General features: G+C 37.3%; 1 long non-coding RNA gene across 1 annotated transcript; it reads left to right on the forward strand.

Moving 5' to 3' along the window:
• The first annotated feature begins 23,996 nt into the window (after positions 1–23,996).
• On the forward strand, positions 23,997–27,170 carry LOC140178969 (uncharacterized). The gene is made up of 2 exons (XR_011872223.1): positions 23,997–24,190; positions 26,793–27,170. It is a non-coding gene; the product is annotated as an uncharacterized lncRNA (long non-coding RNA).
• Positions 27,171–72,089: the final 44,919 nt, after the last annotated feature.

Consider the following 72,089-nt stretch of genomic DNA (forward strand, 5'->3'; position numbering starts at 1 on the left):
ATCCAACTATGAAAGAGGTGGTCCAAAAAGAGGTAATGAAATTATGGGAAGCAGATATTATTTACCCTATTTTTGACAGTTCTTGGGTAAGTCCTGTGCAGGTAGTTCCCAAGAAAGGAGGGATGATAGTGATCAAGAATGAAAAGAATGAGCTTATTCCTACAAGAACAGTCACAGGATGGAGAATGTACATAGATTACAGGAGGCTCAACACTGCCACAAGGAAGGATCATTTCCCTCTCCCTTTCATTGATCAGATGCTTGAGAGGTTAGCTGGTCATGCTTTTTATTGTTTTCTAGATGGATATTCTGGATATAATCAAATTGCAGTGGACCCTCAAGATCAAGAGAAGACAGCATTCACATGCCCCTTTGGAGTATTTGCCTACAGGAGAATGCCATTTGGACTTTGCAATGCTCCAGCAACTTTTCAAAGGTGTATGCTTTCAATTTTTTCTGATATGGTTGAAAAGTTTATTGAGATATTTATGGATGACTTTTCTATTTTTGGTAAAGCACTGTGACAGATGTGAAAAAGCCACAAATCTCCCTGCCAACCATAAAATGCCACAACAGGGGATTCTTTAGGTTGAGTTGTTTGATGTATGGGGTATTGATTTCATGGGACCTTTCCCACCCTCACATTCAAACAACTATATTCTAGTGGCAGTCGACTATGTGTCTAAGTGGGTGGAAGCTGTGGCTTTGCCCACCAATGATGCCAAGGTGGTAATGAGCTTTCTTCAAAGATATATCTTCAGCCGGTTTGGTGTCCCAAGGACACTCATTAGTGATGGAGGAAGTCACTTCTGTAACAGACAGCTGGACTCTTTTCTGCATAGATATGGAGTCCGTCATAAAGTGACAATCCCCTATCACCCTCAGACAAGTGGACAGGTTGAAGTTTCCAACAGGGAACTTAAGAGAATTTTAGAGAAGACTGTCAGTATTTCAAGAAAGGACTGGTCTAGGAAGCTTGATGATGCTCTCTGGGCATACCGGACAGCATATAAGACTCCTATTAGCATGTCCCCTTATCAGTTGGTCTATGGCAAAGCCTGTCACTTGCCAGTCGAACTGGAGCATAAAGCTTTCTGAGCAATCAGGTACCTGAACCTTAATTCAAAAGCTGCAGGAATTAAGCGAATGCTTTAGTTGAATGAGCTTGATGAATTCAGATACTCAGTCTATGAGAATGCCAAGCTCTATAAGGAGAAAACTAAGCTATTGCATGACAAGAAGATAGCCATCAGAGTCTTTGAGCCAGGACAGAGAGTGTTTCTATACAATTCAAGGCTAAAATTCTTTCCCGGGAAGCTGAAATCCCGGTGGTCAGGACCATTTGTGGTTACCAGAGCTTCACCGTACGGTCATGTGGAAATACAGGAAGAGAATTCTGACAGAAAATTTACAGTGAATGGCCAGAGGTTGAAGCACTATTTTGGAGGTGAGATTGATCGCCAGAGGTCTACTCATTTGCTGAACTAGCAGAGCTGACCGTCAAGCTAGTGACGTTAAAGAAGCGCTTGTCGGGAGGCAACCCGATAATTTCGTATCCTTCGTTATTTTTCATAGTAGTAGTTTTCTTAGTTATTTTATTTTATTTTTATTGAGTTCTTACTAATTTTCTGATCATGCAGCTATGTTCTTCCAGGAACCGAACACCTCAAGCTATATTTCAAAAAAAAGGGGGAGGGGAGGGCACACGACGCGCAAGCGTCATTGACGCGAATGCGTCAATCATGTGTGCGAAAAAATAAAAATTGACAGAGAGTTGCGCGGGAGTGGCGCTGGACTCATGCCTTTTGCACAAACGATCCCACGCGAACGCGTACCCCACGTGTTCACGTCGTTTGTGATTTTCGCCATTCACGCGGGTGCGTCACCGACGCGAATGCGTGACCTGCAAATTCGACGTAAAAGAGCGTTTGGGCAGAGAGTTGTGCTGGCTTGGAGCAAGAAGTGTACTAAAAGCACAAATTTGGTCACGCGGACGCGTGACTGACGCATTCGCGTCAGTTGCACATATGGTCATCCATGCGTGCGCATGCATGACGCGAACGCGTCGTATGAAAATTTGGCTCCCAAGCCATGCGAACAGAAAGTCACGCGGGCGCGTGGCTGGCTTCGCGCGAATCGCACAAAATCTAGGGCACGCGGACGCGTGCCTGACGCTAACGCGTCATTATGAAGAATGCGCGACGTACGCGATCACGTGCCATACGCGAATGCGTCGTTTGCGCCGCCCAGTTTTCTTTCTCTCTCTCTCCCAATCCCTATTCTCGCTTATTCTTTTATCCTCTTATTTTTTTCTTTCATAATAATATTTGTTTCTTTCTATTTTCAGTTCTTCTTTGCTTGAGGACAAGCAAACCTTTAAGTTTGGTGTTGACGTTTCGCTTAAGGGTTTTCTGTTTATTCCTATGGCACCAAAAGGGAGGCGAATCATCTTCACAAAGGAGTACAACCTGAAGAATAAAATGACCGCTAAGATAAACCAGGTGGTTGAGTTCCTTTCATTTTTTATTCCCTCCCGCTTTTATTATGTATGTTCCGATTTCCTGCTACTTTGTTTTGTTTATTGCATGATCCTTTATTAGTAGATTCATAGGTTCTAGTTTAATTTTTCTGTTAAATGCTTTAATTCTGAAAGATGTCTCATGTATTGCCCACTAAACTTGAAATAAAAAAGAAAGAAGAACAGATGTAGTGCATGAGAATTTGAGTTTAATTTTTTTAGAATAGTCTCATTTACTTAGATGTGGTGATATTTTTTGTGATTCTGAATGCATGCTTGAACAGTGCATATTTTTGATAGTGAGGTTTATGAATGTTAAAATTGTTGGCTCTTGAAAGAATGATGAAAAGAGAAATGTTATTGATAATCTAAAAAATCATAAAATTTATTCTTGAAGCAAGAAAAAGCAGTGAAAAAATAAAGCTTGCGAAAAAAATATATATAAAAATAATATATAAAAAAAAGCAAGCAGAAAAATCCAATAACCCTTTAAACTAAAAGGCAAAGGGTAAAAAGGATCCAAGGCTTTTGAGCATTAATGGAGAGGAGGGCCCAAAGGAATAAAATCCTGGTCTAAGCGGCTAAATCAAGCTGTCCCTAACCATGTGCTTGTGGCGTGAAGGTATAAAGTGAAAAACTTGAGACTGAGCGGTTAAAGTCGTGATCCAAAGCAAAAAGAGTGTGCTTAAGAACTCTGGGCACCTCTAACTGGGGACTCCAGCAAAGCTGAGTCACAATCTGAAAATGTTCACCCAGTTATGTGTCTGTGGCATTTATGTATCCGGTGGTAATACTGGAAAACAAAATACTTAGGGTCATGGCCAAGACTCATAAAGTATCTGTGTTCAAGAATCAACATACTGAACTAGGAGAATCAATAACACTATCTGGATTCTGAGTTCCTATGGATGCCAATCATTCTGAACTTCAAAGGATAAAGTGAGATACCAAAACTATTCAGGATTGCAGTTGTAAACCCCACTATAAGAAGAAACATGAGCTTAATCGAACTCTCATTCTCATGCAAATTCACATCCTACGCTTATATTAGTTTTTGGTTGCTTGAAGACAAGCAACAGTTTAAGTTTGGTGTTGTGATGCGTGAGCATCTTTCCTATCTTTTCCTAGTGAATTTGCATCTAACTTGTTGAGTTTAATTAAGAATTAATTATATTTTACCCACTATGGATGCTATTTTGAGTTTTGTGCAATTTTATTCATTTTAGGTAGCATTCGGATGGATTTGATGAAGTTTCTGCAGAGAAAGAGAAGAAACCAAGGAGATGACCAGCAAATACCGACACGGACGCATGGCTCACGTGACCGCGCGGAATGGAGGAAATCGCAATGACGCGATCGCGTGCCTGACGCGAACGCGTGGACTGGAATCTGCACAAATGACGTGAACGCGTGACCGACGCATACGCGTGACATGCACCACGTGCAGAAAATGTAGAAAAACGTTGGGGGCGATTTCTGGGCTGTTTTGACCCAGTTCTTAGCCCAGAAATCACAGATTAGAAGCTGCAGAATGGACAAATCAAGTTGTCCCCACTCATCAGCTGAAGACTTGTTAATTAATTCGAATTTAAATTCAAATTTTATTTTAGGAAAAGATATTATTTTAATTTTAATTTTAGAAATTTGATTTTTAAATTATTAGGATTAGTTATAAAAGGGATCCTAACAGGGTGGTTCCAGAACGACATTCCACAACATTATTCCATACAAATTTATATTCCATATTCTATGAGCAACTAATCCTCCATTGTTAAGGTTAGGAGCTCTGTCTATTGTATGGATTGATAATATTATTTTTCTATTTTAATTCATGTTTTGATTTATATTTCAATAATTATTTTCGTTTTTTATTTTATGAATTTGGGTAGAACGGAAGTATGACCCATGTTCTATTTGAGTTCTTGTATAACTTGAAAAAGCTCTTTACTTGAACAATAGCTTGAAAACATATTATCCTGAATTTCTAATTGTTTGTATTTAACGGGATACGTGACATATAATCCCTTTATTTTTGGATAATTAGGATTCTTGTGGCATATAAACTAGAATTTGATCATCACCCTCTAATTGGAATTAATTGTCCAAGGAATTGGCAGTTGATGAATTTTAGAGAAGACTAAGAAGGTTTAAGGAATTAGGGTCTTGTCACAAATAGTTTGCCATGAATTAAATCTTACATGATTAAAATTAGTTAATAAGAAAAGTCAATCCAGAAAATAGATAACTCTGAAGCCTTAACTGCTTTCTCAATATTTTATTCCTCACATATTCACCTGCCTGTCTTCAAACTCTTCTTTATTGTTTAATGCTTTTGAACTCTCAATTACTCTTTTCTGTTTGTCTAGCTAAGCCTATCAAATACTATTGTTGCTTAATCCATCAATCCTCGTGGGATCGACCCTTACTCACATAAGGTATTACTTGGTACGACCCGGTGCACTTGCCGGTAAGTTAGTGGGTTACAAATACCGCACCAATCGGCCTTGTTAAAACCTGTCCGAGTAAAACCCTCCTTAGGGATAAAACCTCGTGATAAAAAAAAAAGAGTACCTGGCCCTTCTTGTTTACAATAGAGATTCAACTACAATAGATCTTTAAAGATGAAATGTTCCAAGTGTTGGGGAGAGTTGTTCTTTCTAGCGTTTCAAGAGAGTATGCCCCTTTTCCAATGACTAGATAAAATATCAGCCCTATAGTTTTGTTCCCTAGGTATATGTGATATTTCAAAATTTTAAAAAAGTTGTAGCATATTTTTGACCTAATTTAAATATTTTTCTGAGAGTGGATCTCGTACCTAAAAGTGCCCGTTTACCTGTTATACCACTAGGAGTGAATCGTAGTACACCTTTAAACTTGTGACTTCTACTTCCCTGGCTAGCCTTAGGCCAGCTAATAGAGCTTCATATTCGGCTTGGTTATTCGTTTTTTCAAAAAAGGAATTTGATTGATTGTTCAGCTTGGACACCAGTACTGTCTTTCAGAAGGATGCCTGCTCCGCATCCGCTTTCGTTCGATGCTCCATCTACGTATAGTTCCCATATCTTGGGTGTTTCTTCTTTGTTTGTGAACTCTGAGATGAAATCAGTCAATGCTTGGGCTTTAGGTGATCCTCTTGTTTGGTATGAGATGTCGAGAGCTCTATCACCCATTTTTTGAGTCGGCCTGCTAAGTCTGGCCGTGATAATATTTTTCGCAAGGGATGACCAGTCCGAACTATTATTGGATGTGTTTGAAAGTAATGTCGTAATCGCCGAGCAGTAATGACCAGTCCGAATGCTAATTTTTATATCATCGGGTATCTAGTCTCGGCATCTTGTAAGAATTTACTCACGAAGTACACTGGATGTTGTTCTTTCTCTGTTTCTATTACAAGCACAGAGCTAACCGTGTTAGTGGAAATTGAAAGGAACACGAAAAGGGGTTTACCTTGTTCTGGCTTTTTGAGTACAGGTGGCGAACCTAAGATTTGTTTGAGCTCGGCGAATGCCTTTTCACTTTCTTCCAACCACATGAACTTGTTAGCCTTCTTCATTGTATTGAAGAAGTGGTATGATCTGGCGGCTGCCGTTGGTAGAAATCGAAACAGGCCATCCAGACGACCGGTGAGGCATTGCACTTCTTTGATAGTTCGAGGTGACTGCATGTTTACGACGGCTTGGCACTTGTCGGGGTTGGCTTCTATTCCCATGTTTATAAGTAGGAATCCAAGGAATTTACCTTTTTGTACTCCGAATGCACATTTTTCCGGATTTAGCCTCATGTTGTATTTTCTGAGCTGTTGAAAAACCTCCTGAAGATCAGCTTCATGTTGTTTCTCCGAGCTTGACTTGACGACCATATCGTCGACATAAATCTCGATGTTTTGTTCGACTTGGTCTTTGAAGACTTTGTCCATCAGTCTCTGATAGGTTGCCCCTGCATTCTTTAGTCCAAAAGGTGATGAGCGGATAATTTATACGCTTTTTGGCATTGTTTTTAGTATGTTTTTAGTAGGATCTAGTTACTTTTAGGGATATTTTCCTTAGTTTTTATGTTAAATTCACATTTCTGGACTTTACTATGAGTTTGTGTGTTTTTCTGTGATTTCAGGTATTTTCTGGCTGAAATTGAGGGACTTGAGCAGAAATCAGATTCAGAGGTTGAAAAAGGACTGCTGATGCTGTTGGATTCTGACCTCCCTGCACTCAAAGTGGATTTTCTGGAGCTACAGAACTCGAAATGGCGCGCTTCCAATTGCGTTGGAAAGTAGACATCCAGGGCTTTCCAGAAATATATAATAGTCCATACTTTGGCCAAGAATTGACGACGTAAACTGGCATTCAACGCCAGCTTTCTACCCAAATCTGGCGTCCAGCGCCAGAAAAGGATCCAAAACCAGAGTTGAACGCCCAAACTGGCACAGAAACTGGCGTTCAACTCCACAAATGGCCTCTGCACGTGCTACACTTAAGCTCAGCCCAAACACACACCAAGTGGGCCCCGGAAGTGGATTTATGCATCAATTACTTACTCATGTAAACCCTAGTGACTAGTTTATTATAAATAGGACCTCTTACTATTGTATTTGACATCCTGGATTGTATTTTGATCCTGTGATCACGTTTTGGGGGCTGGCCATCTCGGCCATGCCTGGACCTTCACTTATGTATTTTCAACGGTAGAGTTTCTACACTCCATAGATTAAGGTGTGGAGCTCTGCTGTTCTTCAAAGATTAATGCAAAGTACTACTGTTTTCTATTAAATTCTTCTTATTTCTCTTCTAAGATATCCATTCGCACCCAAGAATACGATGAAGGTGATGATTATGTGTGACGTTCATCATCCTTCTCCCTTATGAACGCGTGCCTGACAAACACTTCCGTTCTATATGAAATAAGCTAGAATGAATATCTCTTAGATCTCCTAACCAGAATCTTCGTGGTGTAAGCTAGAATGATGGCGGCATTCAAGAGAATCCGGAAGGTCTAAACCTTGTCTGTGGTATTCCAAGTAGGATTCAATGATTGAATGACTATGACGAGCTCCGAACTCGCGATTGCAGGGCGTTAGTGACAGACGCAAAAGGATAGTAAATCCTATTCCAGCATGATCGAGAACCGACAGATGAATAGCCGTGCCGTGACAGGGTGCGTGTGCATATTATTCACTGAGAGGATAAGATGAAGCCATTGACAAGGGTGATGCCTCCAGACGATTAGCCGTGCCGTGACAGGGCATTGGATCATTTTCCCGTGAGATGACCGAAAGTAGCCATTGACAGTGGTGATGTATCACATAAAGCCAGCCATGGAAAGGAGTAAGACTGATTGGATGAAGATAGCAGGAAAGCAGAGGTTCAGAGGAACGAAAAGCATCTCCATTCGCTTATCTGAAATTCCTGCCAATGATCTACATAAGTACCTCTATCCCTATTCTATTATATAATATTCGAAAACACCATTATCACTTTATATCTGCCTGACTGAGATTTACAAGGTGACCATAGCTTGCTTCATACCAACAATCTCCGTGGGATTCGACCCTTACTCACGTAAGGTATTACTTGGACGACCCAGTGCACTTGCTGGTTAGTTGTATCGAAGTTGTGACAATTATGAATTAAGATCAAAGCATCAAGCTTTGGAGCCATTACCAGGGATTGTTCGAGCCTGGACATCACAATTTCGAGCACCAAGTTTTTGGCGCCGTTGCCGGGGATTGTTTGAGTTTTCGGCAAGCTTTTGGTCCGGTAACATCAGTGCCAGATTCCCTTTTGATCCGGCAACAGCACCAAGTTTTTGGTGCCGTTGCCGGGGATTGTTCGTGTTTGGACAACTGACGGTTCGTCTTGTTGCTCAGATTAGGTAATTTTCTTTTTATTTTATTTTCAATAATTTTTTCAAAAATATTTTCAAAAAAAATTTTCTCTTTTGTTTTCGAAAAAAAATAAAAATGTTTTCAAAATTTTATTCAAAATTTTTAAGAATGAATTCTAGTGTTTCATGATGATTTGTTGAAGCCTGGTTGGCTGTAAGCCATGTCTAATTTTTGGACTGGGGTTTCAACTTACCATCACAAAAGAAGAGATTCTCACATACTTAGTTGTTCTATACTTGAAAAGTATCCATATCTGGCTGTAAAGCCATACCCAAACTACTTTGGGATTGGTATTCAACTAATCACTCCAGCCCATGTAATTATATGTTGAAGCTTGGCTGGCCATTGGCCATGTCTAGTGTTTTGGACCGGAGCTTTCTTTGAAAGCTTGGCTGGCTAGTGAGCCATGTCTAATTCCTGGACTGAAGCTTTAGACTAACATGGCAAGATTCCTGGAATTCATATTAAAAATTTTGGAATCCTTATTTTTTCTTTTTCAATAAATTTTTGAAAAAAAAAATCCAAAAAAAATTTAGAAAATCATAAAAATCAAAAATATTTTTGTGTTTCTTGTTTGAGTCTTGAGTCATATCATAAGTTTGGTGTCAATTGCATATGCATCTTGCATTTTTCGAAAATTTCATGCATTCATAGTGTTCTTCATGATCTTCAAGTTGTTCTTGGTAAGTCTTCTTGTTTGATCTTGATGATTTTTTGTTATGTGTCTTTTCATGTTTATCATATGCATTCTTGAATTCTTAGTGCGTAAGCATTAAAGAATTCTAAGTTTGGTGTCTTGCATGTTTTCTTTGCATTAAAAGTTTTTCAAAAATATGTTCTTGATGTTCATCATGATCTTCAAAGTGTTCTTGGTGTTCATCTTGACATTCATAGCATTCTTGCATGCATTCATTGTTTTGATCTAAAAATTTCATGCATTGCATAATTTTCATGTTTTTCATAAAAATTCAAAAATCAAAAAAATATCTTTCCCTTTTTCTCTCCTCAAATTCGAAAATTTGGATTGACTTTTTCAAAAATTTTTAAAATCAAGTTGTTTCTTATGAGTCAAATCAAATTTTCAATTTGAAAATCTTATCTTTTTCAAAATCTTTTTCAAAAATCAAATCATTTTCAAAATTCTTAGTTATTTTCAAAAATTCCAAAAATGTTTTTCAAAAATCTTTTTCTTATTTTTATACCAAATTTTCGAAAATAACATAATCAATTAATGTTTTGATTCAAAAATTTGAAGTTTGTTACTTGATTGTTAAGAAAGATTCAAACTTTAAATTCTAGAATCATATCTTGTGATTTCTTATGAATCAAGTCATTAATTGTGATTTTAAAAATCAAATCTTTTTCAAAACTAATTTTATCATACCTTTTCAAAAATATCTTCTTATCTTATCTTTTTCAAAAATATCTTTTCAAATATCTTTCCTAACCTCCTAACTTCTTATCTTTTCAAAATTTGTTTCAACTAACTAACTAACTTTTTGTTTGTTTCTTAACTTTTTCAAAACTACTTTCAAAAATATCTTCTTATCTTATCTTTTTCAAAAATATCTTTTCAAATATCTTTCCTAACCTCCTAACTTCTTATCTTTTCAAAATTTGTTTCAACTAACTAACTAACTTTTTGTTTGTTTCTTAACTTTTTCAAAACCACCTAACTAACTCTCTCTCTCTCTCTCTAATTTTCGAAAATATCTTCTCTCTTTTTCAAAAACTTTTTTTCAATTAACTAATTATTTTTAATTTTTATTTTTGATTTCAATAATTTTCGAAAATTACTAACAATTTTTCAAAAACCATTTTCAAAAATCACTAACTCTTTTTCAAAATAATTTTCAAAAATTATCCCTCCCCCATCTCATTCTATTTATTCATTCATATCCTAACATCTCATTTCACCTCCTTCCATCCTCACAGTTGTGTTTCTTCCATTATATTACATTCTTTGTCTCCCCCTCTTCTTCCACTCACACAGGGATCCCTATACTGTGGTATAAAGGATCTCTATTATTATTATTATTTTTCTGTGTCTTCTTCTTTGTCATATGAGCAGGAGCGAGGATAAGGACATTCTTGTGGAAGCAGATCCAGAACCTGAAAGGACTCTGAAGAGAAAATTAAGAGAAGCTAAAATACAACAATCCAGAGATAACCTTTCAGAAATTTTCGAACAGGCAGAAGAGATGGCAGCCGAAAATAATAATAATGTAAGGAAGATGCTTGGTGACTTTACTGCACCTAATTCCAATTTACATGGAAGAAGCATCTCCATTCCTGCCATTGGAGCAAACAACTTTGAGCTGAAACCTCAATTAGTTTCTCTGATGCAGCAGAACTGCAAGTTTCATGGACTTCCATCTGAAGATCCTTTTCAGTTCTTAACTGAATTCTTGCAGATATGTGATACTGTTAAGACTAATGGAGTAGATCCTGAAGTCTACAGGCTCATGCTTTTTCCTTTTGCTGTAAGAGACAGAGCTAGATTATGGTTGGATTCTCAACCTAAAGACAGCCTGAACTCTTGGGATAAGCTGGTCACGGCTTTCTTAGCCAAGTACTTTCCTCCTCAAAAGCTGAGTAAGCTTAGAGCTGATGTTCAAACCTTCAGACAAAAAGAAGGTGAATCTCTCTATGAAGCTTGGGAAAGATACAAACAGTTGACCAAAAAGTGTCCTTCTGACATGCTTTCAGAATGGACCATCCTGGATATATTCTATGATGGTTTATCTGAGCTATCAAAGATGTCACTGGACACTTCTGCAGGTGGATCCATTCACCTAAAGAAAACGCCTGCAGAAGCTCAAGAACTCATTGACATGGTTGCTAATAACCAGTTCATGTACACTTCTGAAAGGAATCCTGTGAATAATGGGACGCCTATGAAGAAGGGAGTTCTTGAGGTTGATACTCTGAATGCCATATTGGCTCAGAATAAAATATTGACTCAGCAAGTCAATATGATCTCTCAGAGTCTGCATGGAATGCAAGCTGCATCCAACAGTACTCAAGAGGCATCTTCTGAAGAAGAAGCCTATGATCCTGAGAACCCTGCAATAGCAGAGGTAAATTACTTAGGTGAACCTTATGGAAACACCTATAACTCAACATGGAGAAATCATCCAAATTTCTCATGGAAGGATCAAAAGCCCCAACAAGGCTTTAATAATGGTGGAAGAAACAGGTTTAGCAATAGCAAGACTTTTCCATCATCAACTCAGCAACAGACAGAGAACTCTGAACAAAATGCTTCTAATTTAGCAAATCTAGTCTCTGATCTATCTAAGGCCACTGTTAGTTTCATGAATGAAACAAGGTCTTCCATTAGAAATTTGGAAGCACAAGTGGGCCAGCTGAGTAAAAGGATCACTGAAATCCCTCCTAGTACTCTCCCAAGCAATACAGAAGAGAATCCAAAAGGAGAGTGCAAGGCCATTGACATAAGCGCCATGGCCGAACCTGAGAGGAGAGGAGAGGACGTGAATCCCAAGGAGGAAGACCTCCAGGGACGTCCAGTGATCAATAAGGAGCTTCCCTCTGAGGAACCAAAGGACTCTGAGGCTCATCTAGAGACCATAGAGATTCCATTGAACCTCCTTATGCCCTTCATGAGCTCTGATGAGTATTCCTCTTCAGAAGAGAATGAGGATGTTACTGAAGAGCAAACTGCCAAGTTTCTTGGTGCAATCATGAAGCTGAATGCCAAATTGTTTGGCATTGATGCTTGGGAAGTTGAACCTCCCTTGTTCATCAATGAACTAAGTGATCTGGATCAACTGACATTGCCTCAGAAGAGACAGGATCCTGGAAAGTTCATAATACCTTGTACCATCGGCACCATGATCTTTAAAGCTCTGTGTGACCTTGGTTCAGGGATAAACATCATGCCCCTCTCTGTAATAGAGAAACTGGGAATCTATGGGGTGCAAGCTGCTAAAATCTCATTAGAGATGGTAGACAGCTCAAGAAGACAGGCTTATGGACAAGTAGAAGATGTATTAGTAAAGGTTGAGGGCCTTTACATACCTACTGATTTCATAGTCCTGGATACTGGAAAGGAAGAGGATGAATCCATCATCCTAGGAAGACCTTTCCTGGCCACAGCAAGAGCTGTGATTGATGTTGACAGAGGTGAAATAGTCCTTCAATGGAATGAGAACTCCCTTGTATTCAAAACTCAAGGATCTCCCTCTGCAACCATGGAGAGGAAGCTTGAAAAGCTTCTCTCCCAGCAGAGTCAACCAAAGCCCCCACAGTCAAACTCTAAGTTTGGTGTTGGGAGGCCACAACCAAACTCTAAGTTTGGTGTTGAACTCCCATATCCAAACTCTAAGTTTGGTATTGGAGAGTCTCAACAAAGCTCTGCACATCTGTGAGGCTCCATGAGAGCCCACTGTCAAGCTATTGACATTAAAGAAGCGCTTGTTGGGAGGCAACCCAATGTTTATCTAATTCTTATTTTTATTGTTTTTCATGTTTTCTTAGGTTCATGATCATGTGGAGTCACAAAATAAATATAAAAATTGAAAACGGAATAAAAAACAGCAGAAGAAAAATCACACCCTGGAGGAGCATCTGTCTGGCGTTCAAACGCCAGAACAGAGCATAGTTCTGGCGCTGAACGCCCAGAATGGGAGCATCCTGGCGCTGAACGCCCAGAACAAGCATGGTTCTGGCGTTCAACGCCAGAAATGGCAGCAAAGGGGCGTTGAACGCCCAAAATGGGCACCAACCTGGCGCTGAACGCCCAGAGTTGTGTGCAAGGGCATTTTGCATGCCTAAATTGGTGCAGGGATGTAAATGCCTTGACACCTCAAGATCTGTGGACCTCACAGGATCACCTCAGGATCTGTGGACCCCACAGGATCCCCACCTACCTCATCATCTCTCTTTCCATTCATGATCATCCCTTCTACTTTCCATTTACCACTCACATCCATACACCCACTACCTTCAAAATTCAACATCTCTCTCCCACCCAATCCCACCCATATGGCCGAATACAAACTCCCATCCATCTCCTCTATATCTTCTTCTTATTCTTCTATTCTTTCTTCTTTTGCTCGAGGGCGAGCAACATTCTATGTTTGGTGTGGTAAAAGCATAGCTTTTTTGTTTTTTCCATAACCATTGATGGCACCTAAGGCCAGAGAAACCTCTAGAAAGAGGAAAGGGAAGACAAAAGCTTCCATCAAGGGTCTATAGCTCAGTGGTAGAACATTTGACTGCAAATCAAGAGATCCCTGAGATACCTCAGGGGATACATTTTCTTCCACACAATTATTGGAAGCAACTAAGGGTGGAACATCAAGAGCACTCCATCATCCTTCATGAAATCAGAGAAGATCTAAAAGCAATGAAGGAGGAGCAACAAAGGCAAGGAAGAGACATAGAAGAGCTCAAGGACATCCCTAAGGTGGACTCATTCCTTGTTCTTACTTTCTCTGTTTTTCGTTTTCTATGTTATGTGCTTATCTATGTTTGTGCCTTCATTACATGATCATTAGTAGTTAGCAACTTTGTCTTAAAGTTATGAATGTCCTATGAATCCATCACCTCTCTTAAATAAAAACTGTTTTAATTCAAAAGAACAAGAAGTACATGAGTTTCGAATTTATCCTTGAACTTAGTTTAATTATATTGATGTGGTGACAATGCTTCTTGTTTTCTGAATGTATGATTGAACAGTGCATATGTCTTTTGAAGTTGTTGTTTAAGAATGTTAAATATGTTGGCTCTTGAAAGAATGATGACTAGGAAACATGTTATTTGATAATCTGAAAAATCATAAAAAATGATTCTTGAAGCAAGAAAAAGCAGCAAAGAACAAAGCTTGCAGAAAAAAAAAGAGAGAAAAAAATAGGCGAAAAAAAAATATTTAGAAAAAATAGAAAGAAAAAGAAAAAGCAAGCAGAAAAAGCCAATAACCCTTAAAACCAAAAGGCAAGGGCAAATAAAAAGGATCCCAAGGCTTTGAGCATCAGTGGATAGGAGGGCCTAAAGGAATAAAATCCTGGTCTAAGCGGCTAAACCAAGCTGTCCCTAACCATGTGCTTGTGGCGTGTAGGTGTCAAGTGAAAACTTGAGACTGAGCGGTTAAAGTCAAGGTCCAAAGCAAAAACAAAGAGTGTGCTTAAGAACCCTGGACACCTCTAATTGGGGACTTTAGCAAAGCTGAGTCACAATCTGAAAAGGTTCACCCAATTATGTGTCTGTGGCATTTATGTATCCGGTGGTAATACTGGAAAACGAAGTGCTTAGGGCCACGGCCAAGACTCATAAAATAGCTGTGTTCAAGAATCATCATACTGAACTAGGAGAGTCAATAACACTATTCGAAATCTGAAGTTCCTATAGATGCCAATCATTCTGAACCTCAATGGATAAAGTGAGATGCCAAAACTATTCAAGAGGCAAAAAGCTATAAGTCCCGCTCATATGATTGAAGCTATGTTTCATTGATAGTTTGGAATTTATAGTATATTCTCTTCTTTTTATCCTATTTGATTTTTAGTTGCTTGGGGACAAGCAACAATTTAAGTTTGGTGTTGTGATGAGCGGATAATTTATACGCTTTTTGGCATTGTTTTTAGTATGTTTTTAGTAGGATCTAGTTACTTTTAGGGATATTTTCCTTAGTTTTTATGTTAAATTCACATTTCTGGACTTTACTATGAGTTTGTGTGTTTTTCTGTGATTTCAGGTATTTTCTGGCTGAAATTGAGGGACTTGAGCAGAAATCAGATTCAGAGGTTGAAAAAGGACTGCTGATGCTGTTGGATTCTGACCTCCCTGCACTCAAAGTAGATTTTCTGGAGCTACAGAACTCGAAATGGCGCGCTTCCAATTGCGTTGGAAAGTAGACATCCAGGGCTTTCCAGAAATATATAATAGTTCATACTTTGGCCAAGAATTGACGACGTAAACTGGCGTTCAACGCCAGCTTTCTACCCAAATCTGGCGTCCAGCGCCAGAAAAGGATCCAAAACCAGAGTTGAACGCCCAAACTGGCACAGAAACTGGCGTTCAACTCCACAAATGGCCTTTGCACGTGCTACACTTAAGCTCAGCCCAAACACACACCAAGTGGGCCCTGGAAGTGGATTTATGCATCAATTACTTACTCATGTAAACCCTAGTGACTAGTTTATTATAAATAGGACCTCTTACTATTGTATTTGACATCCTGGATTGTATTTTGATCCTGTGATCATGTTTTGGGGGCTGGCCATCTCGGCCATGCCTGGACCTTCACTTATGTATTTTCAACGGTAGAGTTTCTACACTCCATAGATTAAGGTGTGGAGCTCTGCTGTTCTTCAAAGATTAATGCAAAGTACTACTATTTTCTATTCAATTCTTCTTATTTCTCTTCTAAGATATCCATTCGCACCCAAGAATACGATGAAGGTGATGATTATGTGTGACGTTCATCATCCTTCTCCCTTATGAACGCGTGCCTGACAAACACTTCCGTTCTATATGAAATAAGCTAGAATGAATATCTCTTAGATCTCCTAACCAGAATCTTCGTGGCGTAAGCTAGAATGATGGCGGCATTCAAGAGAATCCGGAAGGTCTAAACCTTGTCTGTGGTATTCCAAGTAGGATTCAATGATTGAATGACTGTGACGAGCTCCGAACTCGCGATTGCAGGGCGTTAGTGACAGACGCAAAAGGATAGTAAATCCTATTCCAGCATGATCGAGAACCGACAGATGAATAGCCATGCCGTGACAGGGTGCGTGAGCATATTATTCACTGAGAGGATAAGATGAAGCCATTGACAAGGGTGATGCCTCCAGACGATTAGCCGTGCCGTGACAGGGCATTGGATCATTTTCCCGTGAGATGACCGAAAGTAGCCATTGACAGTGGTGATGTATCACATAAAGCCAGCCATGGAAAGGAGTAAGACTGATTGGATGAAGATAGCAGGAAAGCAGAGGTTCAGAGGAACGAAAAGCATCTCCATTCGCTTATCTGAAATTCCTGCCAATGATCTACATAAGTACCTCTATCCCTATTCTATTATATAATATTCGAAAACACCATTATCACTTTATATCTGCCTGACTGAGATTTACAAGGTGACCATAGCTTGCTTCATACCAACAATCTCCGTGGGATTCGACCCTTACTCACGTAAGGTATTACTTGGACGACCCAGTGCACTTGCTGGTTAGTTGTATCGAAGTTGTGACAATTATGAATTAAGATCAAAGCATCAAGCTTTGGAGCCATTACCAGGGATTGTTCGAGCCTGGACATCACAATTTCGTGCACCAAAAGGCATTACTTTATAGCAAAAGTTACCATGGTCAGTTATAAATGCCGTCTTGTCTTCGTCATCTAGGTGCATTTTTATTTGGTTATAACCGGAATATGCATCCATGAAACTGAGCACTTGATATCCTGAGGTGTCGTCTACCAGTCTGTCAATGTTCGGTAGTGGATAAGAATCCTTTGGGCAAGCTTTATTCAAATATGTAAAATCTACACACATTCGCCATTTTCCTGAGGTTTTCTTGACCATCACCACGTTTGCTAGCCACGAGGAAAAGCGAATTTCTCGGATGAAGCCTGCGTCAAGTAATTTTTGTGTTTCTGCTACTGCTGCATTTCTTCTTTTCGTGCCAAGATTTCTCTTCTTTTGTCTTATTAGCCGGTTGTTAGGGTTAACTGCTAACTTGTGACATATAAAATTCGGGTCATTCCTGGCATGTCAGCAGGGGTCCATGCAAATAGATCGGCATTAGCCCTTAGTGTGTGTACCAGATTTTGTTTTGTTCCTATAGAAAAAGCGAAACCCACGTTAGTGAATTGATTCATTTGACCGAGATGTACCTTTTCTAGCTCATCCGTTGGGGTGGGGCGACTATTGTCGTCTCTTGGGTCCATCTCGCCCAGGGTGGGGATGTTTTCCAAGTTGTATACTGAATGGATCCTCGGGATGGTTTCCTTCGAGATGGTCTTTAAACCTGTATTGTAACACTGTCTGGCTTCCTTATGGTTAGCGTGTACTGTTGCCACTATGTTATCCTGCACAGGGAACTTGACACACATATGAATTGTGAAGACAATAACTCTGAAAGAATTAAGGGACCGGCGCACCAAAATAATATGATAAGGGTTAATACAGTCGACTACTCAAAATTGAGTATCTAATGTTTTTGAGTTCGGGAGTTCTCCTAGTGTTGTCCTTAACCATACATAACCTCATACAGGGACTCTTTCGCCGGAGAATCCTACTAGTTCTCCGCCCGATGGTTGTAATGGTTTGTCACTTAATTGTATTTTTTTGAATGTGGAGTAAAATAAGACATCAGCACTGCTTCCTGGGTCGAGCAGGACCTTTTTATTGTTAGTTGTCCTACTCGTACTGAGATCACCACTGGGTCATCTAAGTTCGAGGACTGCGACTTAAAGTCGTCGGCACCAAAACTGATGTGGGTGGCTGAGGTTGGAGTTGGCGGGCATTGATGAGATCCTTCCATTGTCATCATAGATTGGTAGCTTCTCTTTCTAGCTGTGTTGGTGGCTCCGCCTCCAGCAAAACCACCTGAAATGTAATTTATAATTCCCTTAGAGGTAGGAGTTTCGACTGGACCGTGCCATGTCCCTTTTTCTTTGCGATCTGAACTATAGCTTGGCCTGTCTGTGTCTCTGGTTAGTTCTTTCTGGCTTCTGGAAGTGATATATTTGTCCAATAAGCCTTGTCTCGCTAGTCTTTCCAGCAAGTCTCTAGCTACCACACATTCATCAGTAGTGTGGCCGAACTTTTGGTGAAAGGCATAGTCTTTGTTTTTGTTTACGTACTTCTGATCTTGGTATGTTCCTGCTTTGCTCGGTGGCTTTATTAACTTGCTATGTAGTATCTCCTTAATGATGTCCTCCCTTTTGGTGTTGAACCTGGTATACGAATCAAATTTCGGAATTAGTTTAAAAGGTTTTTTAGAGTCCTTATTTTGGGACCTGTAAGACTTGTCTTCTTCCTTCCGAGATGGTGGTTTCTCTGTCCTCCGAGCTTCTTATAACTCCTTTATTTCAATTTGTCCATTTGCTTTGTCCCAGAATTCCTCCAATGTCTTTGGTTTCGCTATAGCTATGGCTTCCTGGAACTTTCCAGGTCAAAGGCCACTCTTGATGGCGTGCAACTACACTTCTAGATTGAGGTCAGAGATCTCCATGGCTGCTGCTGTGAAACGCGTCATATAATCCTTCAGGTTCTCATGCTGTCTTTGCTTTATCGTGCTGAGGTAGTCTGAATCTCGCACGTAGATTTTGGATGCTGCAAAGTGATTTATGAACATCTTGGCAAATTCGTCGAAGCTGGATATAGAACCTACAGGTAAGTTAGAAAACCATAATAAAGCAACTCCATCTAAAAAGGTTGGAAAAGATCGGCATAAGATGGGATCGGAGTCACTGTTAAAAAGCATCATGGATTCGAATTTTGTAACGTGAACTTTAGGATCTCTGATCCCCTTGTACGGTGTTAGGGTCATTGGGAGTGTAAAATTTTTAGGCATTTTAAAATTCATTATTTCTTTAGAAAAGGGGCCATTTCGCCGTCTTTCAGTATTGAGAGGTATATCTCCTGTCTTCGCATTTGACTCGACTGTTGTTCTTCGTGGGAATCGGTGTTGAGTTTCTTATGGTCATTCTTCCCCTCATCTTTGTTCTGAATAGCTACTAACATGTCGTCCATTTGTTGATTGTCCACTAGTAAAGCAGCGTTAGTGGCCAAGAGCTCGGCGTTTGTTGGGTTTGCCTGAGGAGTGACAGAGTGGTCCGTCATGTCTTGATTTTTGCAAGGAAAAAGAAAAAAAAAACAGCCGAAAATAATGGCGTTAGGTTTGAAAAGACTATGGAAAAGGCGCGGCCTCACGGTGGACGCCAAATGTTCTTGCAAGGATACTCCTTTCGAGCTATATGTCGGCTTCGTATTAATCTTGGTGCGTTCGGCAGCTCGAACTGAACCGGGAATACCCTTGTGAACTCGGACCCGAGCGTGGTACCTGCAAAAGAGACTCCGACTCTCAAGTTAGTAAAAAGTCACTTGATAAAATGAGTATATAATCTGTGAGTTGCTTGATTGATGATGCTTTTTGCTCTGGTCCTATGCTTGGTTTTATAGCCTAGTTGATATTGAATGGGTCATCGGCTTTAGCTGAGATCTTTGTGACCGATCTCGTGGCGAGATCATGGGTGGTATTCCGTTAGGATTGAGTTCGTTTTGTTATTTAGGAAATGAGTCGTGCTGAGGTATAAGTCAGTTTTTCCGAGATTCTAAGAGTACAATACACATAATATACGAGAATTACAATTATAAAAGAGAGTACTAAAAATAATAAAAATTAAATATTTACCTTGGTAGTGATGGAAATAAATCTAAAATTTTTGATGATGTTTTTAATTTTTTATAGAGATATTTTTAGTATTCTTAATACTCTTTTTTAGTACGCTATAATTTTATTATTATTATTTCATAAAAAAAATAACAATTAAAAACTTATATAAACAAAAAAATAATAAGAATTCAATAAAGAATAATAATATGTATGAGAGAGTATTAGAAAAAAATATTATAAAAAAAAGCAACAAAATTAATCATATCAATAATGAAGAACAAAATTGATAGATAGAAAATAAATTTTAATCTAATGTAAAAAATTGAACGCAAAAACTAGAATTTATAGTTTTGGGTAAACTTGAATTGGAGTGTAGAATCACATTTGTGAAAAAGTAAAGTTTTGAAGAAAACTAAAAGTAAGTTTGATATTCCAAATGTTAAGCCAAACACATCCTATTTATGGTTGTGTAAACATAACTTTAGTTGGGAGGAGCATGATAATTTGCTATGACTTTGGTGTAGACAAGTTCCTAAAAAATACAAGATAGTTGTATGGCTTATTGGCTTGGTTTGCATGGTGCTATTCCTTTGTCTGTCTACCTTTCTTAAAGAGGTCTTGCTAATTCTTATCTTTGCTCTCATTGCCATCTTGCTCCTGAAATTGTCCTATACAGATTGTGCCACTGCAGCAGAGCTTTAATTTTGACATGAACGGTCCAAGTCTGCTACATTGGATCCTCATGGGTAAAGACTCTAATGGATTTTTGTTTTTGGCTTGTCTGTAGTAGATACAGAGAGATCGTAACAATAATGTGTTTAATTGCTCTTATTCTTGCTTTGGAAAATGAGCTCTATAAAATTCTCTCCTTTCAAGAAGTTTCTACTTCTTCTTCTTTGGTGCTTTCTTCGGTTCCTCCTACACAAAATTTGGTCAAAATAAATTATGATGCTAGTAATTTTGGAAATGCTGCTTGTTTTAGGTGTGTTTTGAGAAATTGCAAGGGCCTTTGGTTGCATCGTTGTGCTAGGGTGCTGCCCCCTGTTCTAATTCTTTACAATGAGCTCTCTGCCATTTAGACAGGGTTTTATTTTGATTAGGAGGATGATTTCAAATAGGTAATTTGCGAGACGGATTACTTGAAAGTTCATATTCTTATTCATGATATGAATTCAAGAGGTTCTAACTTGGAAATGGAATGCTAATCAAGTTGCAGATGTGCTTGGCTAAATTTGCTTCTGTGAATGGTATTCAACAAGTTGAATGGAGTGAGCCTTGGGAGAAGATTATAGAGATTATGTATAGGGACCTTATCCCTGTTGTTTATGCGTTATTTTTACCTGTGTTTTCCTTGTACTTTTTGTTTTCTTTGATCTTTGTCACCATAAAATTAATCACCCGTGAAATCTCAAATAGTTTCCAATCAATTGTTGAATTCGAATTCTTTCGAGTTAAATCTCAATTTGACCCCTAAAATTTAATCTGATACTTAGAATGACCTTCACAATTTCGTTGGTTCTAATTAGAACTCTTAAATTTATAATCGCGGCTCCGCCTTGCTTCTGCGATCATTTTCGTCACCGGAATGTTGATCAGACGCAATTGCATGACACGGTGGACACTACTTAAACGACGACGCATTGGTTTCACGTCCAAACCCTTTGAAAACCACGTCGTTTCAGTTTTTTGTGGGGTAAAACCCTTTTTTTTTTCACTACGACGATCATAAGTTGTAAAACATAAAAAAAACTCTTACACTACGTGATTTTCAAAGAATTTGGACGCGAAACCAATGCGCTGTTGTTTAAGTAGTGTTTACCATATCATGTAATTACGCCAGATGAACATTTCGGTGACAGATTATCGTAGAGACATGCCAGAGCTACAATTACAAATTTAAAAATTCTAATTGAGGCCAACAAAATTATGAAAGTCATTTTGAATATTGGACTAAATTTCATAGGGCCAAATTAAGATTTTAACTTGATCTTTTCCGAGCACAGCTAATGATAATTTCGCAATTACCACTGCCGACGTAACGTTTAGCTTAGTACCGCAAATTGAGTATAATATAACGCTGTGATAGCACAAAGATGCTGTACTACATTTCTATATTTCTATTAATTTTTTTGGAACTACCAAAGTAATCCTGTGTAAGTGAATAGTTTTAATCTTTTCATTATTATTACTTTTTGAACAAAATATAGAAATAAAGTTTTAGTTAGTCAATATTAATTATTTTTTTTATTCTAAAATTTTTTATTTTTTAGAGAATTTAAAGTTTAAGATTTATGATTTAAAGTTTAGAATTAAAGATTTATGATTTATGATTTAAAATTTAACATAAAAAATAATTTTAAAAGCATTAAGGACGCTGACTGAAAAAAATTGATTCCTTAACATTATTCTTAACTCTTGTTTTTTTAAGCAATTGAGTTCACAATTCTGTCGTTGAGTTTAATACATATCTCTTTTAAATATGTAGTTTAATTTGGAATTTCGTGTTCGATTATGATCCTCTCCGGCCTTTATTGCATTCGAAAAAGAAAAAATGAACAATTTCTGTAAGTTACGAAAATAAAGTATCTTGTGTTTATTAAAATATACTAGAATATTTAGAAAGAAAAAGGGATGAGTTGAATTCATATGTAATTTACACCGTAAAGAAAATAGTACTTCTAAAATTAAGTATCTTTGGCTTTTATATTGGCATGAAAAATTGAAAATGGTGGGAAATATATACTAACCTTCCAGGTTGGTTATGTTGTTAACTTTTATTATAAAACAAACTTTATGAAATTTATTAGACGTAATTTACTCTTCATTTTAATTAAGTAGTTAGTAAAAGTCACTATTGGGGGACTCAAGTGCCTCCTCATCAACAAGATCTGATAAAATATGTTGTACTATTTTGTCGTTCCTTTCAATTTTCTAAAAAAAAAAAAAAACAGAAATTGTTTAAAACAATGAAATGAAAAAGAAAAGAAAAAGGAAAAACTATATAGTTGGTGAAATTGCATTGTTATTGTTCAAATGATGTAGACGTACATAAGGGGACTCTTTGCCAAACTAAGTTGTCTTATAATTAAAAGATGGCAACTGCCATATATGATAAATAAATTTTGAAGACGGAATAATGAAGAAGCAGCAAAATGTCACCAATATCATTAAGATGTCACACCATCGGATTTTTATTATTATTTTAAATATAGAATCATCTACAAATTATTGATATTATCTATGAACTGGATTTCTTGGTCTTTTATATATTATTGATCAGTGCGTGGCTTATGCGCACCAACTTGATTCTTTAAGGAAGTCAAAGACATGGTAAATTCTGATGATTACTGCGTTGAAATTTCTAGTCGTAAACACATACACCAGTAACTTTCTCAAAATAATAAGAGGGAATCTCTCTCTAAAATCTAAATGTCACATTGTTGGATTAACGTCTTATACATAGCAAATCGTGTTTAAAAAAATTCACTTCAATCAAAAACTATGACTTACTGTTGATGCTAATATAAAAAATTTTAAATAAATATACATGAATATGAAATGTTACATTATAATTTTATTGACGATGTTAAACTTTTTGGAAAATTTAGCACATAATTTATGTTCTTGTTTAAATAATTATAAGTTGTTCGAAGTATAGCTTGTCCTAAGTGATTTTGGGATGATTTCTTTTTAATTCGATAATATATAACTTGAATAATAAAAAATACAAAGTACCTATAAAAGAACAGTCAAGTCAATATGGGCGAAATTCTTTATTCTTTTTTTTACATATTCAAAAACAAATACCTCCTCTAGTTCCTAGAATCCTTTCTTATAACTAGGTAGAGAATGAATTCGGTGATATTTTATTTGATAAGTTATTAATGAGAATTAAACTATAATAATATAATTGAACATTCAATTCTTAACCAACTTATAACATTTCATAGAGCCATTTGTAATTTGAATTTATCATTGGTTACACAGTTTTTAGTTGTGGTAAATCGGATGGATCACAACCTCTAAATTTGACTTGACGAAATTTTCTCAAAAGTATTATCTTTGAGCTTTTACTATTTTGAATTATAACTTAAATTGTTTTTGTTTTAAAGGAGTAAGCCCCCTTGGCCCTTGGTCAACCAATTTTGTTGTTAACTATAGAGTCACAGCCACAACTGTCGGTTATAAAAAAAAAAAAAAAATCAAAATTAGTCTTAATGCTCATTCGATGAAACGTAGAGTTTAACCACATCGATAAGATTTGAGGTGAAAATTAAGACGTTAGCGCCCTCCTCTCCCTCCTTTGTTTCAGCAACTCTCACTCTTTCTAACCCTCTCACTCTCTCACTCGATCGCGCCTTTTCTTTGCATTTTCTCCTTTGTCAGCACATCGATCAAAATTTTTGCACAGCTATTGTGTTTGTGGTGAGTTTTTCTGTAATTTTATCAGTTTATAATTTTCAATTAGTTAAGTTTTCTATAGTTTTGAACACTTTGAGTTTGGTTCTAAGTCATTTCTAATCTGTTGTAGATTTCTATGTCATTTGGAGGAGTTAACTTACCTATAAATTGCTATTTATTTTAATTAATTGTCTTTTTATTATTATTATTATTATTAAACCATAATTGAAATTGAAGATAATAAATTAAGTAAAGTAGAAATAATTCATAAATTGAAAAAATTTTAATTTGCAAGATTGTATATTTAGAATAGAGACTTGAACCCTAAAATATAGTTGTAAGATAGGAGAGGCAGAATAATTCTATATGTGGAGTCATAGAAATAATTTCTGTTTGTTTTCCATAGAATTTGTTTTTGTTTGCTTCGTATTTGATGTGAGGGATAAAATGTATCTCTACCACCACTACTTTGCTTTTCTCTAATGGTGATGACTTATCCACTGCCAATAGATTAGTAGACCTTAAAGAGCAAATTACCCTTATTAATATGGAGTTGACAAAACTAGGTTAGTATTTCCTCAAATTATATAAAATCCTACAATAATTTGGTTTTTCTCAAATTTGGTGTGCTACAACTAGGTTCACATATATTTAAATTCCACTTGGTTCGATGTGATTAGTATTCTTAGAAAAAAAAACTAGATATCTAAAACTTTAAAAAAATTAGTTCCACTTGAAAATGATCATTGAGGACTGAGAACTAGGGCTGCACATGGATCGGATAATATCCGCATATCTACGGTAATTATCCGCATCCGATCCGAATTTTGCGGATATTATCCGATCCGCAGAGCCATCGGATCGGATCGGATTGCGGATTTGGTAGTGATATCCGCGGATCCGATCCGCATATCCGCACATCACATATAAATAGCATAGTTAAGAAAATAAACCCTAATGTGATATGAATTTTAGTGTGTTATTTATGAATTTTATAATATTTTGTTTTTAATTTTTTATGTTGTACTTCAACTTAGAATAATTAAACTTAAATCTTGTGTTATTATTTTGTTTTTGTTATTCAAAAAAACTATTATTGATAATATTTTAGGAGTAAATAGGCTTAAACAGATAAAAAATGAATTTTTTAGATTTTTTTTTTATAAAAACAGTCAAATAGAATCTTAAAATAAATTTTTTTTAATTATGCGGATATACCCGATATCCGATCCGATGAGTGCAATGCGGATCGGATAGAATTTTAGGCTATATCCGATCCGATCCGATCCGATCCGTGTGCAGCCCTACTGAGAACAACTTGAAACAAGCTGTTGGATTATGTAAAATTTTTTACATGATTTTTGTTCTTCAAAAATCAATAACTTACACCCCCAATTTTAGTGTTTTAACCCTTTTAAAATCCCAATTCACACTTATTTTACCAAATGAAATTCCTCTCAAGGGTTAGTTTGAGGTAATTACTCAAAATCTCCAATTTTTTTATTCATTAGCTCTTTAACCGCGAATAGTAACTTGTGTCATAAGTTACTTAGCTAACACTTCATAATTTCTAACTTTGCACCTCAAACACATTATAACCCATCCCAATAAGTTCATGAATAGTTATTCAAGCCTAAATTAAGATTCCAATTCAAATTTGGTTCTAAGTTTAGCACTAACTACCCAAAATATTAAGCAAAACTAACATCATCAATCATACAACAACAACACAAATCAACCAATTCAGCCATGATCGTCCACATGCAATCAAAATTATTGTTCAAACTCAACATGCAATTTCTTATCACAACACTACAAGCATCCCTAGGCACATGCATCCTTTTTGAATCATACAAAATAAGTTTTCCTACCTTGATTGAAGATTTAACCGAGTTAATTAAGCCTCCCGCTAAAGATGGTACTTATCGAGATAAAAAATACATTGATATGACCAAGTATACTATGCTTTTTATTAGGGGTATGTGTAAACTCTGGGTAATTAATAGTTAACTAACAAAGTAATTTTTATTTAAAGAAATTAAGAAATTAAATTTGATAAGTTAGAAGGATAGAAATAATTAAAATATGAATTTTGACACTAATTTAAAAATTTTTGGCCCAAAATTAGGTCAATGAATTAAACCAGTTGAACCAAACTCAAACCGAACCCAATACCCAACATATATATGCATTAACCTTGAGCTTTTCTTCTCATTTTCACAAAAAGAGTGAGGGTTCCACGGTGAGAGAGGAAAGGGAGGAATGAAAACCTAAGCTAACTTCCAATCTAATCTTCAACCCTCCGTAACTTTCAATTCGGAGCTCTAATTAATGAGCCGTTAGTGACCATGCATTCGTCTCGAAATTCTCTACAAAACCCATCAAACAATTTGGTAAGAAAATCTCAATTTCACACCCAGTTCTTCCTTTACCAATTTTAAAAACTTTAAGTAAATATGTTGAAATTTTGTTAAATTTTAATTTGGTGTTTAGGATCAAATTAGCTTTATGAATTTGCTGGGTTTTGTCCCAAACATCCATTAGTAAGGTGAGGATCCTCTAATCCTTATAAAATTATTGGCATAGCAAATCTTATGTTGATTTAATAATATTTGTATGGTATTAGATTAAATTATGTGTTGTGGAGGAAAATCGATGGAATTGGAGGCTTGGGAGTGAACATTGGAAGCTTGAGTTTGATTCTTTGTGGCTGAATTTTCTATTTGGTGTACATTTAAAGCTTTGGACATTTGTGGAACAATGTATTTTGTAGCGTTCCGATATTAGAGAGGAATCGACCAAGGTATGGTTTTGGTTTCTCGTAGATAATGTGTAATGTAACGTGAAAATGTAGGCTCGTTGACTGTAGAATAAGTTGGATTACGTGAACTTGTTAAAGTTTAGTGAGTCTTAGTGTAAATGTTGAGCTTGTTATGAGAATATGATGAATTATTGATGTTGATCTAGATTGATGATGAGGTTTGATAACGATTATGAGTTATGATAATGATATATTGATGAATTATGAATAATGTTGTTTTGATTATGAATTGTTTGGACTGGAATTGATGAAATTGAATATTGAGTTATTGTGGAAGGAATGAAATGGTTATGAAGTTGCTTGAGTGTATGTAATGTTGTTTTGAGGTGTGAAACTTTCGTTTGCAATTGAGAGTTTGGAAAATAGAGATTTTGAACTCTTTGGTAAAAAATAGATTTTTAATAAACTTTGGTGGACCATAAATTGAGACTTGGATTTTGGATTTGAATGAAATTTATTTCAAATCAAAAATAATTTTAAGAGCTTCAAAATAGTTTAACGTTTGTGAAATTCGGAGTTTTGTAGAGGAAGTTATGAGCATCGGAAGTTAGGTGTGTAAAACTGATTTTTAATGACTTAACAGCTTTTAAAGAAAAGGGAGGAGCATCGCGTACGCGACCTGCACGCGCAACATGAGCTATGCTCACTGTTTTGTAATCTCACGTATGCGGGGCAAGACCTGCATATGCGGAACCCAATTTTTTGAAAGCTCACGTATGCGAGAGTACGCACGCGACGAGAGCACACTTCCCTGTTTTGCAATCTCGCGTACGCGAGCCCCCTATTTTAGCCAAAAATGAGTTTTTGAATGTTTAACCAATCCTCTAACTTTTCAAACTTCTTTTATACTTGTTTAAAGTCCGATAGCTAGGTTTTAAGCTACGGAATAGGGGAAATGGTGTAAATAAAGTTAGATATGGTGGGAAGGATACTTAAATTGATGTTGGTTGGTTGAGAAGTGAATGACTAATTCGATGAGATGTTGAAGGTAATAAATGAGATGATGATGATGGATTATGATTGAGATACCAAATAAGATGCAGTGGTGTTATCCACTTGCTCTGGGTAAGAGATGAGGAAGAAGAATGATGAGGTTGCCTATGAGGAAGAGGAAGGTTAAGGAGTGAGTTTAATTATGAGTTTTGATTGAATGTGACTGAATAATAATGAATTTGAGAATGAATGAGACATAATTAATGGCAATGATGATATTGATGATTTGGATGTGGGAAAGGCAGTAGGGCACTAATCCCTCGATCTTTTTCCCCCGCATTCTCTGTGATTTTGTTGTGTTGGATGTGGGAAGACGGTAGGGCGCTAATCCCTCGATTCATTCCCCCACATTCCTGGTGTTTGTAGTTTATGGGATGTGAGGAAGGTGGTAGGGCACTAATTCCCCGATATTTTTCCTCACATTCTATCTCTCTCTGTCTACAAGGTGGTAGGACACTAATCTCTCGACCGGTATGGCACGGCCTCACTAAGAGAAGGTGGTAGGGTACTAATTCCCCGATTTATTCCCTCGGGTATATGCCTCCAGGAGAAGGTGGTAGAGCACTAATCCCCCGATTTTATGCCTCATGGAGATGTGCAGTTGAGAGGCGGTATCTGGGTTGGCTACCAGATTTGTTGGGTTCTAGCAGTATAACCAATGCGTGAGCTCACGGCCAGTAGGACAGGCATGCATCATATGCATTTGTGTGATTTGCTTGAGTATGCTTTGTTTTTGCTTGCCTAAATGCTTATACATGCTTAACTGCTATTCTATAACTGCCATATCTGTACCTCTATTTGTATTTTCTTTGTCTGAATTGTATGTCCGTGCAATTGAGAGACCCTCGTATGGCGGAAGAGTGACGAGGAAAGATCCATCAGAGTTTGGAAGGTTGTAGGAGAGTGAGATTGGTCGGAGGAGAGTGAGATTGAGGTGTTAAGTCATATTTGGATTAGAACCTAAGTATCTTAGATAGTTTACCCTTTCTCTGATTTAAATTATAACTCAAAAGTTTTAAATATGAGCGTCGAAGTTCTAAGATTGCCTCTGACTTTTATTTATGTGGGCACCATTACCATGCTAAGAACCCTCGGTTCTCACCCCATACGTATATTGTTGTTTTCAGATGCAGGAGACGAGGCACTGCACTAAGCATGCTGGAGACTCTTTGGAAGTGAAGAATTCTTTGGACTTAGTATTGTATTTTGTTTATGTTTATAAATGTGTATAGAATCTCCACCGTGTATATATATTATTTTGTCCCTTCTAGAGGTTGACTTTAGAGAATTAGGATTTGTATTTTGTCTGTTGGATTACTATTGGGCTGTATATGTATATAATCTAGCCAGCCTTTGCTTCGCAGGTCAAGTCTAGATCTTGATTATATAACCATCTTTTGGAACTTTACTTTTATATATATATATATCTTGGTTTTCTATATAAGGTTTCTGTCTTTCCGTTTCTCGTGAGCGTTGTATCTTCGGTTTGGTTTTGATTGTACCCTTTTCTTTTCAAGACTCCTAGTTAAACTTCTTTTCATATATATATATATATATATATATATATATATATATATATATATATATATATATATATATATATATATATATATATATATACATATACGTACATATTTTACTTTTAGAGGTCGTTGCGCCCTGCCACCTTTGATTTACGTCCTAGGCGTAAAGCTCTGTATAGTAGGGTGTTACATTATGGTCACACGATTGATGAACACATGTTTGCAAAAGACCTTTTCCAATGATTTTCTCAATAGGGCCTTCTAGATAAATACATTGGCAAATTTTCATAGTTCAACCGTTCTCCTATCAAGATCATTAGTGATGACAGAAAGAACTAGTGCAATCAGAGTCTAATAGATAAAGGGTAGAGGCATTACAAGAAAAACAATGAGTACCATCGAATTTACTGTCGTATTCATCAAATAAATCCGCCGAAAATAAAGTTACTGTTGGATCTACTGACGTCCTTGAGTTGACGGCATAAATGTCACTGAAAACTGCTTACCAGCCAATTTTTTCGTCCAACGCTAATTACTGGCAGATTTTCTGCCGGTATTTTTAACGGATTTGTCGAGACTGAGTTGATAATTACTATCGGATTAATAATCCGACGGTAACTTTGACATCATTTCACGTGTTTAGGCACCAAGTTTGTAACACCCTAACTTTTAGTACCTCATGATCGTACTAAAAGCCCAGGCATTACTTACCTCTAAATCTTTTTTTTATACTATATTTATTTAATATCGAGCCTTCGCGAATACAAACCGAAACTTTAATTAAGAAAGCAAAATAGTTTTTACTTTTAATTACTTAATCACAAATATATATATATATATATATATATATATATATATATATATATATATATATATATATATCCACATAGCATTATATACATAGACTTAATCAAAGATCCTCAACTACAAGTCCTACCCCTCTAAAATCCAAAACAATAAACGACGAGGGAAAAATAAAATCTAACAACTTAACTCGTAAACATAATTTTCTATGCTCCTGTAGCTCCGCACTAAACCTTCGCACCTGTAGCTGAAAGGGGTGGAAATAGGGGGTAAGAACTAGGGAGTTCTTAGTAGGGTCGGGGTTAGAAGTTAAGTTCATTTTGCTATTATTAGCCAACCGCAACTAACAGCAGACCACATACAAGCATAAATAATAAAAGAACACAGAAGTCAATCAGTCATGCAGCACACACGCAATCACAGAATTACATAGCACAGAGACATGCACAAACAAGCATGATGCATGTCTATCCCTAGTGCAGGTAATGAGCTCATTTGTCAGTTTCGATCTGCACCCGACGCAATCCAACTTGCAAGTCGGATAAGGCATTCCAGCAAAATAGCTTCTGCAAGTTTCTACTTCTTGCAAGCGCTAATTCTCCAGCTGAATATGTCGAACATGACCTCTACAAGTACTTGCAGGCGCTAATTCTCCAGCTGAAGCATGTGACCCCTTCTCCTGGAAGCCATTCCATATTTGCGGGCGTCCCCACACAATCATTCACATACAAAACCCACGGGTTATTAACATTTATCCTTCGGCACCATAACCATACTATCGTCACCCTCTCATGACCTTCTCATAATCACACGTGTCGATTTATCTTTTCTTTAGTTTTTTTATTATCAACATAAATAAATTAAATTATCTTTATACTATTCTCTCAACCTTCACTAAATATCTTATGGAAAAGAATCATAAGGTTCTTTAATTAGGTTGGTGTTCTCTAAAACTTTTAAGATTACTCTATTATTTATTGAATTATATTCTGACTTAACTCAGCAACCTTTGTCTGAGTTTGACTTCCAGTGCCATAATCTCTGTAAGCAACCTCTGTCTTACAGGTGTGACTCTCTTGAACTGATGTATACAAACATAACTTCTGTAAGCAACCTTGGTCTTACAGGTGAGGCTTTCTCTAGCCAATATATGTATTGATAACCTTTGTAAGCAACCTCAGTCTTACAGGTGCGACCATCCCCTGGATTAGCCGATGTATCTCTGGAAAGCGAATCTCGGTGGAGTCAACACCATATCTATACTTATCTCATTTTATTTTCGTTCTTTGTTTCTTCTCTTTCTTATCATTCCACAATATAAATTATTTTTGCATTATTCCCTCGCCTTTCCCTAAATATCTTATGGAAAGAGAATCAAAGATTCTTAATTTAAATTTGTGTTTCTAAAACTTTTAGGACAGTTCTCGGCTTACCCTTTTAGTTTATCATAAATAAAATAATATCTTTTAAATAAAATATTAATATATAATATATTTCAAAAATATATTGATAATAATCTTAATAAAATAATAGAAATAATAATGATTTTTTTTGTTATCCAAAACTTATTAACTTGAACTTTATTATTAATCTTTTATTAATTATTTTGTATCTTTGAACTTTTTAAAATATTTATATTTTTACCCCAACATATTTTATAATTTATTAAAATATTCTTATATATAATATAATTATTAAAATAATCTTGCATTTTTTATAAAATACCTATTTTACTCCTGAATTTTTTAATTATTACCTAAAATACTCCAAAACGTCTATAATTATAAAACTAACTTTAAGTTGTTATTAAATTACTATTTCAATTTCGAATATAAATTTTGTTTCCATGATTATAGTTTTAGGAAAGGACCGAATCTTATTCCTAAAATTTTTCAAGTTTTCTGTTTGATTTTTAAGTCCGTTTTTAGTTTTACAGTTACCGATTTTTCATAATTTTTTATTCAATATTCCAAAAATGAAGTATGCAAGGCTGATTAGGTACTAATGATCATGCTTTATGAAAAAGGTTATACATGGGGAGTTAGGTGTCATTGGTTATTAAATAAAATGAAACATGTGTCCTGCTTTTATATATATATATATATGGGGGCACAATTTGCATTTCTTTCTTTTATTCCCTTAATAGCTCGTTGATGATGATGATTAATATAATGGAAATGATTAGGTGTCACGCTTAGGTTATATATATGTACACATGTATACGTATAAGCCATCTTATTTGTTTTCTTTGGCTTCGGTTCTTTCTTTCTCTTAAGGCTTTCGGCCACTTCTTTCTTCTTTTTTTTTTCTTTTTTTTTTTGAACTTTAATAATAATAATAATAATAATAATAATAATAATAATAATAATAATAATAATAATTCTTTTATCTTTTTCAAAATATCTTATTATTTAATTTTCAAAAACTCAGAGAATTATAAAGTTATCCAACGATAAATTCTACGATAATATTTTTTTAACACAATTAAACGACAATTAGTAGTCAAATTAAAATTCTTGTTAACAAAATTCTTAACAAAAATCTAAAATTAGCAGAAATTAACAAATTATTTTATTAAAAATAAATAGTCTAAATATAATAAAATGTCACAGAAATAGAATACAATGAAGTAGACAAAGAAAAAAATGAAATCCTTATAGGTCCCGATAATCGTTGTCGTCGTCTTCGTCGTGGTGGTCCCCTGCTGAGGTGGCAGAGTAGGTGCTGACGTCGATGCCCCACCAGCAGCGTTGTCCTTAGAACCAGTAGTGTCGCTGCCTCCAGCACCGCTGGCTCCAGCGCGAATCTGCTGGTTGTACTCCTCCATCTGCTCTCATAACCGATCGAGCTGCTCCAGCTTCTCTGTCATGTCTGAGCTGATGGCAACGGCTCCTCCCACGCTTGCAAGAAGGTCGTTGTACCTCTGCTCAGATTGCTCCGCTTGCTAGTGAAGCTCTTGTGTTATCTTCTGCACCTCCTCCTTTAAGCCGACAACTTCTTGAGGATCGACAGGGATGGTAGCAAAGGTAGAGGCAGAGGCAGAGGCAGAGGAAGCCACCAAAGCGGAAGAGCGGAAACCAGTGGCGAAGAACAACCCCAACCCGAAGTGGTGATTCTTGTGGGTCTCAGAGGCGGTCTCGCACCAAATCCTTTCAAGATCTACCACTAGGGTCTCGAAGCCCGCTCCGTCATTCCCATTAGGCGGCTGAGATTGTTGGTGGGTTGTGACCTCCAACCTCTGCGTGTAATCCTTCTGTGTCACACACGTCGTGATTAGGATAACAGTTAAATAATTGCCTTTAAACCAAATAAATTTGAAACTTAGGATTAATTTAAACTCACATAATTGGCTGCCTTCTATCACGACCACGTGACCCACTCGATCTACCTCTATTACCTATTGTCATGTCTACACAACGAATATATTACTAACATTAATCAAAATACAATTAAATTCACAAACTCTAAACATATTGATACACTCAATACAGTAAACATATTAATAACATAACAAATACTAATAAATAATAACTTAAATTACACTATTGGTCCCTATACTTTTGGTGAAATTACAAATTGATCCCTACACTTTAAAAGTTTATAATTTGGTCCCTAAAAAGAATTAAAATTTGCAATTTAGTCCCGTCGTTCAAAAGTATTTGATTTAATATAATACTCTCAGCATATTCTCTATTTTAACAGAATATTCTCAGCATATGCTGAGAATATTCTGTTAAATTAAACACTTTTGAACAGCAGAGACTAAATTATAAATTTTAATTTTCTTTAGGGACCCAATTACAAACTATTAATGTGTAAGGACCAATTTGTAACTTCACTAAAAGTATAGGAATCAACTGTGTAATTTAACCTAAATAATAAAATAAGAAGAAACTTAAGAAATAACAAATAATTATAACAAATATGAGAAAAGGTATGAATAATAACCCAAAATACTTAAAATAAGAATTTTAAGGAGGAACCAATTCATGTCACAATTAACACAAATATCTATCAACTTAAACATAATTCTAAGACTTTCGAAAACATAATTTTAATTTTTCAATTTCACTCAAAATCTTACAAAAATTTCAACAGAGTCTCCCCTAAAATTCGGATTTTTCCACCTTCAAGGGTTCCATCCAAAGCAAATATCCATCCAAACCAACATATAAGGGTTGAAATCCTAATCCACCCACCAAGAGGCTTCAATCATTTTTACTAATAAACTCAAATGCACATTACATTTAATAGATATTCAAAACAATCTAACTTTGTAAAATAAACAAACACTAAATCCTATAATTTATTTTAATTTCTTCATCATCAAACTAATTTTAATAACCAGAATAATCAACACAAATCTAACATAATCAACACAAATCCCATTTTATAATAACTAACAACAAGTACGAATAAATCCTAAATTACCATATGATAACTAAAACGCAAATCCTACATTAAGTTAGCCTTAAACCCTATATTAGCATATAATAATCAAATTCTAAATTTCTAAATTAACATATAACTAATTCCTAAATTAACTTGTAAATAAATTTTAAATTATAATTTATATATAAGAGAGAGATACATGGAACTTGACGGCGACGGAGGGAGATGCAGTGGCGGCAGTGCTTGACGGTGACAGGGAACTGGCTGGTTTCCGTGATAGAGAGAGGCGGCGGTGAGAGACCGGGGCTGGAGCGGCGGCTGCAGGCTGGAACAGCAGCGGCAAGAATGGGTAGAGAGAGAAATGGAAAAGAGGGGTTTAGAGAGAGAGGCTTTTCGAAATGAAGGGGGAGAGAATTCGCAATCTTAATTTTGGAGCTGATTATCGTCGGAAAAATCATATGGTAACTCCTTGCATGTCATTAAACGCAACGTTTAACTGAAATGACTTATCGACGGTAAATCCAACGCTAAAATTGATGCCTTTTTCCTCCCATTTTTTGCCAAGTATTACCCATAAATTTACCTTCGGAAAAGTTAATCTGCCGGTAACTATTTGACGTAGTGAATTCTATCACAAAACCCTCCACAAATCCGTCAATAAAGCCGACGATAACTCAAGATGCTAAATCTGACGGTACTCGGCATATTTCTTGCAGTGAGGGTTTCTGTTAACACACTTATAACCTCTTGGGATGTTATTAATTGTATTTTTAGAGGTTGTGTTAGTCAAAGACTCACTTGTTATGCATGTAAGCGAAATCTCCAAGCTATATTATTCATGGAAGGTGTTTCTCTTATAGCTACACATGTCCATGTGATCCCTGACATTATTTTTCAACCTTCTAACTGTTAGGGTATAAGTTGAAATTTGGATGACCCAATCATGATTTTCCTCATTGTCTGGGACTTATTGGTATGAATGGCTTTGTTAGATCCTGGGAGTAGTTTTAATATTATTCAACTTTCAAGAGAATGCAACTTACTGACAAGGCATTACATTTTTCCACTAGTGACCTTGTCGACTCTTTTGGAGAATGAGATAATGTTTTGGATATACTTGATTGTGTACTACTCTTAGGGGCTTCCCCGGCCTCTAAGACCATTAACACACTGTATCTCATGGTTGATTATTTGACTCCTTAAAAGAGTCATTCTTAGCTGACCTTCTTTGAATTCCTTTCATGCTATTATTTTCATTATCCTCTTTTGTGTTAAGTTTATTATAAGTGAAAGTATCATCACCACTGTTTATGTTGATAATAAAGAAGCTTGTCATAGTTACAATTTAAGTCTCTGGTTATCAGCCCTAGAGGGATCACTCTACATTCCCTAAGCTTGCTCATGTTATTGTTCTATATGGCTTAGATTGTAACCCATGTCTTTTGGAATTGGACCTCCATTCCAATCTTCAACCTCATCCTTCAACCATAGATACATTATAAATGGTAACTTTGATTGATAAGAACCACTAAAACACTTATATTGGCAATACTTTGTCTGTAGGTGTGTAGATGGTGCACGAATTGTGAATCACACTTTTCACAACTCGTACCACTAACCAGCAAGTGCACTGGATCGTCCAAGTAATACCTTACGTGAGTAAGGGTCAAATCCCACGGAGATTGTTGGTTTGAAGCAATCTATGGTTATCTTGTAAATCTTAGTCAGGAGGTCAATTATAATTATCAGTTTGAATTGCGAAAAATAAAAGAGCATGAATTAAATACTTGTTCTGCAGTAATGGAGAATATGTTGGAGTTTTGGAGATGCTTTGTCTTCTGAATCTCTGCTTTCTCCCTGCCTTCTTCTTCACGCACGCAAGGTTCCTCCTATGGCAAGCTGTGTGTTGGTAGATCACCGTTGTCAATGGCTACCATCCGTCCTCTCAGTGAAAAGGGTCCAGGTGCCCTGTCACCACATGGCTAATCATCTGTCGGTTCTCACTCATGCTGGAATAGGATCCATTGATCCTTTTGCGTCTGTCACTACGCCCAACCCTTGTGAGTTTGAAGCTTGTCACAGTCATTCAATCCCTAAATCCTACTCGGAATACCACAGACAAGGTTTAGACTTTTCGGATTCTCAAGAATGCTGCCAATGGATTCTAGCTTATACCGCGAAGATTCTGATTAAGGAATCCAAGAGATGTTCATTCAATCGAAGGTAGAATAGAGGTGGTTGTCAGGCACGCATTCATATGTTGAGAATGGTGATGAGTGTCACGGATCATCACATTCATCATATTGAAGTGCGAATGTTCGTCTTAGATAGAAACAAGCATGTTTGAATGGAAAACAGAAGTAATTGCATTAATTCATCGAGACACAGCAGAGCTCCTCACCCCCAACAATGGAGTTTAGAGACTCATGCCGTCAAAGAGAACAAAGTTTAGATCTAAAATGTCATGAGGTGCAAAATAGACCTCTAAAAGTTGTTTAAATACTAAACTAGTAACCTAGGTTTACAGAAAATGAATAAACTATGATAGATGGTGCAGAAATCCACTTCTGGGGCCCACTTGGTATGTGCTGGGGCTGAGACTTAAGCTTCTCATGTGCCTAGGCTGTTTCTGGAGTTAAACGCCAGGTTGTAACCTATTTCTGGCATTCAACTCCCATTTGTAACCTGTTTCTGGCGTTTGACGCCAGACTGCAACATGGAACTGGCGTTGAACGCCAGTTTACGTCATCTATCCTTGAGCAAAGTATGGACTATTATATATTTCTGGAAAGCCCTGGATGTCTACTTTCCAACGCAATTTAGAGCGCGCCAATTGGACTTTTGTAGCTCCAGAAAATTCATTCCGAGTGCAGGGAGGTCAGAATCCAACAGCATCAGCAGTCCTTTTTCAGCCTGAATCAGATTTTTGCTCAGCTCCCTCAATTTCAGCCAGAAAATACCTGAAATTATAGAAAAAAACACAAACTCATAGTAAAGTACAGAAATGTGATTTTTAATTAAAAACTAATAAAAATATAATGAAAATAAATTAAATCATACTAAAAACATACTAAAAATAATGCCAAAAAGCGTATAAATTATCCGCTCATCACAACACCAAACTTAAATTGTTGCTTGTCCCCAAGCAACTGAAAATCAAATAGGATAAAAAGAAGAGAATATACTATAAATTCCAAAATATCAATGAAACTTAGCTCCAATCAGATGAGCGGGACTTGTAGCTTTTTGCCTCTTGAATAGTTTTGGCATCTCACTTTATCCATTGAAGTTCAGAATGATTGGCATCTATAGGAACTCATAATTCAGATAGTGTTATTGATTCTCCTAGTTCAGTATATTGATTCTTGAACACAGTTACTTTATGAGTCTTGGCCGTGGCCCTAAGCACTTTGTTTTCCAGTATTACCATCAGATACATAAATGTCACAGACACATAACTGGGTGAACCTTTTCAGATTGTGACTCAGCTTTACTAAAGTCCCCAATTAGAGGTGTCCAGAGTTCTTAAGCACACTCTGTTTTTGCTTTAGACCTTGACTTTAACCGCTCAGTCTCAAGTTTTCACTTGACACCTTCACGCCACAAGCACATGGTTAGGGACAGCTTGGTTTAGCCGCTTAGGCCAGGATTTTATTCCTTTAGGCCCTCCTATCCACTGATGCTCAAAGCCTTGGATCCTTTTTATTACCCTTGCCTTTTGGTTTTAAGGGCTATTGGCTTTTTGCTCTTGCCTTTTGGTTTAAAGAGCTTTTGGCTTTTTCTGCTTGCTTTTTTTTTTCTTTCTATTTTTTGCCATTTTTTTCGCAAGCTTTCTGTATTCACTGCTTTTTCTTACTTCAAGAATCAAGTTTATGATTTTTCAGATTATCAAATAACATATCTCCTTTTCATCATTCTTTCAAGAGCCAACATATTTAACATTCTTAAACAATCAAATTCAAAAGACATATGCACTGTTCAAGCATTCATTCAGAAAACAAAAAGTATTGTCACCACATCAAAATAATTAAACTAGTTTCAAGGATGAATTTGAAACCATGTACTTCTTGTTCTTTTGTAATTAAAATATTTTTTTTTAAGAAAGGTGATGGATTCATAGGATATTCATAACTTTAAGGCATAGACTCTAATCTTTATTTATTATTTAATAATATAAATTAGGCGTAAAAGCAGACACTTAATAATAAAAGACAGGAAATTAAAGACATAAAAATAAATGACTCTAACTCTAATACTCATATAGATAAAAGGTTATCTCAGAGTTAGGACTCAACAACCTTTATTTTGGGAGGTAGATGCTTCTTTGGTCTGTAGGGTGCTTGGCCCTTCAAGAGACAGCTTCTGGCGCTTCAGTTCCTTTATGTCACGCCCCTGCTCTTCTTGTTCTTTAAGCAGTTTGCACAGCATGCTGTTCTTTCTTCAGTTGATCCACAGCTTCTTGCAACTTGGTGACAGATGCTTCTAGGCGCTCCCAGTATTCAATTTGAGGGATTTCCGGGAGGAGCTCCTCTGCTTTTCTCTTGATGGGGTCGTCCTGCACTTGTAGTCCTTCCATAGACTTTTTGGTGATTGGTTGCTCAACTGAGATATACTTATCTACTCCCATTTTTATTCAGCATCTTTACATAGCAGAGAGACCAAGCTTGGATAAGCCAATTTAGCATCTTTGGAGTTTTTGTTTGCAATTTTGTAAAGCTCACAAGCAATCAGCTGATGAACTTCCACTTCTTTTTCTAGCATAATGCAATGAATCATCACTGCTCTTCTGATGGTGACCTCAGAGCAGTTGCTAGTGGGCAGTATAGAGCGTCCAATGAAATCCAGCCAGCCTCTGGCAACTGGTTTGAGATCTCCTCTCTTGAGTTGGTTCGGGGTACCCTTTGTGTTGGTTGTCCACTTGGCTCCAGGGAGGCATATGTCCTCTAGGATTTTGTCCAATCCTAGGTTTGATCTCATCATTCTCCTATTAAAGGAGTCTGGGTCATCTTGCAGTTGAGGCAGCTTGAATATCTCCCTTATTTTGTCAGGGTGGGTGTGAACAATCTTCCCTCTGACTAGACTTCTATAGTCATAGAATGCGGTTCCAGCTATTCTCTGCCTGTCCGTCTGCCATAGATTAGCATAGAATTCCTGAACCATGTTTCTTCCCACCTTTGTTTCAGGATTAGCTAGGACTTCCCAGCTCCTGTTTCGGATTTGCTCTTGGATCTCCGGATATTCATCTTCTTTCAAATCGAATTTAACTTCCAGGATCACTGACCTTAGACTCATTATTTTGTAAAAATGGTCTGAATGTTCTTTGGTTATGATCTTTCTTTGATTCTAAAGTGGTTTTGGAATATTCTCCTTCTTGCCTCTTGAGTCAGTTTGTTTTCCCTTGGGAGCCATGATCTTAGTGAGTATTGGCTTAGTGATCACGGATAAACACATTAAACTTAGAGGTTTGCTTGTCCTCGAGCAAAAGAAAAGAAAGGAGAGGGAAATAGGGAGAGCCAAGCGCAACTTATGGAGGAGAGGGGGAGGCCGAATTAGGATTTAAAGGGAAAAGGGAGGGTGGGTTCGAAAATTTTGAAGGAGATATGATAAAAGATATGATTTGTAACAGATAAGTATGATAGAAAAAAGATATGATTTAAAATTGAAAAGATATGAAAGATATTTGAAAAAGATAAATCTGAATTTTGAAGAAAAATGATGTGAAGATTTGAAAAAGATATTGATGATTTGAAAAGATTTTAGAGTGAAAAGAGATGGATTTGTTTTGAAAAAGGATTTGAAAATAATTTGAAAAGGATTGAGAAAAAGGGCTTATGAATTAAGATACATTTGATATCCCTTTTTTTTTTAAATTAGGGTTTTTAGAAATTAGGGTTTGTGACATGTCTGTGTAAGAAATCATGAATTGAAACATAAAAAATGGAAAAAATTTGAATTGAAAACGAAATTGCCTACTCCCCACATTCCTGGCGTTAAACACCCAACTACTGTATGTTTTGGGCGTTTAACGCCCAATTGGTGCTTGGTCTGGGCGTTTAACGCCCAGCTGTTGCTTCTAGCTGGCGTTAAACGCCAGAAACCCCTTTGCTACTGGGCGTTTTTCTGAACGTCCAGGATGCTGTCAATCTGGCGTTAAACGCCCAGAAGCTGCTTCTTTCTGGCGTTTAACGCCCAGATGGCTATCATTACTGGCGTTAAACGCCCAGCAGATGCTCCTTTTGGGCGTTTAACGCCCAGTTGTGCCTCTTACTGGCGTTTTCTTGCCAGTGAGCTCTTTTTCTCTGTTTTGTGTGCTGAATCCTTCTGTAACCCTGTGAACCTATGCAATTGACTCTTTACCTTATTAACAGTGAACTTTATATAAATAAATAAAATCAAGAATAGGGCAAAATAACAGAAAAAGTTTTCCCAATGGCTGGGTTGCCTCCCAGCAAGCGCTTCTTTATTGTCTTTAGCTGGACCTTGCTGAGCTTTTAATCTAGCCTCAGCCTTGAGCACTCTTGGTCAACATTGCCTTCAAGATAGTGTTTGATTCTCTGTCCATTAACAATGAACTTCTTGTCAGAATCAATGTCTTGAAGCTCCACATAACCATATGGTGATACACTTGTAATCACATATGGTCTCCTCCACCGGGATTTCAGTTTCCCAGGGAATAGCCTGAGCCTAGAGTTAAACAACAGAACCTTTTGTCCTGGTTCAAAGACTCTTGATGACAGCTTTCTGTCATGCCATCTTTTTTATTTCTCCTTATAAAGCTTGGCATTTTCGAAAGAAGTGAGTCTAAATTCCTCTAGCTCATTTAGCTGGAGTAATCTTTTTTCTCCGGCTAATTTGGCATCAAAGTTCAGGAATCTGGTTGCCCAGTAGGCCTTATGTTCCAGTTCCACGGGCAGATGATAGGCCTTACCATACACAAGCTGGTATGGAGAGGTCCCTATAGGAGTCTTGAATGCTGTTCTGTAAGCCCACAGAGCATCATCCAAGCTTCTTGTCCAATCCTTTCTACAAGTACTTACAGTCCGTTCTAGGATTCTTTTTAGTTCTCTGTTAGAGACTTCAGCTTGCCCATTTATTTGTGGATGATATGGAGTCGCCACCTTGTGGCTAATCCCATACCGAACCATGGTAGAGTAAACCTGTTTGTTGCAGAAGTGAGTGCCCCCATCACTAATTAGTACTCTAGGGACACCAAACCTACTGAAGATATGTTTCTGGAGGAACTTCAGCACTGTTTTAGTATCATTAGTGGGTGTGGCAACGGCCTCCACCCATTTTGATACATAATCAACTGCCACCAGAGTATAAGTGTTTGAGTATGATGGTGGGAAAGGCCCCATAAAGTCAATTCCCCATACATCAAACAACTCAATCTCCAAGATCCCTTGTTGAGGCATGGCGTAACCATGAGGCAGATTACCAGCTCTCTGGTAACTGTCACAGTTACGTACAAACTCTCAGGAATCTCTATAGAGGGTAGGACAGTAGAAGCCACATTGGAGGACCTTGGTGGCTGTTCGCTCACCTCCGAAATGGCCTCCATATTGTGATCCATGGCAATGCCATAAGATCTTCTGTGCTTCCTCTCTAGGCACACACCTACGGATTATTCCGTCTGCACATCTCTTAAAGAGATAGAGTTCATCCCACAAGTAGTACTTTGCATCAGTAATTAATTTTTTCTTTTGTTGCCTGTTGTACTCCTTGGGTATGAACCTTACAGCTTTATAGTTTGCAATGTCTGCAAACCATGGTGTTTCCTGAATGGCGAATAAATGCTCATCCGGAAAGGTTTCAGAGATCTCAAAAGAGGGGGGGGGGCGCCCCTTCTATTGGCTCTATTCGGGACAGATGATCAGCCACTTAGTTCTCTGTCCCTTTTCTGTCTCTTATTTCTATATCAAACTTTTGCAGAAGCAACACCCATCTTATGAGCCTGGGTTTTGAATCCTGCTTTGTGAGTAGATATTTAAGAGCTGCATGGTTAGTATACACAATCACTTTTGATCCTACCAAGTATGATCTAAACTTGTCAATGGCATAAACCACTGCAAGCAATTCTTTTTCTGTGGTTGTGTAATTTTTTTGGGCATCATTTAAAACACGGCTAGCATAATAAATGACATGCAGAAGCTTGTCATGCCTCTGCCCCAGTACTGCACCAATGGCGTGATCACTGGCATCACACATTAGTTCAAATGGTGATGTCCAGTCTGGTGCAGAAATAACTGGTGCTGTGACCAGCTTAGCTTTCAGAGTCTCAAATGCTTGTAGACACTCTGTGTTAAACACAAATGGCGTGTCAGCAGCTAGCAGATTGCTCAGGGGTTTTGCAATTTTTGAAAAATCCTTTATAAACCTCCTGTAGAATCCTGCATGCCCCAGAAAGCTTCTGATTGCCTTAACATTGGCAGGTAGTGGTAATTTTTCAATTACTTCAACTTTAGCTCGATCCACCTCTATTCCCTTGTTTGAATATTTATGCCCAAGGACAATTCCTTCAGTCACCATAAAGTGACATTTTTCCCAGTTTAAAACTAGGTTGGTCTCTTGGCATCTTTTCAGAACAAGTGCTAAATGGTTAAGGCAGGAGCTGAATGAGTCTCCAAATACTGAAAAGTCATCCATGAAGACTTCCAGAAACTTCTCTACCATATCAAAAAAGATAGAGAGCATGCACCTCTGAAAGGTTGCAGGTGCATTACACAGACCAAAAGGCATCCTTCTGTAGGCAAACACTCCAGAAGGACATGTGAATGCTGTTTTCTCTTGGTCCTGAGGATCTACTGCAATTTGGTTGTAACCTGAATAGCCATCCAAAAAACAGTAATATTCATGACCGGCTAGTCTCTCTAGCATTTGGTCTATGAATGGTAAAGGAAAATGATCCTTCCTGGTGGCTGTATTGAGCCTTCTGTAGTCAATACACATGCGCCACCCTGTAACTGTTCTTGTAGGAACCAGTTCATTCTTTTCATTATGAACCACTGTCATACCTCCCTTTTTGGGGACAATTTGAATAGGGCTCACCCAGGGGCTATCAGAAATAGGATAAATAATCCCAACCTCTAGTAACTCGGTGACCTCCTTTTGCACCACTTCCTTCATGGCTGGATTTAGCCGCCTCTGTGGTTGAACCATTGGCTTAGCATCATCCTTCAATAGGATTTTGTGCATGCATCTAGCTGGGCTTATGCCCTTAAGGTCACTTATGGACCACCCAAGAGCTGTCTTATGTGTCCTTAGCACTTAAATTAGTGCTTCCTCTTCCAGTGGATTTAAAGCAGAGCTTATGATCACTGGAAAAGTGTCACCTTCTCTCAGAAATGCATATTTCAGGGATGGTGGTAATGGTTTGAGCTCAGGTTTAGGAGGTGTTTCCTCTTCCTGAGGAAGTTTCAGAAGTTCTTTCAATTCTTCTGAATCCTCCAAATCAGGCTGAACATCTTTAAAGATGTCTTCCAGCTCTGATTCGAGACTCTCAGCCATGTTGATCTCCTCTACCAAACAGTCAATAAGATCAACTTTCATGCAGTCTTTGGGTGTGTCTGGATGCTACATGGCTTTGACAGCATTTAACTTGAACTCATCCTCATTGACCCTCAGGGTTACTTCCCCCTTTTGGACATCAATGAGAGTTCGTCCAGTTGCTAGGAAAGGTCTTCCTAGAATGAGAGTAGCACTCTTGTGCTCTTTCATTTCCAGCACCACAAAGTCAGTGGGAAAGGCGAATGACGCAACCCTGACAATCATGTCTTCAATCACGCCTGATGGGTATTTAATGGAGCCATCAGCAAGTTGGAGACATATCCGGGTTGGTTTGACTTCTTCAGTTAAACCAAGCTTTCTGATAGTAGATTGATGAGCGGATAATTTATACGCTTTTTGACATTGTTTTTAGTGTGTTTTTAGTAGGATTTAGTTACTTTTAGGGATGTTTTCATTAGTTTTTATGTTAAATTCACATTTCTGGACTTTACTATGAGTTTGTGTGTTTTTCTATGATTTCAGGTATTTTCTGGCTGAAATTGAGGGACTTGAGAAGAAATCAGATTCAGAGGTTGAAAAAGGACTGCTGATGCTGTTGGATTCTGACCTCCCTACACTCAAAGTGGATTTTCTGGAGCTACAGAACTCAAAATAGCGCGCTTCCAATTGCGTTGGAAAGTAGACATCCAGGGCTTTACAGCAATATATAATAGTCCATACTTTGGCCAAGAATTAACGACGTAAACTGGCGTTCAACACCAGCCTTCTACCCAAATCTGGCGTCCAGCGCCAGAAAAGGAGCCAAAACCAGAGTTGAACGCCCAAACTGGCACAAAATCTGGCGTTCAACTCCACAAATGACCTCTACACGTGCAACACTCAGGCTCAGCCCAAACACACACCAAGTGGGCCCAGGAAGTGGATTTGTGCATCAATTACTTACTCATGTAAACCCTAGCAGCTAGTTTATTATAAATAGGACCTTTTACTATTGTATTAGGCATCTTTGATCAGTTGTATGCTATCTTAGATCACAATAGGGGGCTGGCCATTTCGGCCATGCCTGGACCTTTCACTTATGTATTTTCAACGGTAGAGTTTCTACACTCCATAGATTAAGGTGTGGAGCTCTACTGTTCCTCAAAGATTAATGCAAAGTACTACTGTTTTCTATTCAATTCTTCTTATTTCTCTTCTAAGATATCCATTCGCACCCAAGAACGTGATGAAGGTGATGATTATGTGTGACGCTCATCATCCTTCTCCCTTATGAACGCGTGCCTGACAAACACTTCTGTTCTACATGAATTAAGCTAGAATGAGTATCTCTTAGATCTCCTAACCAGAATCTTCGTGGCGTAAGCTAGAATGATGGCGGCATTCAAGAGAATCCGGAAGGTCTAAACCTTGTCTGTGGTATTCTGAATAGGATTCAATGATTGAATGACTGTGACGAGCTTCAAACTCGCGAGTGCTGGGCGTTGGTGACAGACGCAAAAGGAGGGTGAATCCTATTCCAGCATGATCGAGAACCGACAGATGATTGACCGTGCTGTGACAGAGCATGTGAGCATATCTTTCACTGAGAGGAGGGGATGTAGCCACTGACAACGGTGATGCCCTTGCATAAAGCCAGCCATGGAAAGGAGTAAGACTGATTGGAAGAAGATAGCAGGAAAGCAGAGGTTCAGAGGAACGAAAAGCATCTCCATTCGCTTATCTGAAATTCTCACCAATGAATTACATAAGTATCTCTATCTCTATTTTATTATATTAAATTCGAAAACTCCATGATTATTTTATATCCGCCTGACTGAGATTTACAAGGTGACCATAGCTTGCTTCATACCAACAATCTCCGTGGGATTCGACCCTTACTCACGTAAGGTATTACTTGGACGACCCAGTGCACTTGCTGGTTAGTTGTATCGAAGTTGTGACAATTATGAATTAAGATCAGAGCACCAAGCTTTTGGCGCCGTTGCCGGGGATTGTTTGAGCCTGGAGATCACAATTTCGTGCACCAAGTTTTTGGCGCCGTTGCCGGGGATTGTTTGAGTTTGGACAACTGACGGCTCATCTTGTTGCTCAGATTAGGTAATTTTCTTTTTGTTTTGTTTTCAAAAAAATTTTTCAAAAATATTTTCAAAATTTTCTCATCTGTTTTCGAAAAAAAAAATAATAATAAAAATATTTTCAAAAATTTTATTCAAAATTTTTAAGAATGAATTCTAGTGTTTCATGAAGCATGTTGAAGCCTGGCTGGCTGTAAGCCATGTCTAAACTTTTTGGACTGGGGTTTCAACTTGTCATCACAAATGAAGAGATTCTCACACACTGAGTTGTTCTATACATGAAAAGTATCCATACCTGCTGAAGCTTGGCTAGCCATTGGCCATGTCTAGTGTTTTGGACTGGAGCTTTCATTGAAAGCTTGGCTGGCTAGTGAGCCATGTCTAATTCCTGGACTGAAGCTTTAGACTAACATGGCAAGATTCCTGGAATTCATATTAAAAATTTTGGAATCCTTATTTTTTCTTTTTCATATAATTTTCGAAAAAAAAAATTTAGAAAATCATAAAAATCAAAAATATTTTCTATTTCTTGTTTGAGTCTTGAGTCACATTATAAGTTTGGTGTCAATTGCATATGCATCTTGCATTTTTTTCGAAAATATCATGCATTCATAGTGTTCTTCATGATCTTCAAGTTGTTCTTGGTAAGTCTTCTTGTTTGATCTTGATGATTTTTTGTTTTGTGTCTTTTCATGTTTATCATATGCATTCTTGAATTCTTAGTGCGTAAGCATTAAAGAATTCTAAGTTTGGTGTCTTGCATGTTTTCTTTGCATTAAAAATTTTTCAAAATTGTGTCTATGATGTTCATCTTGACATTCAAAGTGTTCTTGGTGTTCATCTTGACATTCATAGCATTCTTGCATGCATTCATTGTTTTGATCTAAAAATCTCATGCATTGCATATTTTTCATGTTTTTCATAAAAATTTCAAAAATCAAAAAAATATCTTTCCCTTTTTCTCTCACCAAATTCGAAAATTGAGTTGACTTTTTTCAAAAATTTTTAAAAATCAAATTGTTTCTCATAAGTCAAATCAAATTTTCAATTTAAAAATCTTATCTTTTTCAAAATCTTTTTCAAAAATCAAATCCTTTTCAAAACTCTTTGTTATTTTCGAAAATTCCAAAAATATTTTTCAAAAATCTTTTTCTTATTTTTGTATTAAATTTTCGAAAATAACATAAACAATTAATGTTTTGATTCAAAAATTTCAAGTTTGTTACTTACTTGTTAAGAAAGATTCAAACTTTAAGTTCTAGAATCATATCTTGTGATTTCTTGTGAATCAAGTCATTAATTGAGATTTTAAAAATCAAATCTTTTTCAAAACTAATTTCTATCATATCTTTTCAAAAATCTCTTCTCATCTTATCATTTTTAAAAATATCTTTTCAAAATATCTTTCCTAACCTCCTAACTTCCTATCTTTTCAAAATTTGTTTCAACTAACTAACTAACTTTTTGTTTGTTTCTTAACTTTTTCAAAACTACCTAACTAACTCTCTCTCTCTAATTTTCGAAAATATCTCCCCTCTTTTTCAAAATTTCTTTTTAATTTATTAATTATTTTAATTTTTAAAATCTTAATTTTCGAAAATTTCTAACATTTTTCAAAAACCATTTTTCAAAAATCACTAACTCTTTTTCAAAATAATTTTCGAAAATTATCCCTCCTCCATCCTATTCTGTTTATTCATTCATATCCTAACATCTCATCTCACATCTCTTCCATCCGTACAGTTGTGTTTCTTCCTTTACATCACATTCTTTATCTCCCTCTCTTCTTCCACTCACAAAGGGATCCCTATACTGTGGTATAAAGGATCTCTATTATTATTATTATTTTTCTGTGCCTTCTTCTTTGTCATATGAGCAGGAGCAAGGATAAGAACATTCTTGTGGAAGCAGATCCAGAACCTGAAAGGACTCTGAAGAGAAAATTAAGAGAAGCTAAAATACAACAATCCAGAGATAACCTTTCAGAAATTTTCAAACAGGAAGAGGAGATGGCAGCCGAAAATAATAATAATGTAAGGAAGATGCTTGGTGATTTTACTGCACCTAATTCCAATTTACATGGAAGAAGCATCTCCATTCCTGCCATTGGAGCAAACAACTTTGAGCTGAAACCTCAGTTAGTTTCTCTGATGCAGCAAAACTGCAAGTTTCATGGACTTCCATCTGAAGATCCTTTTCAGTTTTTAACTGAATTCTTGCAGATATGTGATACTGTTAAGACTAATGGAGTAGATCCTGAAGTCTACAGGCTCATGCTTTTCCCTTTTGCTGTAAGAGACAGAGCTAGATTATGGTTGGATTCTCAACCTAAAGACAGCCTGAACTCTTGGGATAAGCTGGTCACGGCTTTCTTAGCCAAGTACTTTCCTCCTCAAAAGCTGAGCAAGCTTAGAGCTGATGTTCAAACCTTCAGACAAAAAGAAGGTGAATCTCTCTATGAAGCTTGGGAAAGATACAAACAGTTGACCAAAAAGTGTCCTTCTGACATGCTTTCAGAATGGACCATCCTGGATATATTCTATGATGGTTTATCTGAGCTATCAAAGATGTCACTGGACACTTCTGCAGGTGGATCCATTCACCTAAAGAAAACGCCTGCAGAAGCTCAAGAACTCATTGACATGGTTGCTAATAACCAGTTCATGTACACTTCTGAAAGGAATCCTGTGAATAATGGGACGCCTATGAAGAAGGGAGTTCTTGAGGTTGATACTCTGAATGCCATATTGGCTCAGAATAAAATATTGACTCAGCAAGTCAATATGATCTCTCAGAGTCTGCATGGAATGCAAGCTGCATCCAACAGTACTCAAGAGGCATCTTCTGAAGAAGAAGCCTATGATCCTGAGAACCCTGCAATAGCAGAGGTAAATTACTTAGGTGAACCTTATGGAAACACCTATAACTCAACATGGAGAAATCATCCAAATTTCTCATGGAAGGATCAAAAGCCCCAACAAGGCTTTAATAATGGTGGAAGAAACAGGTTTAGCAATAGCAAGCCTTTTCCATCATCAACTCAGCAACAGACAGAGAACTCTGAACAAAATGCTTCTAATTTAGCAAATCTAGTCTCTGATCTATCTAAGGCCACTGTAAGTTTCATGAATGAAACAAGGTCTTCCATTAGAAATCTAGAAGCACAAGTGGGCCAGCTGAGTAAAAGGATCACTGAAATCCCTCCTAGTACTCTCCCAAGCACTACAGAAGAGAACCCAAAAGGAGAGTGCAAGGCCATTGACATAAGCGCCATGGCCGAACCTGTGAGGAGAGGAGAGGACGTGAATCCCAAGGAGGAAGACCTCCTGGGACGTCCAGTGACCAATAAGGAGCTTCCCTCTGAGGAACCAAAGGACTCTGAGGCTTATCTAGAGACCATAAAGATCCCATTGAACCTCCTTATGCCCTTCATGAGCGCTGATGAGTATTCCTCTTCTGAAGAGAATGAGGATGTTACTGAAGAGCAAACTGCCAAGTTTCTTGGTGCAATCATGAAGCTGAATGCCAAATTATTTGGCATTGATACTTGGGAAGTTGAACTTCCCTTGTTCATCAATGAACTAAGTGATCTGGATCAACTGACATTGCCTCAGAAGAGACAGGATCCTGGAAAGTTCATAATACCCTGCACCATAGGCACCAAGATCTTTAAGGCTCTGTGTGACCTTGGTTCAGGAATAAACCTCATGCCCCTCTCTGTAATAGAGAAACTGGGAATCTATGGGGTGCAAGCTGCTAAAATCTCACTGGAGATGGCAGACAGCTCAAGAAAACAGGCTTATGGACAAGTAGAAGATGTATTAGTAAAGGTTGAGGGCCTTTACATACCTACTGATTTCATAGTCCTGGATACTGGAAAGGAAGAGGATGAATCCATCATCCTAGGAAGACCTTTCCTGGGCACAGCAAGAGCTGTGATTGATGTTGACAGAGGTGAAATATTCCTTCAATGGAATGAGAACTCCCTTGTGTTTAAAACTCAAGGATCTCCCTCTGCAACCATGGAGAGGAAGCAGAAAAAGCTTCTCTCCAAGCAGAGTCAACCAGAGCCCCCACAGTCAAACTCTAAGTTTGGTGTTGGGAGGCCACAACCAAACTCTAAGTTTGGTGTTGAACTCCCATATCAAAACTCTAAGTTTGGTGTTGGAGAGTCTCAACAAAGCTCTGCACATCTGTGAGGCTCCATGAGAGCCCACTGTCAAGCTATTGACATTAAAGAAGCGCTTGTTGGGAGGCAACCCAATGTTGATCTAACTCTATTATTATTGTTTTTCATGTTTTCTTAGGTTCATGATCATGTGGAGTCACAAAATAAATAAAAAAATAAAAAACGGAATAAAAAACAACAGAAGAAAAATCACACCCTGGAGGAGCATCTGTCTGGCGTTCAAACGCCAGAACAGAGCATAGTTCTGGCGCTGAACGCCCAGAATGGGAGCATCCTAGCGCTGAACGCCCAGAACAAGCATGGTTCTGGTGTTCAACGCCAGAAATGGTAGCAAATGGGCGTTGAACGCCCAAAATGGGCACCAACCTGGCGCTGAACGCCCAGAGTTGTGTGCAAGGGCATTTTACATGCCTAAATTGGTGCAGGGATGTAAATGCCTTGACACCTCAGGATCTGTGGACCCCACAGGATCCACTCAGGATCTGTGGACCCCACAGGATCCCCACCTACCTCCACTCACTTCTTCTCACCACTCTCTTTCACACAACCCCATAAACACTCTTCCCCAAAAACCCTTCACCAATCACCTCAAACTCTCTTCCCCACCACCTCTTCACCACTCACATCCACCCACTCTTCCCAATAAACCTACCTCATAAACTCCACCTACCTTCAAAATTCAAAACCAATTTCCCACCCAAACCCACCCATATGGCCGAACCAATACCCCACCTCCCTACCCTATATAAAGCCATCCATTCTTCTTCAAATTCACACAACACACCCCTCTACACTCTCCTTGGCCGAAACCACATCTCCCTCTCCCTCTCCATATTCCTTCTTCTTCTTCTTCTATTCTTTTGTTTATTACTCGAGGGCGAGCAATATTCTAAGTTTGGTGTGGTAAAAGCATATCTTTTTTGTTTTTCCATTACCATTAATGGCATCTAAGACCGGAGAATCCTCTAGAAGAGGGAAAGGGAAGACAAAAGCTTCCACATCCGAGTCATGGGAGATGGAAAGGTTCATCTCCAAAGCCCATCAAGACCACTTCTATGATGTTGTGGCCAAGAAGAAGGTGATCCCTGAGGTCCCTTTTAAACTCAAAAGAAATGAGTATCCGGAGATCCGACATGAAATTCAAAGAAGAGGTTGGGAAGTTCTAACAAATCCCATCCAACAAGTCGGCATCCTAATGGTTCAAGAATTCTATGCCAATGCATGGATCACCAAGAACCATGATCAAAGTAAGAACCCGGATCCAAAGAACTATGTTACAATGGTTCGGGGGAAATACTTAGATTTTAGTCCGGAAAATGTGAGGTTGGCGTTCAACTTGCCATATATGGAAGAGAACGCACGCCCCTACACAAGGAGAGTCAACTTTGATCAAAGGTTGGACCAAGTCCTTATGGACATATGTGTAGAAGGAGCTCAATGGAAGATTGACTCCAAAGGCAAGCCGGTTCAACTAAGAAGATTGGACCTCAAGCCTGTGGCTAGAGGATGGTTGGAGTTTATTCAATGCTCAATCATTCCCACTAGCAACCGGTCTGAAGTTACTATAGACCGGGCCATCATGATCCATAGCATTATGATTGGAGAAGAGGTGGAAGTTCATGAGATTATACCTCAAGAACTCTACAAGGTGGCTGACAAGTCCTCCACCATGGCAAGGTTAGCCTTTCCTCACCTCATTTGCCACCTATGCAATTCAGCTGGGATTGACATAGAGGGAGATATCCTCATTAAAGAGGACAAGCCCATCACTAAGAAAAAGATGGAGCAAGCAAGAGAGCCCAATCATGGAGCTCAAGAGGCGCAAGAAGCTCATCACCATGAGATTCCGAAAATGCCTCAAATGCACTTTCCTCCACAAAACTATTGGGAGCAAATCAACACCTCCCTAGGAGAATTGAGTTCCAATATGGGACAACTAAGGGTGGAACATCAAGAGCACTCCATCATGCTCCATGAAATAAGAGAAGATCAAAAAGCAATGAGGGAGGAGCAACAAAGACAAGGAAGAGACATAGAAGAGCTCAAGGACATCATTGGTTCCTCAAGAAGGAAACACCACCATCACTAAGGTGGATTCATTCCTTGTTCTTTTTTCTTCTGTTTTTCGTTTTCTATGTTATGTGCCTATCTATGTTTGTGTCTTCACTACATGATCATTAGTAGTTAGTAACTTTGTCTTAAAGATATGAATGTCCTATGAATCCATCACCTCTCTTAAAATGAAAAATGTTTTAATTCAAAAGAACAAGAAGTACATGAGTTTCGAATTTATCCTTGAACTTAGCTTAATTATATTGATGTGGTGACAATGCTTCTTGTTTTCTGAATGTATGCTTGAACAGTGCATATGTCTTTTGAAGTTGTTGTTTAAGAATGTTAAATATGTTGGCTCTTGAAAGAATGATGACTAGGAGACATGTTATTTGATAATCTGAAAAATCATAAAAATGATTCTTGAAGCAAGAAAAAGCAGCAAAAAAAACAAAGCTTGCAGAAAAAAAAAAAAAAGAAAGAAAGAGAAAAAAATAGGCAAAAAAAAAAAATAGAAAGAAAAAGAAAAAGCAAGCAGAAAAAGCCAATAACCCTTAAAACCAAAAGGCAAGGGCAAATAAAAAGGATCCCAAGGCTTTGAGCATCAGTGGATAGGAGTGCCTAAAGGAATAAAATCCTGGTCTAAGCGGCTAAACCAAGCTGTCCCTAACCATGTGCTTGTGGCGTGTAGGTGTCAAGTGAAAACTTGAGACTGAGCGGTTAAAGTCAAGGTCCAAAGCAAAAAAAGAGTGTGCTTAAGAACCCTGGACACCTCTAATTGGGGACTTTAGCAAAGCTGAGTCACAATCTGAAAAGGTTCACCCAATTATGTGTCTGTGGCATTTATGTATCCGGTGGTAATACTGGAAAACAAAGTGCTTAGGGCCACGGCCAAGACTCATAAGGAAGCTGTGTTCAAGAATCATCATACTGAACTAGGAGAGTCAAGAACACTATTCGAAATCTGAAGTTCCTATAGATGCCAATCATTCTGAACCTCAATGGATAAAGTGAGATGCCAAAACTATTCAAGAGGCAAAAAGCTATAAGTCCCGCTCATATGATTGAAGCTATGTTTCATTGATAGTTTGGAATTTATAGTATATTCTCTTCTTTTTATCCTATTTGATTTTCAGTTGCTTGGGGACAAGCAACAATTTAAGTTTGGTGTTGTGATGAGCGGATAATTTATACGCTTTTTGACATTGTTTTTAGTGTGTTTTTAGTAGGATTTAGTTACTTTTAGGGATGTTTTCATTAGTTTTTATGTTAAATTCACATTTCTGGACTTTACTATGAGTTTGTGTGTTTTTCTGTGATTTCAGGTATTTTCTGGCTGAAATTGAGGGACTTGAGCAGAAATCAGATTCAGAGGTTGAAAAAGGACTGCTGATGCTGTTGGATTCTGACCTCCCTGCACTCAAAGTAGATTTTCTGGAGATACAGAACTCAAAATGGCGCTCTTCCAATTTCGTTGGAAAGTAGACATCCAGGGCTTTCCAGCAATATATAATAGTCCATACTTTGGCCAAGAATTGACGACGTAAACTGGCATTCAACGCCAGCCTTCTACCCAAATCTGGCGTCCAGCGCCAGAAAAGGAGCCAAAACCAGAGTTGAACGCCCAAACTGGCACAAAAGCTGGCGTTCAACTCCACAAATGACCTCTACACGTGCAACACTCAGGCTCAGCCCAAACACACACCAAGTGGACCCAGGAAGTGGATTTGTGCATCAATTACTTACTCATGTAAACCCTAGCAGCTAGTTTATTATAAATAGGACCTTTTACTATTGTATTAGGCATTTTTGATCAGTTGTATGCTATCTTAGATCACAATAGGGGGCTGGCCATTTCGGCCATGCCTGGACCTTTCACTTATGTATTTTCAACGGTAGAGTTTCTACACTCCATAGATTAAGGTGTGGAGCTCTGCTGTTCCTCAAAGATTAATGCAAAGTACTACTGTTTTCTATTCAATTCTTCTTATTTCTCTTCTAAGATATCCATTCGCACCCAAGAACGTGATGAAGGTAATGATTATGTGTGACGCTCATCATCCTTCTCCCTTATGAACGCGTGCTTGACAAACACTTCTGTTCTACATGAATTAAGCTAGAATGAGTATCTCTTAGATCTCCTAACCAGAATCTTCGTGGCATAAGCTAGAATGATGGCGGCATTCAAGAGAATCCGGAAGGTCTAAACCTTGTCTGTGGTATTCTGAATAGGATTCAATGATTGAATGACTGTGACGAGCTTCAAACTCGCGAGTGCTGGGCGTTGGTGACAGACGCAAAAGGAGGGTGAATCCTATTCCAGCATGATCGAGAACCGACAGATGATTGGCCGTGCTGTGACAGAGCATGTGAGCATATCTTTCACTGAGAGGAGGGGATGTAGCCACTGACAACGGTGATGCCCTTGCATAAAGCCAGCAATGGAAAGGAGTAAGACTGATTGGAAGAAGATAGCAGGAAAGCAGAGGTTCAGAGGAACGAAAAGCATCTCCATTCGCTTATCTGAAATTCTCACCAATGAATTACATAAGTATCTCTATCCCTATTTTATTATATTAAATTCAAAAACTCCATGATTATTTTATATCCGCCTGACTGAGATTTACAAGGTGACCATAGCTTGCTTCATACCAACAATCTCCGTGGGATTCGACCCTTACTCACGTAAGGTATTACTTGGACGACCCAGTGCACTTGCTGGTTAGTTGTATCGAAGTTGTGACAATTATGAATTAAGATCAGAGCACCAAGCTTTTGGCGCCGTTGCCGGGGATTGTTTGAGCCTGGAGATCACAATTTCGTGCACCATAGATGCAGGTATTAGATTGATACTTGCTCCAAGATCACATAAAGCTGTCTTGGTGCAATTACCCTCTAATATGCATGGTATCAAAAAGCTCCCGGGATCCTTAAGCTTTTCTGGGAAGCTTTTCAGAATGACTGTACTACATTCTTCAGTGAGGAGAACTCTTTTAGTTTCTCTCTAATCCTTCTTATGACTCAAGATTTCTTTCATGAACTTGGCATAAGAAGGTATTTGCTCAAGTGCCTCTGCAAACGGAATCTTTATTTCAAGAGTCCGGAGATAGTCTGCAAAGCGAGCAAATTGCTTATCCTGCTCCTCTTTGCGGAGTTTTTGAGGATAAGGCATCTTGGCTTTGTATTCCTCAACCTTAGTTCCTGCAGGTTTACTTCCTACAGAGGTGGTTGGAGAAGCTTTTTTAGAGGGGTTGTTATCAGCACTTGTGTGTGTCTGATCCCTCACTGGCATTTGAATGCCAGAGTCAGAAGCTGGAGTGGCGTTGGATGCTAACTCCTTACTTGTTCCTGGCATTTGAACGCCAGAACTGAGCTTCCATTGGGCGTTTGACGCCAAATCCTTGCTTGTTTCTGGCGTTTGAACGCCAGAGTTATTCCTCTCTGGAATTTTACTGTCCTCAGAGGGATTGTGAATAGCAGTTTGTTCATTTCTTGGCTTCCTGCTGCCTTGAAGTGAGGTATTTAATGTTTTTCCACTTCTTAATTGAACTGCTTGGCATTCTTCTGTTATTTGTTTTGATAACTGTTGTTCTGTTTGCTTCAACTATACTTCCATATTTATATTAGCCCTTCTTGTATCTTGTAATATCTCCTTGAATTCGGCCAGCTGTTTTGTTAGAAAATCTAATTGCTGATTGAATTCAGTAATTTGTTCTGCAGGACTGAGTTCAGCAGTTACTATTTTAGCCTCTTCTTTTATGGAAGATTCACTGCTTAGGTACAGATGCTGATTTCTGGCAACTGTATCAATGAGTTCTTGAGCTTCTTCAATTATCTTTCTCATATGTATAGACCCACCAGCTGAGTGGTCCAAAGAAGTCTGAGCTTTCTCTGTAAGCCCATAATAGAAGATGTCTAACTGCACCCATTCTGAAAACATTTTAGAGGGGCATTTTCTTAGCATCTCTCTGTATCTCTCCCAGGCATCATAAAGAGATTCATTATCCCCTTGTTTAAAGCCTTGGATGTCCAGCCTTAGCTATGTCATCCGTTTGGGAGGGAAGTATTGATTCAGGAATTTTTCTGACAGCTGTTTCCATGTCTTTATGCTAGCTTTAGGTTGGTTATTTAACCACCTCTTAGCTTGATCTTTTACAGCAAATGGAAACAGTAATAGTCTGTAGATATCCTGATCTACTTTTTTATCATGTACTATGTCAGCAATTTGTAAAAACTGTGCCAGAAACTCTGTAGGTTCTTCCTGTGGAAGGCCGAAATACTGGCAACTTTGCTGCACCATGATAATGAGTTGAGAATTCAACTCAAAGCTACTGACTCCAATGGAGGGTATACAAATACTGCTCCCATATGAAGCAGTAGTGGGGTTAGCATATGACCCCAGAGTCCTTCTGGACTGTTCAATTCCACTTAGGTCCATGATGAAGGAAAGGGAATTGATGTGAATTGCAAATAAAATATATTTTTTTAAAATTTTTTTATTTAAAAAAAACGAATAATTAAATAAATAAAAAAACGAAATAAAATAAAATAAAATAATTAGAAATTAAATATAAATTTCAAAAATTAAGAACAAAAATTTAAAACTAAAATAATTACTTAATTAAGAAGATTTGAAAAACTTTGGATATGATTTTTGAAAAAGATTTTAAATTTTGAAATAAAAATATAGATTTTTAAAATTGATTTTCGAAAATTTGCTTTAAAATAGAGAGAAAAGATATTTTTGAATTTAAAGAGGAAAGAGAAAAAAAATAAAATAGCACAAGATTTAAAACTTTTTAGATCCAATGCTCCTTGTTTTCGAAAATTTTGGAGGGAAAACACCAAGGAACACCAAACTTAAAAAATTTTAATATCAAGACACAAGGAGGACTCAAGAACACTTTGAATACTCACAAGAACAACAAGAACATGAAGAAAGAACACCAAACTTAAATTTTTTTTAGAAAATCACAATAAAATTTTCAAAAATTATAAAAAGATCAACAAGAAAACACCAAACTTAAAGTTTGGCACAAGATTTAATCAAAGAAAAATTATTTTTGAAAAAATTTTTAAAAAGAAGATATCCAATTACCAAGAACATAGACCAACGCTCTAGCCAATTGAGCTGTAAATGTAACACTTGTTTTGAAGAAGTATTTTTTTTTTTGAAAACTAATGTTTTGAAAAATAAAGCACAAGAAAAACAAGAAAAAAAACAGAACAAGAAAAACTAAAGATCAAACAAGAAAAATAAACAAGAACAACTTGAAGATCCAGGAAAAACAAAGAACACAAATTTGAAAATTTAAAGGAAAATATAAAATATACAATTGACACCAAACTTAAAATATAAAACTAAACTCAAACAGAAAAACTCAATTATTAGTAACAAAAAATTAAAATTTCGAAAAAATTTTTTTGAAAAAGAAAATAAGGATTCTAAAATTTTAACAAGAACAATTATAAGAGACTCAAAGACAAATCACAAATAAAAAAAATAAAAATAAAAATTTTTGAAAGATTTTTTTTGAAAAGAAGGTAAAAGACTCTGACCCAATAGACAAAATCTTCCTAATCTAAGCAACAGGATGAACCGTCAGTTGTTCAAACTCGAACAATCCCCGGCAACGACGCCAAAAACTTGGTGCATGAATTGTGAATCACACTTTTCACAACTCGTACCACTAACCAGCAAGTGCACTGGGTCGTCCAAGTAATACCTTACGTGAGTAAGGGTCGAATCCCACGGAGATTGTTGGTTTGAAGCAATCTATGGTTATCTTGTAAATCTTAGTCAGGAGGTCAATTATAATTATCAGTTTGAATTGCAAAAAATAAAAGAGCATGAATTAAATACTTGTTCTGCAGTAATGGAGAATATGTTGGAGTTTTGGAGATGGTTTGTCTTCTGAATCTCTTCTTTCTCCCTGCCTTCTTCTTCACGTACGCAAGGTTCCTCCTATGGCAAGCTGTGTGTTGGTGGATCACCGTTGTCAATGGCTACCATTCGTCCTCTCAGTGAAAAGGGTCCAGGTGCGCTGTCACCGCACGGCTAATCATCTGTCGGTTCTCACTCATGCTGGAATAGGATCCATTGATCCTTTTGCGTCTGTCACTACGCCTAACCCTTGTGAGTTTGAAGCTCATCACAGTCATTCAATCCCTGAATCCTACTCGGAATACCACAGACAAGGTTTAGACTTTCTGGATTCTCAAGAATGCTGCCAATGGATTCTAGCTTATACCACGAAGATTCTGATTAAGGAATCCAAGAGATGCTCATTCAATCGAAGGTAGAACGGAGGTGGTTGTCAGGCACGCATTCATAGGTTGAGAATGGTGATGAGTGTCACGGATCATCACATTCATCATATTGAAGTGTGAATGAACGTCTTAGATAGAAACAAGCGTGTTTGAATGGAAAACAGAAGTAATTCCATTAATTCATCGAGACACGGCAGAGCTCCTCACCCCAACAATGGAGTTTAGAGACTCATGCCGTCAAAGAGTACAAAGTTCAGATCTAAAATGTCATGAGGTGCGAAATAGACCTCTAAAAGTTGTCTAAATACTAAACTAGTAACCTAGGTTTACAGAAAATGAATAAACTATGATAGATGGTGTAGAAATCCACTTCTGGGGCCCACTTGGTGTGTGCTGGGGCTGAGACTTAAGCTTCTCACGTGCCTAGACTATTTCTGGAGTTAAACGCCAGGTTGTAACCTGTTTCTGGCGTTCAACTCCCATTTGTAACCTGTTTCTGGCGTTTGATGCCAGACTGCAACATGGAACTGGCGTTGAATGTCAGTTTACATCATCTATCCTTGAGCAAAATATGGACTGTTATATATTGCTGGAAAGCCCTGGATGTCTACTTTCCAACGCAATTGAGAGCGCGCCAATTGGACTTCTGTAGCTCTAGAAAATCCATTCCGAGTGCAGGAAGGTCAGAATCTAACAGCATCAACAGTCCTTTTTCAGCCTGAATCAGATTTTTGCTTAGCTCCCTCAATTTCAGCTAGAAAATACCTGAAATTACAGAAAAACACACAAACTCATAGTAAAGTCCAGAAATGTGATTTTTAATTAAAAACTAATAAAAATATAATGAAAATAAATTAAATCATACTAAAAACATACTAAAAACAATGCCAAAAAGCATATAAATTATCCGCTCATCAGTAGACATATCTCATTCATTTTTTTTAGAAAAATATTAAGTATTGATACATGTGTTACTTATCCCAAGTTTGTTATGGATCATTTTATTCACCTATTGTCCAAAAAATAAAATCTAAAGACCACGAAGAAAGAGGCGGCTTTATAAAAAACTCAAACTTTTAGATGTTGGTTTCATTTGTGTATAACCCTTTACTACTTGGTTTATTGATGTAGTAATGGTTAAAAAGTACTCGGGCAAGTGGTGCACGAGTGCTGACTTTACCGATCTTAACAAAACTTAGCCCAGGGACATGTATTCTTTTACTTGAATTGATAAATTAATAGATATAATAACTTTAGTTTTGCTACTCTAAGTTTCTTGGATTCTTATTCTAATTATAATCATATTCCTATGCACCCTGACCAGGATAAAACTGCTTTCATTATTAAATATGGTAAATTTTATTATAAAGTCATACCTTTTGGTTTAAGAATGCAAGAACTACTTACCAGCGACTTACAGATAAAGTCCTTAGATATTAAAATTGTCCTAACTTATAAGTCTATGTGGATGATATGGTGGCTAATACCAACATAGAGGGAGATCATTGCTTTGATCTTGCAAAAAATTTCAGTCAATTTATACATTACGCCTTTAGATTCAACCCTAAAAAGTGTTTGTTTAGGGCCTAGGGAGATAAACTTTTAGGTTTCATAATGTTGAAAAATCTTACTTATTTAAATGATATTCAAAAGCTAATTAGTCAAATTGTTGCTTTATCTCATGTTTTACCTCACGAGGCACATCAGTCGTTTCATTTCTTCAAACCACTCAAATGGTAGTAAGAGTCTTCTTGAAGTTCAAATTGTAAAATAGTGTTTCAAGAAATTAAAACTATTCTCTGTTCAACTCTTATACTCCAACGACAAAAAATGGTATGCTTTTATACTTATATCTTTCCATGATTGGCAATGTTATAAGTTTGGTTCTTGTTACAAAGGCAGGTCATATTCAAAATTTCTTATCACTAATCTAAGAACCTTAGATATTCTTTTCTCAATCCTTATGAGGACTAAGAATAAGTGAGATTGGCTCCTCACTAACCTAAGAGCCCTATATATTCTTCCCTCAAACCTTTTCAAGATTAAATAGTAATTCATATTAGCTCCTCACCAACATAAAGACTTTAGAAATTAACTTGACCTTATTTGGCAAGACTCGGATTGGCTCCTCACTAACATAAGGACTTTAGATATTAACTGGATTAGTTTAGAAGATAATCTATAGATTTCAAAGATTCATAGCATGTTCACACGATGTCAAAAACCCCTTTTTAAGATATATTCTTAGAGTTACAAGAATGTAATAATTTGCACTAAGAATATACAAAAAGTGTTTCTGAGGTATAGACTAATTTCCTTTTCTTTCTTAAGTAGAGAACTTATGGAAGAAAGAGAACAATGAAGAAACTCTCAGAGTAGATTCATATTTTTTTTCTCTTCTTTCACCCACAATGAAGGACATGTGATTTTTTCTTGTATCCGAACATTTTCTTCTTATGCTAGCTTTATATTGTACCAGCAGCATATGAAAAAGAAGCTATTCCAAAATGGTTTGGCTTGTTGAGTACATTTATTTTTATACGTTTTCAGGCAAGCTACACATTTCACTAGAACGTCTTTCTGAGATATGCATTTTTACGCCTTTAAACTTTTGTATATGGAACAAATGACGTTGTGCTTCTAAGATATGCTATCACTTTATAATTTGCTTTATTTTTTAGAGTTCATTACAAGCTCTATCAAAAAGGGGAGAACGTATAATATCCTATAAGTTATAATTATCACTTTCAGCATTGCTACCAAAACAAAGAAAATATAAACTATCAGCCGCATCAATCCTAACATGTCACTGAATTACTACATCAATATATTAACACACAACAGTCCTCCTAATTCCATTGTTCCCAGTAGCTATCTTCATTTGTCACCTTTTATGCCCATAATTTTCTTTCTTTGAAGTATTTATCACCCCTGTATATTATGCGTATAATTTTTGTCATCTATTTGGTAGCACATGTCTTATTCCTCAAATTTGTTAGCTCCCACTTTGTCCCTTTCTTCCCAATGATTAAATCTACTACATTTTTATTATATATTATCATCAATAACTCCTCTTCCATTCACTAAGCCTTCCTCCAATAGAAATTGTAGAGATATTTCTAAACCAAATAGGTGATGCAGGATTTAAGTAAACCCACCATTCGACAAGTGCATCGAATTGTATTAAGTAATACCACGGTGAGCTGTTATTGTTTCCACGAGAATTAACGAATAAAGCAATTATGATTAATTGATTAGTCTAGTTAAACGATTCAAAATGTAGTTTGTCGGGATTCAAAATTAAAAAACTACTTAAAAGCTATGATCTAATGGAAATAAAAGCAATTAAATGAAGCACTAATGAAATTAAAGAAAAGCAAATAAATGAGCATAAGTAAATTGAGCAATAGAAGGAAAGCAGTAAATTGAGGCAATAAACTGAGAGCAATTAATTGACGGTAAATAAATGAAGGATAGGAATTAAAAGAGCATAATGAATTGACAAGAATTAAAGGAAAACAATAAATGACTGAAATTGAAAGAAAGCTAGTAAATGGCTTGAATTAGAAGAAAAAAATTAAATGACGGAGAGAGTAATTTGAATAAAGAGATTAAGGTTTTGAGATGTGGGCTTCCCAGGATCAATTATTCTCACTTCCTTCTCAATCATGCAAAGAAAGATTTCTGGAAAATCATAAGTAATTGAACCTCAATTCCTTGGTGATTCAATTTCCCTTAAATTAATTAATTGCCAATTCTTTGATCAATTGCTCATGAAAAAGGTAAAGATTAATCTCTGATTTAAAGCCACACAATTTTCAAGATCCAAATAAGGTTGATTCAATGTCACTTATCAATTCTATATCTAAAATTATAAGAATTGTGAAAAAGACGTTTTCAAACTCAAGCTATTTTCCAATAGAATTGAATCTTTGTGATGAAAAACAAAAACTCTCTCTTTGAACAACAATGCATAGATTTAGAAGAAGAGAAAAATTATTAATCTATTACAATTCTACAGAGTTCCTCCCTTTAACAGAGAGAGTTTTGTTACTCATGCTACAGAGTTAGAATTCAAAATGAAGGAGAAAAGTGTGTGAAGAAGAAGTTCAAACAAAGTGTGCACTATGGGCTTTTATAGCTATCTTAAAATGAAATTCAAATTAAATTTAAATTACATCATATTCAGAATTCCTAACTAACTATCACTAGTCATGAAGCTTTCTTGCTAATGGGTCCTTTGGCCTTTGATTGATTATGGACTGTGGGCTTCACTTGGAGTGGATTTGGGATGGATTTGAAGGGGAGCCTTGGTGTGCCACACTTGGAGTTCGGGCGTGTCACTGGGCTAGGAAGACATCGAAGGCGTGTTTGAGAGAGATACCCCTTCATTCTGGCGTGCTACACGTCACTCAAACTGGGATGAAATGGGCTTCAATGTTGGCGTACAACACGCCCTACAATTGGCGTGTCTGGGAGGCTTATTTTCTGGTGTGCAACACGCCAGGACTTGATGAAATTTGGGGCCTTAAGAGTGCTTCATCGAGGGCGTGCTTTAGGGACTTTCTTCCTTGGTTCTGGCGTGCAACATTCCTCTTTGTATGTTGAGCTTTGTCGAAGGTGTGTCTCAGAGACACGCTTCTTTTCTTTGGCGTGCAACACGCCCTCACTTTGGCATAACTTGGAGTTCTTCTTCCTTGCTGTGTAACACACCAGCCTTGGCGTGCAACACACCAGGTCTTGTGAATGCTTTGAGGCTTGGTCTAAGGTGTCTGTGTAAGACATGCTTCCTTCTTGTGGTGTGTTGCACGCTTCTTTAGCATGGTCCTGGGATGAAGCAATCTTGGCATGCAACACATCTCATCCTTGGCGTATCACACGCTTCATTGTGGCTGGACTTACATGTGACTCGAAGGCGTGTTTAAGAGACCCCTTCCTTGTTGTGGCATGTGACACTCCAACATCAAGTGCTCCCTGTGAGGTTCCTTCTCTGGCGTGCAACACGCCCTCACTTTGGACCTTTCGCAGCTTTGATCGCGGAATTTAAATATCCACAACTGAACTAGCAAGTGCACCGAGTCGTATCAAGTAATACCTCAGGTGAGTGAGGGTCGATCCCACAAGGATTGATGGACTAAGCAACAATGGTCGAATGAATCACTTAGTCAGGCAAGCAGAAAGTGGTGTTTTGAGGGTTGTAATTCGCATTGAACAGAAATTCAGAATTTAAGGAAGCAAACAGTGGAATTGGTGTGAAATATATATGAGAAAATAGTTAAGGTTTCGGAATTATTTATTCGTCCAGATTAAGTTTTCTTACTAACTATTTCAATCATGCAAGATTCATTTCATGGCAAACTGTGAGTAACTAAACCCTAATTCCTTAGTAATTTCGTCTTCTCTAACCTAGTTAACCGCCAATATCTTGGTCACCTAATTTCGATTAGAGGGTTAGGTTCAATTCCAGTTTATTGGCCACAAAAACTCTAATTAGCCATATATAAGAGGATTATATGTTACGTATCCCATTAAGTCCAAGTAATTAACAATTTAGGAGGAATTTGCTTTTAAGATGGTGTTCAAGTGAGATAACTCTTCCAATAATCACAAGAACGCATATAAAATAAGGGTTATTCTTCCGATTTACCCAGATTCATAAGATAAAGAATGAAATTAATCATTGAAACTTAATCAATACATAAATTAAAATAGAACAATAATAGTTTTAATCCATAAAAATAAACAGAGCTCCTAACCTTAACCAAAGGAGGTTTAATGGCTCATGACTCAGAGAGAAAACTAGGGTTTAGAAAATGTAAAAGTGCGGAAGGGAGAAGCTCCCCCTAAGGGCTGAATCTTTTCCCTTTTATATCTAACCTAATTTGATTTAAAACTAAAATAAGATAATAAATCCTAAACCTAAAAGATTTTGTTTGTAATTAAAAATAACTAAAATAAAATAAAATAGAATAATTAAAAGTTAAATCCAACTAAAGATTCTTCATTAGTGAGAATGTGATCCGGATCATTGGCGCTAAACGCCAAATCCAGCGTTTAGCACCCCTGTGGGCAGAAATCTCCCATTCATCTCTGGCTTGCTGGCACAAAACGCCAGCTTGGTGTTTAGCACACTAGTGGGCAGAGAGCTGTCTCACGCTTCTGAGCTGTTGGCGCTAAATGCCCATGTTCGCGTTTAGTGCTAGCTTAGCAGATTTGAATTCTTTGTCTTTTCTTGCACACGAACTCTGCCAAACCGATCCGAACTTCAGCTGAAATAATTAAAACACCAAAGCAACTCAAAGTAGCATCCAAAGAGGTTTCAAATACTAAAATAAGATTAAAAACTCATTAAATTCTAACTTAAAATAAACAGAAAATAAGGAAAAGATGCTCACGCTTTACTTGTTACACATATGCATGAGCATATGCATATGCATGAGCTTCAATACTTGTTATGCTTTACACCTGAAGACCTTGGAGCTTAGAAGTTTCATTCGGATTATATTATGGAAGTCTCTTTATAGATTGTCACCTTGAAGAGAGTATTCTTTATTCCAATATTTTTGGAACAGTTTCACTTAGCCTTGACTCTAAATGTTCTGTCTCAAGGCGGCTTTGTAAAGTGAGTTTTCAATCGATACTCCGAAACCAGTTGGTTCAAGGTATCGGGTGTTGAAACACTCCTTGGATTTACTTTCTCAAGATTCCTTGACACAGTAACACCATAAGCGTTTAACTAGGAAGGCACCGTTTGAATTTTATTTTTTTCATCATTCCTATTCATTGGTGCTCAGAGCCTTGAGCTTTTTTCTTAGCTTTTATTTTTCTTTTCTTTTTGTTGCTGCTTCTTGATTATATAGATTTTCAAGATCTTCCATAATAATTCTATAAATGTTATTCCATGTCCTAGAATTCTCATGCAAAATTTTACAAACACAAAGCTTTATTAAATAGTCATACTTTCAAATCACCATCTTTCTTTATTCTCACTTCTCCCCAAATTTTTGAAAGTTGCTTCAACTTTTTCATTAATCAACCCTTAGTTACATACTTAAATCTTTGGAGTACAAGTAATACCATTTATTCAATTAACTGACATTGAAAACATAACTAAATGAAACTAAAAACTATAACTAAAGGAAACTAGAGACAATAACTGAATGAAACCAAACGTAAAAACTAAATGAAATTAACAACAATAGCTAATTGAAACTAAAAAACTTACTAAATGAAGCTAAAGACAAGATTTACACATCCACACATTAAAGCGGATAAATTCACACATGCATATAACTTGAAATTACAGGAAGCATAAAGAAGCAAAGAAACTTGACCACCATGCATTCATTCATCACTATCTTTGTAATCATTGGGTTCATTGGTCCTTGGCTCCCAAACATTAAGTTCATTGGTTCTTGGCTCTTCAATGGTCCTTGGCTCCCAAAATCCTTGATCTTCCATGGTTTTTCTCACTCTTTCCTCATGAATGGTCTGTATGTCTCTCACGTCTTGCATAAGTCTTCGTGCCACTCGTGGCAATGGTGGTTGGCCTGGGTTTACTTCTTGCAGACCTGCATATAAATAGCCTAGCTTGGCTTGAGTATTTAGCTCAAATTCTATCCTGTTTTTGTATCTGCAATTTACCAATGCCTTGGACTTCTTGAACTCTCTCTATTATCGTGCTTGTTGCTCTGCAATGTACGAAAGAGTTTTTTAGAGTTTATTCTAATCAAATTGGTCCCCACTTTAAGCTTGTTGTTGTGGTTGAAAAGGTTGGCTTGTCCCTTCTTGAGGTAGAGGTGTTGGAGGTTGTGGAGCTCCCCTCCTTGTTGCTCTCCGGTGAGTTAGGCTTAACATTACCCTTTCCATGCTTCTGGCAGTGATTGGCTTTGTCATTTGTACCTAGGTGGTATCATCATCTTGAAAGACCACCCCCGCTTGTTTACAGAGGCGATAGATGAGACTTGGGTACCCAAGTCTTATGTTTGGGGCCATACTCTCTGCTATTCGTTGGAGGTTTGCAGGGATAATATCTTCAATGTTCACTACCTCTCCTATTATAATGCAATAAATCCTAATGACCCTCTCTATTCACCTTAAAATTGTTGGAGGTAGGCAAGATGGATCTCCTCACAATTTCATACCACCCTGTGCTAGTGGGATTAAATCACTTATATTTAATTGATTCGAAACCCCACTAGAGTCACGCACCTATTCAAGCCCCAAAAATGCAAATGTCATTGATGATTTCATCATACCTCAGATAAGTGCTTATTCTCATTTCATAGCTTATTTTCGAGGGGGAAAAAGGGAGGACCCTTAAGTTGAAAGCTCTTCGAATTGCATTTGGTCCAAAATCCACTAGTGTTCCTCTTATAAAGCTCATGTAAGAGGGCTCCTCTCCTTGGTCATTTCTAGCAGCATTAGCATAGAATATATGGATTTGTATAAGGCTGACAATAGTGGATGGATCATAGAGAAGTTTCCATCCTTTTCATTGTATTTCTCTCTTGATTGTTGGGTATATTCCTTGTTCTAGCTTGAATCCTGTTTCGGGTATAGCACTCTTATTCGTCATCCATCCAAAAAATTAGAGCTCATGGAAGTGAGATCAAAATTGTGTCTCATCATACTGAGGTCCTTCATGATGTTGCTTCCCCTTTCTCTTCTTGGATGAGGAAGCAAGAGACTTTGAGGTTGAGGCCGTTGAATGATTGATAGAGAATGAGATGGCTACTAACTTATGAGAATGCTTGTCTTCAAGCACAAGAAAAGAGACCAAGGTGAAGTGAGTGTCTTGGGTAATGAAGGTGTAGTGAGAAAGATGGAATGCTTCGGATAATAAGAAGGGAAGAAAAATAACAAAATAGCTCTCAGGTAAAAAAGAGGGCAGAGGATGCTTCGGTTAGTTGAAGGCTTTGGTGGGGGAAAAGAAGATGAGGAGGGACATATTTATAGGAGGTGAGGGGAATGAAAGGTGTGATGGAGATTGATTATGGAGATCTTAAAGGTGTGCATGTAGTGGAGCTAAAGGACAAGGTGAATTAGAATGTGGCGAAGAGAAGATTGGGTGGATGGGGAGGTGATGGTTTCGGTCCTATAAGTGTTCATGCATGAAGACAAATTTGTTAGGATAAAAAGGATAAAAGCAACTATAAAAAGTAATGGCATGAAAACTCAATGGTTGAGAATGAAGGTGCATTGGTAAGTGTGTGCTTCATGAATGACCAATGCATGTGAAAGTGGTGTGTGCATGTGAGAAAAAGTGAATTATGCATGCCACAAAGGTTAAAACATACTTAAAAGTTAGGTGCTTGAAATATGTACCTATGTATATGCATGAATTGATGAGAAATAAGACTAAAGACATCACATGTGATCATTGCTCAGATGCATGCAAGCAAGTTGACAAATTTTATGCATTAAAATAAAGCATGTATACATGTATGAATGTAAGACAACAACAACAAGCATGCAAGCCTTGCATGTGATATAGAAATATTTATGCACCCTTATCAAGCAAAACAAAATGACATTAAGAATTATTATGGTATGCATGAATAAAAACAATTTTTGCAAGTGCAATTACTTCAAAATAGAAAATAAGGAAGGAAAAACAGAGTAACTACTCAATGTGATTGCATGGAAAGGTGGTGAAGCATGGGTCTTTGTATGAAGAATATGTGACTACACCAAACTTGGCATCTGGTGTACGAATCCCACACCTTCGTACAGCTGTACCAGCAAGTGCATTGGGTCGTCCAAGTAATACCTGAGCGAGTCAGGGTCGATCCCACAAGGATTGTGGTTTGAAGCAAGATATAGTTATCTTGCAAGTCTTAGTCAGGCAGATAGAGAAAACTATTTGCAATTTGTATTTGTGAATTGGGATGGAATCAGTAAGAGGAATATAGTTAAGGATTGGAGTTGCTTTGTCTTTCTGAATTAACTCTGGTATTACTGTCTTCTTTGCTTGTGAGTGATTTCTTCAATGGAAGGTTGTAAGTGATTGACGCTGGTTTGAGCAGCCGCCAATACTCCTCCAGATCTGAACCCCAGGGTTAGTGTGGATCCATTCTGATTGAGGGTGAAGCTCGTACAGTCCATTCTCCTTAATGATCCTACTCAAAATGCCACAGACAAGGTCGGATCTTCTGGATCAGAGAATGCTGCATCTTTGGGTTCTAGCCTCTACCACAGAGACGCAAATCTCCCCCGTAAATCGGCTGAACTGGTGTCTCGAGAAGTCCCAACGAAGTCATGGATTAGCCGTCTGAGAGATGTATAATCAAGCTGGCGGTTCAATGCCTTTCACTGAAGTATTCGCACGAACCCAAGTAGACACGGGTGGTTGTCAGGCATGCAATCCTAGTTTGATGAACAGAGCTGATTGTCACTGGTCATCCTATTCACCATGTTGAAGAACGAATATACATCTTAGAATTAATCACACACGGATCGAAGAGAAACAATAATACTTTTATTAATTCATAGGACTCGGCAGGGCTCCTCCCCTCAACCTAGGAGGTTTAGAAACTCATACTGAAAGGAAAATACAATGGTAAAAATGTGTAAAGTCTGTAAAAAAGCTCTGAATAACATAAATCTAATCCCTTAAATACTAAACAAATGACTAGTGAGGGTAAAACAGTCTTTTTAGTGCTAAAATTCACTTTTGGGGCCCACTTGATGAGTGTTTGGGCTGAGCTTTGATCAGATCCACGTGCTAGGAGGCCTCTAAGGCAATGAAAGCTGGCTAGGGGATCCTTTCTGGGCATTTGGACGCTGGTCTCTGCTTTGTGGGCATTGGACGCCTGGAAAGGGGCAGGAAACTGGCGTTGAACGCCAGTTTTGGGCCTTCTAATCTGAAGTAAAGTATGAACTATTATACATTTCTGGAAAGCTCTGGAAGTCAGCTTTACATAGCTATTGAGAACGCTCCATTTGGACTTTTGTAGCTCCAGAAAAGCTTTTCCGAATGCAAGGAGGTCAAATTCAGACAGCATTTGCAGTGCTTTCTCTATCTCTGAATCAAACTTTTGCTCCAACTCCTCAATTTCAGCCAGAAATTACTTGAAATTGCACAAAAGCACAAAAAACGCAAAGTAGAATCCAAAAATATGAATTTAACACTAAAACCTATAAAAATTTAATAAAAAATAGACAAAACATACTAAAAACTATATGAAAATGATGCCAAAAAGCGTATAAAATATCCGCTCATCAGCATCATAACACCAAACTTGGTGTGACACTTTCAACTTGGAGTTATATTAAGTACCCAGTGTAAAAATTCATGTTACTATATGATAATACCAAACTTGTTCCATGCATTCATATATCAAATTACTTGAAAACTAAACAAGCAGAAAAAAAAATCAGTTAGCAATCATTGGGTTGCCTCCCAATAAGCGCTTCTTTAACGTCACTACAGTTGATTCTTGCTAGGTTGGAAATGGATCATAGTGCTTCAACTCTTCTCCTCTTATTGTGAACTTCCCTCATGTGTCCTCTTTGATGATCTCCACATGCTCAAGAGAAAGAATCTTATTCACTGTATAATGTCCAAACCAATTTGAAAGTGCCTTTAATGGATGGTGAGCTAACATCACTTTATCTCCCTGTAAGAAATCTTCTGTAGGGATCTTATTTTTTCTCTATCCTCTGGGTACCTTCTTGAGAACTTTCTTCTTAATTGATGATGCACTCCCAACACCGAATTTAGGCTTGGTGTCAAAAGGAGTTTTATTGATTTCAAATGGAGGTTTAGGTTGCTTATTCTGGTGAGCTTTGTTTGTGCCTTTGACTTGCCACTCTACTTTTATTTTTTATTTTCCTTTCAAGCATGATTATGGATCTTTTAGAGGTGATTCCTTCATATTTGGGGCAATGGATTTAACCTTCGCACAACCCTCCTTCCCAATTAAAAGATGCAAGGTTTTGAAAACATAAAAGACTAAATGCTCATCATGCACCCTCAACATTAATTTACCCTTTTTAATATCAATGAGGGCTCTCCCAGTGGTTAAGAAAGGTCTCTCTAGAATGAGGGAGGCGTTCTCATCCTCTTTCATGTCAAGAATAACAAAGTCTGTTGGAAAAAAAAACTTCTCCACCTTGTTTAAGACATTCTCAATCACTCCATGTGCTTGCTTTATTAATTTGTCTGTCAGTTGGAGAGCTATTCTTGTAGGTTTTACCTCTTAGATTTGTAGCTTCTTCAGCACATAGAGAAAAATCAAATTAATACTTGTCCATAAATCACAAAGGGCTTTCTTAATGGAATCTCACCTATGGTGCAAGGGATAGAGAAACTAGACACTCCAGCATAACAAGTTAATGCCATGTTATTGCCGGTAGTAAGTCAATTGATCGGAAATTAGGTAAGGGACCAACTAAGTGCATTTTATTTCAATATTAAAAGCATAAATAATATAATTAAAAAGTCATAAATGAAATTGATGCAATTCGCGAATCTCAGGTACAGTTTAGAGTTTAACTCCAAAAGACATTATCTAAACTATACTTAAGGTATGAGGACTTTTAATCAACATGCGTAATATAAAGTAGATATCCTGAGAAGTGATTGTAAACCAGTGAACGTAACCTTTCACATGGTTGGTTTAATTAATTAATGAGGACTCAATAATTAATGCGTAATATGAAGGGAAGTCATGTGAATTATTGTTGACTACAATATATATCGTACATTATTAAATTATATTATAATAGAATTATAGTCCTGAATCAGTAAATATTTCAAACAGTAATAGATAAAGTTGCTGCAAAATGTTCGAAATTAAAGTCTTATAATTCAATTCAATCTGAAAGAAAATACTCTGCTTCGATGACCAAATATACAATAAACAGGAAGTTTAAGAACTCAAATTTTAATACACAGAGCTTGTTCACCAAAGTATGGATCGAGCTTTATTAATTCCCCCCATAATCCTTTTTCTTATTATAAATTAACCTAAAGTTTTCATGTCGTGAAATTGAAAATAATACACAAAAGCTATAACAAAGTAGAACACAACAAAGATACTTTCAGCATTTGCTATCCTCCAGCTTCTTCTTGAGATACTTGTGCCAAATTACGAGCAAGAAAAACAGAGCAAGGACCCCAACCAGGACTCCGACGACGATGCCGAATGTTGCCGAGGACGATGATGACGAATCATACACTGCATCAGATGCAGACAAATCTGGCGTAGCTTGAGACCAATTTGGCACAGATGGTGGTGCCAATGAAGAAGTATCCGGGGTGTAAGTTTGTGGAATATAATTTTTTGACATT

The sequence above is a fragment of the Arachis hypogaea genome, chromosome 15, assembly GCF_003086295.3.
Source record: "Arachis hypogaea cultivar Tifrunner chromosome 15, arahy.Tifrunner.gnm2.J5K5, whole genome shotgun sequence".
NCBI lineage: Eukaryota > Viridiplantae > Streptophyta > Magnoliopsida > Fabales > Fabaceae > Arachis > Arachis hypogaea.